This window comes from Pan troglodytes, chromosome 15 (genome assembly GCF_028858775.2).
Source record: "Pan troglodytes isolate AG18354 chromosome 15, NHGRI_mPanTro3-v2.0_pri, whole genome shotgun sequence".
Taxonomy (NCBI): domain Eukaryota; kingdom Metazoa; phylum Chordata; class Mammalia; order Primates; family Hominidae; genus Pan; species Pan troglodytes.
In genome coordinates, this window is record NC_072413.2 from 8,168,589 (window position 1) to 8,240,677 (window position 72,089).

At 42.2% G+C, this 72,089-nt stretch overlaps 1 pseudogene; it reads left to right on the forward strand.

The window, feature by feature from the left end:
• The first annotated feature begins 5,767 nt into the window (after positions 1-5,767).
• Positions 5,768-34,231, forward strand: LOC134808418 (ankyrin repeat domain-containing protein 18B-like; annotated as a pseudogene).
• Positions 34,232-72,089: the final 37,858 nt, after the last annotated feature.

The window sequence follows — 72,089 nt, forward strand, 5'->3', positions numbered from 1 at the left end:
GCCTGGCCAACAAGGTGAAACCCCATCTCTAATAAAATACAAAAATTAGCAGGTGGTAGTGGCACGCGCCTGTAATCTCAGCTACTCAGGAGGCTGAGGCAGGAGAATTACTTGAACCTGGGAGGCCGGGTTGCAGTGAGCTGAGATCATGCCACTGCCCTCCAGTTTGGGAGACAGAGTATAACCTTGTCCCAAAAAAGAAAAGAAAAGGAAACTGATTTCTGCCCAAATCTCCATCTGTATCCCTTTCCCCATCTGCCTTTTTCTCTGGAATTACTGAGCTGCTGGTAATGGCCCCCTCACCATTCCTGTTCTGCAGAGAAATGCATACTCTCTTGGAGGCTTCTCTTCCTCTCTTGTTGCTGCCTGGCGTGTGCTCACCCTTTCCTGCCCTCTGCCTCGCTTAATCTGTCTAACCTCACTCTCTAAGTCTCAGCTCATGGATGATCTTTAGGAAAGCCATCCCTGACAGCTTCTATTTTCCTTCCTTATTCCCCAGTGCCTAACATTTAGCAGGAACTCAATAAGTAATTATTTAGCAAAATTAAGACTGTTTATACAAAGATGATTCAAAAGATTGTCCTCTACCGTCTAGCAGCAAAGGGGGTAAACATGTAAAGACATGATGTGCAGGTCAGGTGGTAAAGTGACACTAGAAAAATTGACAAGGTACTAAGGGACCCCAACAAAGCAGACACCTGTGTGTGTGGAGAAAGATAGCTAGAATCAAGGAAGATTTCACATAGCATTCTGAGCCTTTTTTTTTTCCCTCTTTTTGGAGGCAAGTTCTTACTCTATCACCCAGGATTGGAGTTCAATGGCATGATTGAGACTCACTGAAACCTCAGACTCCTGGGCTTGAGGGATCTTCTCATCTAAGCTTCTTGAGCAGCGGGGACAACAGGAACATATCACCATACCTGTCTAATTTTTTGTAGAGTCAAGGTTACCTATGGCTCCCAGGCTGGTCTTAAACTCTTGGCCTTGAGCAATTCTCCCATTTTGGCCTTCCAAAGTGCTGGGATTACAGATGTGAGCTATTATGCCCAGCCTACTTTCTGAGTCTTAAAAGATGAAAATAAATTTTTCAGAATAGCAGGGGAAAACATTTGTGATGTAAAAAATGGGGTGCACACTAACTGAGGTATAAAGAACAATAATTTTGCAAATTATTAGTAACTGCCAACTCAATTAGTGTCTTGTTAAAAAGATACTGTTACAAAGTATAGTAAAGCATTACATTGTATATTTTGACTGTATTTCAAATTTCTGTTTTGTTTCCAACAGTTTTGTTGACTTATGTTGGGTGGAACAATTTGTGAGTGACCCTGAGATTTTGCATGGCTTGAATCTGGTGATATCTGGTGTCTCCCCAAGTGGTTTGTTGAAGTTTTGGATAATTAGAAGTATTTCTTACAGAAGTAAATATTTCAGTAAACATTGTTTCATTCAAACTCTCAAAATATAAAATACAAAGAAATGTTATTCTCTATTTATTTTTATAAAGATTATAGTCTTTATCTAACTCTTCTTAGTTCATTTGAACTAAATCAATGAATTTGTCAACAGAACAAACCTTACCAGTGGCTTTAGAGGAAGAGCAAGAAAAGTGTGAAAGAAGTGAAAAGAAGCAATCACAGGTATATGAAAATTTAAGTTCTTGTTTAATATTAGGGTTTTTTTTTTGCTTTACTAACAAAGCATAGTCCAAATGACATGACCTTTCAGAGTATACCTTTAGAATCCAATAGATCATAATTTTATATTTAATTTTTAAAACATCTTAACCAGTTATGAAACTTAAGATATTCTTACTATCTCTAGTAACTATTAGTTACTCTAGTAATTCTTAGTATCTCTAGTAACTCATAGCTGTCTTTACCCTTGGAATTGAGGCAAGAAATTTTCAGAATTATCTTGCTGTTTTATTTATATAACCTTACTCATAATACACAAGGTAACATGAAGTATTGGGTCATATTACTGAGGAATAGAAATTATGAACAGTTTAACAACAATGGCCACTGAGTTAAAGTAGTGTTAAAGGAGTCATCATTGCCAGTGCTTCAAATGTTGCAGTCTTATATTTCTGGTCACCAGTGCCGAGGTTAAAGATTTATTCTGTTTTGTGGTCACCAGTTGACTTCTGTGTCTGTGTTCAGGGAGTGAATGGGGTCATAAAAGTCAATGCAGTTGCCTGTTAAGAGAATCCTACCTTGCAGAATGGGACCTTTGGTGTCAGGGTGTGAACAATAACTTTATTTCAACATAAATACATAGTAAACATTACTAAAATTTAAAAAATCCAAACCCTATCACTACCGGAACTTAAAATATATTAGAAGTGGATATAAGCAGAAATTCTATCTAGATACATAACACTATCATAGTATATCATTTGAATTAGAATTTAAAATTTTGCTTCTCTTTCTTATTGGTGTTCAGTTTAGCTCTTAATAATTTAGTGTTTGCCTAGTGCTCTAGTTAATCTTCAGAAATAAACATGCACTGTAGGGGCTCACTCTTTCTGGTATGCTGAGGTAAAGTCTTTGTAAGAGAGGAAGCTTTTATAATACTACCTATCATCTTTGAATTCATTTCTGGTAGATTTTACACAAATGCATTAAGTTTAGTCCAAACAGACACTGAGAGTTCAGCTTGCTGCTTCATGTTTCTGTCCTATGTTAAGCCAAGGCAAATTATTTTTCACTTTTTAGTTACAATCCCATAATTTAAGAGTAGCAACACATAGATTAAGTTTCACAGTTACATTTTAACTATTTTCTAATATTTCTTTGTTTATACTTGATTAAAGCTAATTTTAAAACATACACTCTGACAGAAAAGACATCTGAGAAACAAAATAAGCAAATTTGTTTTCCATTTTGCACCTGCCCCCCCCCAAAAAAAAGTCTCAAGAACCAGAACTGGGTAAGAACAGTGATAAAGGGACTCAATCTATATATTCATGACTTTCTTTAAAATTCATTACAAACAAGTTCAAGCTGAATATTGGTAAAAGTTCTGAAAACTCCAAAATTACTGCTTGCCCTGAGGAAGAGCTCCTACATGGTAACTCTAAAGAGGGATGAACAAAAAAGGAGTGCCCTCTAGTCTGATGAATCATGTCCCTGATTGTGAGGAGAAAAATGTATCTGGAGGGTCTAGCTCTGTGGCAGTCCAGGCAGCGCCTGAACAGAGGAAGCCCATGTCAAATGTCTTTTTATTCCATTCACACTCCAGGTCCCTGAAATACACTTACCAGTCATCTTCTAAGCTTCATTTAAATTAAATCAGACTATAAAAATGATAACAAACCAGACACACAGCTTGTTTCTAACACAGATGATGAAAATTTTTGTTATGATATAGAAACTGAAAAAGCAAGGAACCCAGTAATTATGATTGAAATGAAAGATGATTAAGAGTTTGACATGCAAAAGGAAAAATATATAAACCCAAATACCACTAATTGGAAATTAGACATTAGGCATTGGTCTCAGTCTAGAGATCCAGAAAGTCTTTTTGATTTGTGGTTTACCCACCCCAAAGAAATGAAGCACATGATTCAGATAGAAAGTCACAGTATTTCTGCTCCTACAGATACTTATAAAAACAGAAAACCAACACAGTGCTTATTCCAGAAGCCGCTGTATGACAATCCCAGTGTTAATAACTACAAAAGCATGAATCTTGAATTATAAAATGCGGGTTATTCTTTGCCACATAGTGAGAGAACATCAAAAATATAGCTAGAAGACTTACAGCAAGATATTCCAAGGTCACTAACATAGCACATGTATACATATGTAACAAACCTGCACATTGTGCACATGTACCAGAACTTAAAGTATAATAATAGTAAAAAGAATGAGGTAGGCATGTTACAAGTAGAGTTCCTGGCTTTGGAGAAAGAGAAAGTCCAACTTCAAAAAGACAGAGGTTCACTTGCTGCTTCTTTTTTCTCTTTATCAATTATTTGATTTAGTCAAATTTTCTATTCAAGAAAATCTCATGTGTACAGTTACAGCGGGGTTTTCTAAATGTGTAATTATGTGTCAAAGTAGATTAGTCCTGCTATCTAAACAACGGCTCTGGAGAATGTTCTCATAATGTTTCTTCATTAATCAACCTAAGTCTCACTCTCAGTCTTCCAAGTGGCATATGAGCTGGGAAACTAATTCAGCCATATACCATGTGACCTTCTGAACCAGATCAACATAAAGAAATTGGTAAAGAAATAAGCTTTAGATTCTAGATTCTTTTTTCTGTATTCATTTAGGGATGAATTACATTTATTTAATGATAGAATGGGAATACAATGGGAGGGAAGCAATGACTGAGATGAGCCACAAAAACACGTCTAGCCTTGAGAGTTGCAATGAATATTCCCAGGCAAATGAGTCTGTTTAATGTGTTTTCATGCACGCCAGTTTATCTGCTTAGCTCAAACTGTTTGAATTTATAGTTCCATCATGGTTATTTCCAATATTTTGAAAACAAATATATACTTCCACATATTTTAAAAAATCACCACTCCAATATTTCTGTTGAATCAGACCTTACATTATGTTGTTTAATAAAGTATGTTAAGTTTTGGCATGTATGATTTTTATCATGTAAGAAAGAAGCATAATTTCTTGGCTAAAAATTTAGCCTTTGACTCTTTAGTAGAAAGTTGAGTTCTGTACATTGTGTTCTAAAGATAGACAAAAATCTAGAGATTTTCTTCTTTCAAAGTAAAAGCAGATGAGGCCTTTTCCCACCCTCTGAGGTGTTAAATTGCTTTGCTCAAGTTAGACTTTTAATATATCTAATTTGATAAATTTATCTGGTAATTTATGTAATTCAGCAATATGGAATTGTATCACGCTATTTGGTGCCGTGAAATGCTAGGGAATGCCACCTCAAGAGCTCTGGATGAAACATTTCATATGTCTTGGTTGGTTTGACTCCCATTTTCAGTAGATAATGGGGCTAAAGTAGATAACTGTACCGTATGTTTTCCACCTATAAATGCTTGTGGTAATTGAATGTGAAATCTGGGAAGCATCTCGTTTTCCAGAATTCTGCACTAGAAACTCAGCAGTTTCACTCTGCTTCTTGTGTTGTGGCAAACATTGGTTCCCATAGTTCAGGGAGAACTTTCACTTTTTTGATATCCCAGGATCCAAAAAAAAAAAAAAAAGAGATAAAAGGCAGTGGGGAAAAGAATAGCTCAGTGCAGAAAAGGGATAACTTCTTTACTCTTCCTGAAGGCCTACAAGGTCACATCCTCTTAATCTGGCTATTTCATGTAAAATCCAGGTGGCAATGACAGAAGATATATGTCATGTCTGTGTCTTTTTATTTCTCTGTTTCTGCCAGTCAGATAGCATAAACGTTTATATCAGATAGCAAAGAGTGGATGCAAATAAAAGCACAAAATGGAGAAGAGTCCTTTTTGAAATTTTGGAAAATTATTCCATTCACTCAAACAGAAATGAGCAGACTTGACAAAAATTTCAATGATAAAATGATAAGTATCTTATAATTATTATGTATAATGATAAAATTAAAGTAAGCACAAAATACTTTTATCATTAAAATGGTGATAGTTAACCTGAATCAAGTGAAAAAATCAGGGAAAAAGTTTTTTATTGAATAAAATAATTATTATTATTCATATTACTTTTATTAAAGGTCAAAGAAGGAAATAATACAAACAAAAGTGAAAAACTACAACTATCAGAAAATGTATGTCATAGTACGTCTTCTGCTGCTGCTGACAGATTAACCAAAAAGAGAAAGCTTGGGAAAACGTATCCTCAGCAATTTCCCAAGAAACTGAAGGAAGAGCATGATAGGTAAGTAAGCCTATAGCAGTGTGTTTTTGTTTGTTTTTTTATTTGTTTGTTTGTTTTTTTCTGAGATGGAGTTTCTCTCTTGTTGCCCAAGCCGGAGTGCAATGGTGTGTTCTCACCTCACTGCAACCTATGCATACTGGGTTCAAGTGATTCTCCTGACTCAGCCTCCCTAGTAGCTGAGATTACAGACATGTGCCACCCTGCCCAACTAATTTTTTGTATTTTTAGTAGAAATGAGGTTTCACCATGTTATCCAGGCTTGTCTCGAACTCCTGACCTCAGGTGTTCTGCCCACCTCGGCCTCCCAAAGTGCTGGGTTTACAGGAGTGAGCCACCGTGACTGGCCACCTATAGCAGCATTTCTCAGCAGATAATTGTCATTGTGCTATAAACTAATTCAAAATTGGACTAATGTTCCTTATGATTAACAAGTTTTATAGTTTTACCAGGGATATTTAGCCCTGCCTGGTAATCAGAAAAATGCAAATTAACATAAAATAAGATATATTTTGTAAAGTCATGCTGATATTGAAAAAGTAATTACTACCATTGAAAATGTGAGGAAAAAGGCATTCTCATACACTGTTGGTATATGAAATTGGTAAATTATTTCTGAAGGGTAACTTAGTGCTGTGTATCAAAATTTCAAATAACCTGACATCCCTTTAACTCAACAACTCCACTTCTGGGACTAGATTTCACAGGAAAACATAACTTGTGTAAACATACACATACTTATTAAGGGCATTAATTATATATTACACATAATGAACAACAGCTTAATAAATATATAAAATATATGTAATAAGAAGGTGAATTGGAAGTATTAAGAAAGAATTATAAAAAGTGTGGGGTAACAGATGTTAGACTCTTTAGCCTAGTTTTAGATGACAATCATCTGCAGATATAGTTTGTGTGAGAGACATCTTACTCTGTAAATCATTTGGAGAGACACCTACAATATTTCATAGAGATGAAAATTTATTTCTAGTGAACTTATACGCTTGTCAATAAATAGTAACTTTAAAAATTTAGTTGATTGTAAACGATCTTTTCTAATCGGGGAGTAATTATGACTGTGTGATTTGAAAAGGTAATTTTGAACTTCTAACTATACTGAATTATTTCCAGTATCCTTTTTTATAATACATACTAGAGTGACTAGTAACAAAAACTTTAGCAGAATATTCTTTCCTTACTACTTTTCAAGTATATGCATTAGTTTGAAGATGTTGAAGTGAGAAATTAAATATCTGAGAACTACAAAGGATAAATAATCCAGAACATAGAAATTTTATTAGGATGATAAAGAGCATCTGCAGAGGTAGATCACAGGATGATCTCTTTGTTTTTTAACAAAATGAATTTTAAGATAAATGTCTTTATCTGCAGATGCATCTTAAGACAAGAAAGTGAAGAAAAAACAAATGTTAATATGCTGTACAAAAAAATAGAGAAGAATTAGAAAGGAAAGAGAAACAATATAAGAAAGAAGTTGAAGCAAAACAACTTGAACCAACTGTTCAATCACTAGAGATGAAACTGAAGACTACAAGAAATACTCCAAATCAGATAAATCAATCTTTGGTAAAAATTCTATATTTTAAACATTATTTTATCAGTGTTACTTATAATATCCTCTTGATGTAATATATAATATTTTGGTATAAAACAAACCAGAAATGTTATCTCATTTTCAAAAAATGAATGATGACACTTACAGGTACAATTATTAATATTTATTATAAATCTTGGCATCCACATAGGATATTATTTTATTACAAAGAGCTTTTGAAAACAATAATATGCCATAATATATACTTAGTGATAACCTATTGATAAAGATTTTTTTCCCAGTAAAATTGTTCCTTGTACTTCCCGCTATTTCATATTGATTAGTGTACCTAATACTATAAAGAGGAAACAAATTATTGCAATCACAAATAATCTCATGATATTCTAAGAAGAGCTCTATAAATTTTATCTTATTTACCATTGGTGTTTTGAAATAAAAGTTTTCTTTCGTATTGATACATTTACACCACAGAAGTAACTGTGATCTGTCAGAGAACTAGAAGTAGCGTCAGAAGTCCTGGGGAAAATCCTGTAGCTTGCTTATATTTTTAACATTTCTTTTTCAAAATTGTGGTAACTAGATGAGTTCATCAATGAATGTATATAGGAGTGACTCGTATAATGTCTAGATTTATGATTTAGTAAATGTAATTCTTACAACTGACTATAAAAGTGTTAAAAGAGTCAAATTGAAATAGAATGTTATCAGTGAAACAGAACTGTAGTAACTCTGGGAAATTTTATCTGTCCAAATACGTGTGAAGTAAGGTTCTTACTATAGGGTGGTGTATGGGTTAGATATCAAAAGTGTAAATGCAATTTTTTGATATATTTTAATTTAGTCAAATTTGTTAATGCTTTAATTTATGCTTTTGAGTTTGTTGTAATTCAGGGAAAGGCTTTTCCAATTCTGAAATTCTTAAAAATTCTCTGGTGTGCGTGTGTGTGTGTGTGTTTACTTTTATAAATTCATTGACTTTAAATAAATTTCTGAACTTTTTGGAACTTATGCTCTATAAGGTTCAAAGTTTTGCTTCAACTTTTTCTCCAGTTGGATATCCACTTACAGTAACCTTTTTAGTATATGGATGTGCAGGTTATTCTTTAACTTCAGAGGTAATCATGATACGTTATTTTATTGCGTACTAGCTAAAACTTTCTTTTGTTTTATTTAGGATTTTCATAATCACGAAGAAATGAAAGATCTGATGGATGAAAATTGCATTTTGAAGACAGATATTGCTATATTCAGACAGGAAATATGCACAATGAAAAATGACAACCTGGAAAAAGAAAATAAATATCTTAAGGACATTAAAATTGTTAAAAAACAAATGCTGCCCTTGAAAAGTATATAAAACTCAATGAGGAATTGATAACAAAAACAGCATTCCGGTATCAACAAGAGCTTAATGATCTCAAAGCTGAGAATACGAGGCTCAATTCTGAACTGTTGAAGGAAGAAGAAAGCAACAAAAGACTGGAAGCTGAAATTGAATCATCAGTCTAGACTGACTGCTGCTATAAGTAAACACAGTGAAAGTGTGAAAACAGAAAGAAACCTAAAACTTGCATTAGAACACAAGATGTTTCCGTAGAAGTAAAAATGAGTTCTGATATTTCCGAAGAAGAAGTTAAGAATGAGTTTCTTACTGAACAACTTTCTAAAACGCAAATTAAATTCAATACCTTAAAAGATAAGTTCCGTAAGAAAAGAGATACTCTCAGAAAAAAGTCATTGGCTTTAGAAACTCTCCAAACGACCTAAGCCAAACACAGCAGCAAATAAAGGAAATGAAAGAGATATATGAAAATGCAGAAGCTAAAGTGAATAATTCCACTGGAAAGTGGAGCTGTGTAGAAGAGAGGATATGTCAACTCCAACATGAAAATCCGTGCATTGAACAGCAACTAGATGATGTTCATCAGAAAGAGGATCATAAAGAGATAGTAAGTAATATCCAAAGAGGCTTTATTGAGAGTGGAAAGAAAGACTTCATGCTAGAAGAGAAAAGTAAGAAGGTAACGAATGAATGTGATCATTTAAAAGAAAGTCTCTTTCAATATGAGAGAGAGAAAGCAGAAAGAGTAGTAAGTATCAAGGAAGATAAATATTTTCAAACTTTTAGAAAGAAAATTTAAACATTTGGTTCTGGATACATGTTGAACTTAGTTGAATATAAAAATCAATGGATAAAAAGTGTGTTTACCATACTGTATAATTCCATTTACATGAAGCATCCAGAAAAGATAAACGTATAGGGACAAAAAGTAGACTAATGTTTGCAAAGGGCTGGGGCTGAAAGCTGGTAGTGACTGCTAATGGGCGTGAGGGATCTTGCAGTGATGGAAATGCTGTAAAGTTGGATTGTAGAGATGGCTGCACAACTCAGTAAATGGACTAAAAAATCTTTTAACTTTAAGTTAAAACAGATACATTCTATAGTATGTAAATTATATTTCAAAAAATCTGTTTTAATAAAAAAAAAAAAGGAAAACCGTGTTTACTATACCAGCTTAGAAACGTGCCTCATTTCTAGGAAATAAAAGGTAGAGGTGAGAGATGATTTACTTTGAGAAAAGACATTGTGTCACCTATGAAATTTTATTAGGCACAGAGTCATATTTTAAGGTAGATAGTTCTGTACTGCTGAAATAATAATTTTAATGACTTTATGTTGCCACATGTTAAGACCATAATGTAAGTATAAATGGAAATGTTTACACCTGAAATGAGTATTTTCAAATTAAAATTTAATTGATTTTCTTTGACACTTAATTCTAGATTTCCCAGATGAACTGAAGTGTATTGCTGTGTCTTGTAATACCTTGCTTTAAGTAGCTTTTTATGTATTTTAGTTGGTATATCTTTGTTATTAATCATATTAATTTAACAAATCTGAAAACATGTCAAATTACATATTTTTATGACTATGTAATGTTTTAAAGGCACCTACTTGTTATAAAATCATAATTTAGGATACATGTGGTAATATTTAGCAAAACTATATTTGGTTTAGTCTTCCCACTGGTATTTATAGTTTACTTTGAATATTTATATTAATAATTAGCTCCTAATTTTTATTTCAAGGCTCAATGACTATCATTGGAATATAATTTTTTTCAGTACAAAGATACTTGTAGCTGCCTGTGATTTATGAGTAAGGCATTAGATCCCTATTTTCAGGCTGAGGGGTGGCAGGCTTCACGTACAGTGGGAATGGAGTAATTACAGGAGGGAGTTGTAGGAGCTTTGAAGTCAGAGAGGGAGGTAGAGACCTGTTTACCTAGGACCTCAAAGGTCTTTGGAATTTTACTTTTATTCTGAGATAGGAATCTGCTGGAAGGATTTGAACAGGTGATTGAATATGTCAGGAACTTTGAGGTTGAGTTGAGCTTCTAAGATGATTGAATGGTGGGATGAATCTGTTATGTAAGTAAGAGAATACCAACTTGGCAGGAAGAGAACATATTGTGCATCCCTCACTGAATTCAGTAATAAATACAAATGTGTACATGTGATTAAAAGAAGGTGAATTGATATGTGTGGTGATAATTTTCAAAGTAGGTATGTTAGAGTTAAATATTATTAACATAATTTAATAATAAGGCAATTTATAAAATCAGTAACAAAAATATTTTCTCAGGTGGTTGTGAGACAACTTCAACAAGAAGCGGCTGACAGCCTAAAAAAATTAACTATGTTAGAGTCTCCACTGGAAGGTATATCACATTATCACATTAATTTGGATGAGACACAGGTCCCAAAGAAGAAATTATTTCAAGTGGAAAGTCAAGTATGTATGGAACTTAGCATGTCAACTGTTATTCTGTAGCTAGTTGAATTACATAACATGTTTTAGGATACTAATTATGGCAGAAGCTTGATTTTTTATTTTCATTACAATGAATTATTTCCATTTTACTATCTCTATAATATACTTTTTTTTATATAGTGACTTTCATTCTACCATTTTGAAAAACCATTGCATACCTTTTCTCTTACAATATGTACCCTTGGAAAAGTTGAGAATTATACATCATTCCTCATAGAAAACTGACTTTTGTCCTGTTAAAACAGTATTTTTAAGTAATTTTTGTATTGCTCTGATGAGGCAGGCCAGATTAAATCAGAGAAGAATGTTTCATGGAATGTTCCAGAAAATTGTCTTATTTCTTCACTTTTGTGAGTGGACACAGAATCTGTGTCTATTTATTTCACAGATTCTAGTTTAACTTGTACAGAAAGGCCATTATACTATTCTTTTAAAAGTGCATGTTTTAGGTTAATTTACAAACTATTTGAAAAGTTAGGCATTTTCTTTATTTATCTTTTATTTAAAATATACTATAAAACTGTGGAAATATTTAAATTTGAGATAACATGTACATCAAAAATTGAGAGTTGAGAAAATTATCTTGATCCTGCCTTTGGATTTTAAAAACAGTTTCACTGAGATATCATTCACATTTCAGAGAGTTCGACCATTTAAAATGTACAACTCAGTATCTATTAGTATATTCACAGCACTTTCATCACCCTGAAAAGCAACCCCACATCTCCTAGGCATGACTGCAGCCTTCCTCCATGTCCCTCCACCTACCTCTGTTGTAGGAGACCACCATCTATCTACTTTTGTCTCCATATGTTTGCCTGTTCTGCTTATTTCATATACATAGAGTTATACAATACGTAGTCCTTTGTGACTGGCTTTTTCACTTAGCATAATGTTTTCAGAATTCACTTAGCATAATGTTTTAGCACACATTGGTAGTTTATTTCTTCTTATAGTTAAATGATATTCTATTCCATGGCTACACTGGTTTTCCATTCTTTCATCAGTTGATGGACCTTTAGGTTAGTTTCCACTTTTTAGCTTTTATGAAAAATGCTGCTGTGAACATTCACTTACAGGTTATTATGTGGACACGGGTTTTTATTTCTCTGCCATTGGACTTTATCCTCAGAGTTAAGTGGGCAGATTTCAGCACTTGTCTTGCTCATGCTATTCTTTCTACCTTCTCAGTTTCTGTTCATCTAGCCTCATTCACTCAGACGTGGCAGACAATTTATTGTTTTCATGAAGCTTTCTCTGACTGTTCTCTCATTGACCTTATGTGTTAGCAATCATTGTCTAGTCTGTGCAGAAAAACTTAGTTCTTAATTTTACATGGCTTTTTTTATGGAAGATAATTTTCTCTCATTATAAATTTGCTTAATGGGGGAATAATATATAATATGTATGCCACCTATCCTTGCATACATTGAAAATATTTTAGCTTAGAAGTTTGTAGCATACAATTCAATACTTTATACCATACCAATTATTTCTTCTTTGAGACCTTGACACAGTAAGGTTTATATTCTAAGTGTGTTTTTAGCAATTATATATCAAATCTAAACCAATTAGTTTAATACAGGAGACTTGTTAAATCACATATTTATGTTTTTCTCTCTATGAAAAAGAATCTAAATTGGCCTTTTTTCACTATGCAGCAGAACTGTATTTCTGGACTGCTACCAGTTTGTCAGCTGAACAGTTCTGGGTGCAGCTTGTCCGATGACAGATAGCAGAGCACCTCAATCTGAGTGCTCAGCAGAGTGCTTGTGAAGGCAGCACCACAGCAACAGTTGCTCAGAGGGAACAGATTCAGGAGCCTTGATTTAGCAATAGAGTCCAGGGTTTTCAGCTCAGTGCCTTTAGCCTGTCTCTGCTGGTCATGTCAGTTATGTACTATTCAATCCAGGAGGTGCTGTTTACATTGTAGTACATACATAGTCATTGCCTAATGAGTCATACAGAGAGAAAAGTAAGTTATAAATTATGTCCCCCATTTGCTGCAACTCTCAGTGGTAAGAATGATTCAGTGCAGCTATAGGAGAGTACTTCCATTGGCATGCCACCTGCCTAAAATACACAATTTTGTTAAGATATACAATAAAATTATTATGCTAATAGCAAATATTTTATGTAGCTCACTATGTTCCACGTAGTCTTCTAAGTGTTTCATGTTAGTCCCCAGTTAAACACCTGGTTTTGGAAGGCTGAAGCAGGAGGATCGTTTGAGCCCATGAGTTTGAGACCAGCCAGAGCAATATAGTGAGACCCTGTCTCAAAAAAAAAAAAAAAATTAAACACTTATCTGAGGCATGGTGGTGCACGCCTGTAGTCCCAGCTACATTGGGAGGCCGTGGTAGGAGGGTCGTTTGAGCTTGGAATATTGAGGCTGTAGTGAACAGTGATCAAGCCACTGCGCTCCAGGCTGGGTAACAGAGGGAGACTCTGTCTCATAAATAAAACGTTTTGTATAGATTCCCATAGAAGTGAGTTAGACATCAGTCATAGAATTATTAGCCACTTTGATGTCTACCTTGGGAGTAAAACATATAATAAGGGGCAGCGTTAAACCATCTCAATCAATAGCCTCCAACTTCTCGAGAAGGTTCTTATTTCATGAATTTCTAAACAAGCGACTACCTGGATTAAGACATTTGGTGGACACCATTTTGAGATGAAGAATCTTGAGTGAGAAGAAGGGAGATCTCTACTTACTGAAGCTTCCCAATGACATAGTTCAGTGTCCCCCAAAAGAAACTTTAGAACAAGACTTTCATCATGCCATATCTCTATGGAAAAGGAATTTCTTTAAAAGAAAACAAAGGCAAACAATTGATAATATGATTCTCATGGGAAAGTTTTTATCATAAAAGAAAAAGAGGGCTGGGTGCCGTGGCTCACGTCTGTAATCCCAACACTTTGGGAGGCTGAGGTGCGTGGATTACCTGAGGTCAGCAGTTCAAAAACAGCCTGGCCAACATGGTGAAACCCTGTCTCTACTGAAAATACAAAAATTAGCCAGGTGTGGTGGTGTGCACCTGTAGTCCCAGCTACTTGGGAGGCCGAGGCAGGAGAATCACTTGAACCCAGGAGGTGGAAGTTGCAGTAAGCTGAGATGATGCCACTGTACTCCAGCCTGGATGACACAGTGTGACTCCATCTCAAAACAAAAAAAAAAAGAAAAACAAAAAAGAGACAAAGTATACTGGTCCAAAAAAGAAGAAAGCAAGAAAAAAAGGACAAAGTATACTGGTTACTATCATAACAGTGAGATAGTCCCCCTTTGAGATTAGAAAATAACAGTATACTCAAAGTAACATTAATGAGAACCAACATAAAATAGACAACATTCACTATCTACAAAAGTAATCTGCACCAATTAGCAATGTATGAGCATGTGGTTGAGAATATTTTCTATAATATGTGTACTAGAAGGAAGAGACCTCAAGAAAATGGTCAGAGCTGGAAATGTAGATTAGGGAATCTAGGTCAAAGTTTTGAGATTTTAGGAGTCCTGAGAGAATTTAAAAAGAGAAATAGCCACCAGGCATGGTGGCCACACCTGTAATCCCAGCACTTTGGGAGGCCAAGGCAGGAAGATCATGAGGTCAGGAGTTCAAGACCAGTCTGGCCAACAAGTTTCTTATATAGGTAAACGTGTTCCATGATGGTTTGCTACACCTATCAATCCATCACCTAGATATTAAGCCCTGTGCACATTAGTTATTGATCTTGATGCTCTCCCTCCTGACCCCAACAGGCCCCAGTGTTTGTTGTTCCCCTCCCCGAGTCCATGTGTTCTTATCGTTCAGCTCCCACTTATAAGTGAGAAGATGCAGTGTTTGGTTTTTTCTTCCTGCATTAGTTTGCTGAAGATATCAGCTTCGGGTTCATCCATATCCCTGCAAAGAGCATGATCTCATTCATTTTTATGGCTCCATAGTATTCCATGGTGTATATATACCACATTTTCTTTATCCCATTATCACTGATAATGTCTATCTGGGTTGATTCCATGTCTTTACTATTGTGAATAGTGCTGCAGTGAACATGCAAATGCATGTATCTTTATAATAGAATAATTTATATTCCAACGTATGGTAATTTTAAATCAGTTTTGGTATTAAAAATCATGCATTTTGGAAAATATTGATAATGGAAAAATCCAAATTCTGCCAAAATATGTTGAGAAAATAGAGGGTAAATATATCTTTTCAAACTTTAAATGCCTCAGGCTCTTAGTTAATCTTCCCCAGATCTGGGAAGACCTAGAAGGGGAGAGATTGGGCTACCTTAATGAGGGCCATTTCAATCTCTTGGCCCTGCAGCAGCCATTTCAAAATACGTCAAAAAATATATTTGGGGGTAAAATATTTTGATTTCCTTCAGCTTCTTCTCTCTGTGATGCTGCACCAGAATCAGATTAGAAAGGAAGCCACATTATAAGTGTTAATAAAACCCATCTGATGAGATTTGATAGTTTGAAGGGTGTGTTTCCCAGACCCTTTAGATAGAAATTGGGGCCAAAGAAAACAAGGTCTTATTCCTCTATATAAATCTGTCAGTGCTTTAAGCAGTGAAAGAAAGATTTTTCATTTAATTTTACAGACTTGATACTAATGAAAAGGATAGCTTGTAAAATATAAATCTCTTTTTCTATAAAAAGGACACGTTGTTGATTCTCTTAGACCTTGAACCCTGGCCAGTGATTTGAAACCAAGTAGTACCTATCTCCAGATCTCTAGTACCAAATTAATTTGGGGTGGGGGGTAACAGTTTTATTGAGAAATAATGAACAGGCTATGCAATTTACTCATTTAAAGTATAGAATTCATTAACTTTAGTATTTTCAGAGAGTTATGCCGTCATCATTACAGTTAATTTTAGAACATTTTCATCACCCGAAAAACAAACCCCACATCATTTAGCCATCTTCACCAGTTTTCTCATCCTCCATCAGCCCTAGGGAACCACCCACCTTCTTTGTATACATTTGCCTATAAGTCTCTGAAATAAAAAGCAAGTGGTCTGCTGGGACTGGCTTATTTCACTTAGCATAATTTTTCATGCTGCATCTGTGCTGTAGCAGGTATTCATGCCGGGTTTTTGCTCCTTAGTTCAGCTACATCTGGGTTCTTCTCTCGTGACCAGGAAAAATTAAGCATGCAGACACATTGAGGAGGGCAGAATTTATTATGTGAAAGGACAGCTCTCAGCAAAGAGAGGGGTCCTGCAAAGAGGTTTCCACCTCACAATTGAATACCAGGATCACATGAGCTGAAGCGGCCAGGCTCCTCCTCTGCATAAGGCGTGAATTCCTGGTGACTCCACCCCATCCCCCCACTGCATGTGGGCCTCCGGTCTGCTGTGGGCATGTCCAGGCAAGACAAGTCCAGGTTCCCTTATCTGCACATAATATCTGGTGTAAACACTTGTGGGGCTGGTTGGAGATTCTCCAGGGACCCTTCTGTATCTGCCTAGGCATTTTGCTGTCTCCTCCTAATACGGTATCTGTACTTAATTTCTTCTTATTGCTGAGTAATATTCCACTGTATGTATACATCAAACATTTCATTTATCCATTCACCAGGTGATGGACTTTTGGGTTCTCTCCCACCCAAAGGTGACAGACGTTCTGGTTCTTTCCACTTTTTGACTCCTATTAATAATGCTGCTGTAAACATTTATGTATGAGTTTTTGTGCATGCGTATGTTTTTACTTTTCTGGAACATATACTTATGACTGGAATTTCTGTGTCATATGGTAACTTCATGCTTAACCCTTTAAGGAGCTGCCAGTTTGTTTTCCAAAGTGGCTGCATCACTTTACATTCCCAGCAGCATTAGATAAGGGTTTTAATTTCTTTACATTTTTCCTAACACTCTTTTTTCTTGAACAAAGATTTTATCCTGTGGTGTGAAGTGATACCACATGTGGTTTTGATTTACATTTTCCTAATGACTAATTACATTAAGCATCTATTAATGTGCTTATCCATCTTTATATCTTCTTTGCAGATATATCTATTCAAAATCTTTGCCCATTTTTTAAAATTGGCTTATCTTGTTATTTATTAATTGCAAGAGTTATTTATATTTCCTATATATGTAAGTCCCTTATCAGATACACGCTTTTCAAATACTTTCTTCTACTTGGCGTCTTACCTTTTCACTCCTTCATACTGTCTTCTGAGGCACAGCAGTTTTCAATTTTGAAGTCCATTGAATCCATTTTTCCTTTGGAGTCATAGCTAAGAAAACACTGGCAAATGCAGTCACGAAGATTTATGCCAGTGTTTTCTTCTGAGGGTTTTATAGTTTTAGCTTTTACAGTTAAATATTTTATTTTGAGTTAATTATTAAATAAGATATTTGGTCAAACTTTATTTATTTTTTGCTTATGGATACCCAGTTGTCCCAGCACCATTTGTTGAAAAGACTATTCTTTTCCCATTTTGTTCTTTTGTTAAGCTTGTATAAAATCAATTGACTGTAAAAGTGCAGGCTTATTTTTAGATTGTCAATTCTTAGCTTGTTTATGTCTATTCTTATGTCAAGGCCCAATCGAATTGAATGAGAAGTTTTTTTCAATCATGTTGCATATTACCAGTTGTCTTATATCATAATAAAAATTAAATTTAGTGGAATGTCTGTAACTTCACCTTTTGTGTCACAAAGGAGTCTCTGGCCAGCTTATACCTTACTTCCTCTAAGACATGATCAGACGCCAGGCTTACAAGACACACTTAATTTCTTTTTTTCTCCATTCAAGCCTTTAGTCTCTTTTCCATTGCCTCCCACTATAGTTATATTTTCAGTAAGTTTTGGTTACAGGATCTGCTGACATAGTCTAATATTCAGTGCATTATGTTTTACTAACTCATTATAATTCATAGAACCTTCCATAGATGTTTATCATCTAGGAAGGAGAAGTTTAAGTCTGAGCCACCAGCTTTTCTCAGTGGAAATCAAGTGAAGTCATCATCTTGCAGTTTACAGACCCTCTTTCCTCCTGGTAGCTAGTTCTCTTGGGTAGCACTGTGGCTAATCCTTTTCTTAGTGCAGATCTTGCATTCTCAGAAACCACAGTTCCCTGCATTGACCTCCCTTTACTGAAACAGAGATGCACAGCTCTGCTTTCTAGCTCAGTAGAGGATTCTTGGAATAAAACGTTTAACTCATTCCAAGAAAAAGTCTTAGGAGTGCAGCACTTCAAAATCAGATAACATTCAGGCAATTTATCAGAGACACATAGTAGATTAGTATTTTGACTTTCAAAATTTCAGAGCCAAGTTGTGTGCTATAGAGAAGCATTGTGGCATAACATAGAGATGGGATGGTCTTAACTTCTCCATACAAACAAGCTTGGAGTAAGGTAAAGGAGAAATTGCATTTGTGTCTTAACACTCAAAAACACACTATGCTTATTTTACTTCTGTGAAGAATAAAAATCATTCCATAATATTCTCCTTATTTCCTCATTTAGAAAAGAAAATGAAAATTGAATACTAGGTTGATTAATAAATACTCAAAACTTCTTCTTTTAGAATTTTAGTTAATTGAAATCAGGTAAATGTCTGATTTTGCCTATGTCACCCAGTATTTCTAGGTGTTTTTCAAATCATACATCTTCTTGCTTCCCAGTCTTACTTCCTAACTTGAGGGGAAATTGTAAGAAGACACCCTTGCCTTGTTATCAGAGTTCATAATTGAAGGAGTTTTAGGAAAATTCCTCCTCAGCAGCTTATGTCTCTCTCCTGGTTATCTACTGCTTCTCAATAATGTTTGACATCAATAAATAAATATCAACATTTATTAGATCCTGCTTTAAAGGAGACTCTTTTCTGCTGCATAAGTTATGTTTCCTGTTGTCTCTTTTTAAAACTTATTTTCCTAACAATTACCCAGAGTCTTGTGGCTTGAAAGAAAAACATTTATTTTGCTCATGAACCTGTGGTTTGGGAAAAACTTGGCCAGGACAGCTTGTCTCTGCTCCCTTCAGCTTCCCTAGGAACAGCTGATCAGTTGGGGAAATGGAATCCTCTGAAGCTTTGGTCACCCACTTGTTTGATGGTTGATGCTGGCCATCGGCTGTAAACTTGGTTGGGACAGGCAGCATGAACACTGACACAGGCACTTTCAGGCTCTCTTTGTGGCCTGATGGCTCTCACAATTGGGGCTGGGTTCCAAGGAAAACAGTCTGAGATAGGGAAGCCACATGGTATCCCTTTCACTACATTCTACTCATTAGAAGGAAGTCAGTAAGGCTGGCCCATATTCTGTTTTTTAAATGGGATGAATGTAGCTTCTCTTTTGTTTTAATTGACACATATATACATAATTATGGGCTATAGAGTGATATTTTTATACACGTTTATAGTGTGTAATGATCAAGCTAACTAGCACATTTACTACTTCAACCATTTTTCATTTCTTTGAATTGTGAACATTCAAAATTTTCTGGCTTTTTAAAAATATACAATAAGTCATAGTTAACCATATTCACCCTAAAATGCCGCAGAACACCAGAACTCACTCCTCTTATCTAACTGTAATTCTGTATCCATTAACCAGCCTCCCCTCCCCTACTTCTGTGAGCTTTTTTTTTGTTAAGAGACAGGGTCTTGCTATTGTAGTCTGGGCTCTGGGCAACTGTAGTCACCCAGACTGGAGACAGTGGTTTGATCATAGTTCACTGCAGCTTCAAACTCTTGGGCCCATCTGATCCTCACACCTCAGCCTCCTAAGCAGCTGGCATTATGGGCGTGCACCATTGCACATGTCTGATTTTTGACTTTGTAGAGATATCTCCCTATGTTGCCCAGGGAGCTCTGGAACTTTTGGCCTCAAATGATTCTCTTGCCTTGGTCTTACAAAGAGCTAGGAAATTACAGGCATCAGCCATATTGCCCAGCCTTCAATTTTCCTTTAGCTCCCTTATATGAGTAAGAATGTGCAGTATTTATCTTTCTGTGTCTGCACTTAACATAACATCCGTCAGACTGATCCACGTGGCCACGAATAACAGGATTTAATTCCTTTATACGGTGAATAGTATTCCACTGTGTTTGTGTGCCACAGTTTTTCGTCCATTCATTTGGTGATGGACATGTTGGTTGATTCCATACACAAGCTGTTGTGGATAGAGCTACAGTAAACATATGAGGACAGATATCCTTTTGATCTATTGTTTTCTTTTCTATTGCCTGAATATCCAGTAGTGGGGTTGCTGGATCCCTCGGCAGTCCCATTATTAGTTTTTTTGAGAAAACCTCCTGTTGTTCTCTATTGTGGCTGCACTAATTTACCTTCCCACCAACAGCATGTAAGAGTTTACTGTTCTCTGGAGCCTCACCAGCATTTGTTATTTTTTTGTCTTTTCAATGACAGCAATTTATTCAAATTGAAGCAAGATTATATCACATTGTAGATTTGATTTGTATTTCCCTGAGGATTAGTGATACTGAGCATTTTAAAATTTATTTATTGGATATTTGTATTTCTTTTTCTAAAAAAAAGTATAGTTAGATATTTTACCCAATTTTAAACTCAGATTTTTTTTACTGTGAAGTTGTTTGAGTTTTTTTGTATATTTTGTATATTAGTCCCTTATTAGGTGAATAGCTTGACAATATTTTCTCCTATTCTACAGGTTTTCTCTTCACTCAGTTGTTTGCTGGACAGAAGCTCTTTAGCTTAATGTAGTGTCTTTTGTCTATGATTTGTTGTTTGCCTATGCTTCTCATGTCTTACCCATAAAAATCTTTGTGCAGACTAATGTCCTCAAGCATTTTCCCTATATTTACTTAGAGTAGTTTGATAATTTTGGGCCTTATATTTCAGTCTTCAATCGATTCTGAGTTTATGTTGTTATATGGTGTTACATAGGAAGCTAATATCATTCTTCTCCATATGGATATTTAGTTTTCCCAGTGTCATTCATTTGAAGAGGCTGTCCTTTCCCCAGCGTATATTCTTGGCATGTTCGTCCAAAATCAGTTGGCTGGAAATATGTGGATTTATTTCTGGGTGCCGTATTCTATGGTCTTTACCCCAAGAATCATTACTTCTTAAAATGCAATTCAAATTAGCATGAAACATTTGCAGTTTAAGGAAAGGCTTATAGCATCAGAGTCCTTAATCATAGATTTCATTATTTTGTGGTTTTTTTTGAGATAGGGTCTTTGTCTGTCATCCAGGCAGAAGTGCAGTGATAATAATTCACTGCAGCCCTGAACTCTGGGTACAATCCATCCTTTCACCTCAGTATCCCAACTAGCTGGGTCTACAGGCATGAACCACCATGCCCGGGTAATTAAAAAAAATTTTTTTTTCTAGAGATGGGGGTCTCACTATGTTGCTCTGGCTGATCTCAAATTCCTGGCCTCAAGTGATCTTTCTGCCACAGCTTTTTAAAGTGCTAGGATTACAGGCATGAGCCACCATGCCTAGTATAGAGTGTAATATCATTTTCAAAGTCTTATTCCTAGACCCATTTATTGACTTTGGCCTAAATAACTCAATATGATATCTCTGAAACTTTTTTTGACATACTGTGGGGAATGATAATGAAGGAAGGGGGTTAGACACTTTTTACTAGGAGATAACTTTGTGCCATTTAAGGAGGAACAAAAATGAATTATCAGAAAAATAAAAGTAAAATGAAGTACAAAAATTCTGTGGCAAAGATGATGATAGTAAAGAATATATTTTTATGACTCATGGTAGCTTTAACTTTGTTCTTAAAATTCTGAGTAATTTAAGGTTTCACATTTGAAGAATCTGCTGCATTACAGATAACATTTTATTGCAAGTAAATGCATTTCAAAATTTGCTATTGATTTTGTATTAGATTATTCTCAGCCTACTTCATTATCAAGCTATACTATTTTATTCATGCAGTTTGATGATCTTATGGCGGAGAAGGAAGCTGTATCTTCAAAATGTGTCAATTTGGCTAAAGAGAATCAAGTTTTTCAACAGGAGTTATTATCTATGAAAAAAGTACAACAGGAATGTGAAAAACTTGAGGAGGATAAAAAGATGTTGGAAGAAGAAATATTAAATCTTAAGACACATATGGAAAACAGTATGGTAGAACTTAGTAAACTACAAGAATATAAATCAGAGCTAGATGAAAGGGCAATGCAGGCAGTAGAAAAATTAGAAGAAATCCATTTACAGGTAAGTTGTTTAAATCAGGTAAGTTTACTTGTAATGTGCTTTCATTTATTTCACTGCAAATTATATTTTGGAGATTATATATATATATATATATATATATATATATATATATATAGTTTCCTCTGCCTCTCTTGTAGCAATCTGCTTTGTAGAGTTCTAGAAAAAAAGATATCTGTTTTTTCTTTTAAATATTTAAATTTCCATTATTATTATTATAACAAAATCAATCTTTCAGAGTAATGATTCTCATTATGGAGTCATTTGATGATTAAGACCAGTTGGCATAGGAAAAAATTGTGATTTAGAAATTATGTGATAATTATGAATTGGTCTTAAGCTACAGTGTTCATTGATCACTTTTTAAAACTATGAATGGATTCTATTACTTTTTATATGACCAGATTACATTAATACTAGCATAATTACGATTTCAAATTTTTACAAATCAGACTTAATTCTGAATTCAGTTATTAGTTTTGATATTGCTGAAATATTTTAAACTTCATCCTCTTTTTTAACATATTCAAAAATACTCTTTGAATCACTGACTCAAAATGAAAGGCAACAAACATAATAATTAGGTTATAATTGTTTTAAAAGTGTATTCTTTTCCTCTGTTTTAGGAACAAGCACAATATAAAAAACAATTAGAGCAGTTAAACAAGGATATAATACAGCTTCACTAAATAAGAAGGAACTCACACTTAAAGATGTGGAATGTAAATTCTACAAATGAAAACTGCTTATGAAGAGGTTACAACTGAGTTAGAAGAATATAAGGAAGCCTTTGCAGCAGCATTGAAAGCTAACAGTTCCATGTCAAAAAAATTAACTAAGTTAGTCAAAACATACACTCATAGAAAATGAATTAAGCTCATTAATTTGTTTCAAAAGCATAATTTTTAGTGAGATGGCTTCAGGAGATTAGAAGGAAGTGAATGCTAATTTGACAATGTAATTTTGAAAAATAATGTTAGTAAATAATTTTACCTTTAAAATGTTAGTCAAAGATAGTTTTTGTCTCTCCTCTCATTTTTTTTTTTTTTGCTTTTGTATGGCTTTTTTTCCTGAAAAGTCTCATGTAATTAACCTGATCTGTTAGTTTTTTTCACTAAGTATTTTTGAAGCTTTATAATTAATGAAGTGATCTTGTTATAAAATTACTTGTCAGAATTTCCCTAAATAGAAATATTAATGTGTTTAATTTACTTTTCAGTGGATCACAACCTAAATGCAAAGTGGTACTGCTACTCTGGGCACAATTGTTTTTGATTGTGATCTTTAGTATCATCACCAGAGGGTGCCTCAAGAAAGACTATTTGTGTAACATATTCAAGATGTTGCAGAAAGGCACCCTTGTGAAATAGGGAATAAATATCACAGGAATTTAAAGAAGTGTAATTCACAAAGCGGTTAAAAAATAACACCTTGTTCAGCCTGAAGCGGTGTGTGGAAGGCAGAAAGAACATGCCCCACCTCCAGGGCCTTGGTCACAGTGTTGGGGGCTAATTGCCTTCAGAGATGCTTTTGTTCTTTTTGATCACCAACCAGACAATCTAGTTCTCCCCTAGGAGTTGTTGCTCTGAATTATTCCTCAGTGCCAAATGTTTAATTGGTCCTAGATAATGGGTGAAATGTACAAGAGTGAAATCTAAAACTGGTTTACTAAACACAAGTATTCCTAGATTTTTTTTTTCTTTCATTTTAGTTTTCTTAACCTACATTAAGGAGTACAACATGATGTTTTGATATAATTATTTCTAGTGAAGTGGTTCTTATAATCAAGCAAATCAACATATTCATTTTCCCACATTATTACCCTTTAAATACAAGTATTTCTAATGGAATCTTCAGAATCTTACAAGTAGAGCCATTTTAGAAGGCAGGAAGTTTTACCTGTTGAGCCATACATCACTGATAGCCATTTCTCTTCCCTGTCTACTTTGTTTGAACTGCTTGTTCGGTAGAAATCACCTTAGAAACAATGGTGCTTCTTTAGAACGATTTTAAAATTATAATTCCTTACAACAGGTATGCTCTTACACACATCTTCTGTGTGAAAACACTATTTAGTGGGTAATTTGGTTTACTCTCAGGGTAAGTTTTTAAAAACTGCAAGTCATTAAGAATCATTTAAGGAAAAATGAAATATTAAGCATTTGTCTTTGCTATCTTTACAGATCGAATAAGAAAATAGCAATGATCAGTATCAGCTCTTTATGGAGAAAGAGCAGGTGAAATATTTTCTCAGCACTCTTCCTACAAGGCGAGGTCGAGAGTCACCTTGTGTTGAAAATCTTACTAGTATAGGACTCAAGAGAAAATATATTTCCCAAATGCCCGTAAGAATTCCTACTTCAAACCTCAGACATCAAATAACTGCCAGAACTACTTGACTGAGGTTAGTTATATGACCGTTTCTCTTTAGGGTTTCATTTCTCTAGCGTAATTCTTGTTTATAATTTGGAGAAATACTGAGTTGTTCTGTTGACTTTTGCATGTGAAGTAAAGATCATAATTAGCTGTGTTAACACAGAAAGGAAATGGGAACTTTACATTTTTTAATTCCCTGGAGCTCTCATTTTCAAGAGATATCCATTTGCTAACTTTATTCAATAAATGTGACTAAATTGACACGTTTGAAATGTCTTTAAAAGCTGCATTTCAGTTAGGTTTTAGAAAAATTGCATGTTATTGCCTGATAACTGATGATATACTTTGAGATGCTTTGGCTTACTCTCTAATTGATTGTAGTTTAGCTGTGGTTCACACCACATTTTTTTTTCTTTTTTTTGAGGCAGTGTCTCACTCTGTCACCCAGGCTGGAGTGTCTTGGTGTCATCTCCACTCACTGCAACCTCCACCTCCCGGGTTCAAGTGATTCTCCTGCCTCAGCCTCCTGAGTAGCTGAGACTACAAGCACCCACCATTACACCCAGCTAATGTTTGCATTTTTAGTAGAGACAGGGTGTCACCATATTGGCCAGGCTCTTCTTGAACTCCTGACCTTGCGATCTGCCTGCCTGAGCCTCTCAAAGTGCTGGGATTACAGGCATGAGCCACCGCACCCGGCCCATGCCACTTTTAAAGTTTATTTGCACCAGCCAGGTGTGGTGGCTCATGCCTGTAATCCCAGCACTTTGGGAGGCTGAGGCAGGTGTATCATGAGGTCAGGAGTTCAAGACCAGCCTGGCCAAGATGGTGAAACCCCATCTCTACTAAAAGTACAAAAAAAAATATTAGCCTGGTGTGGTGGTGGGCACCTGTAATCCCAGCTACTAGGAAGGCTGAGGCAGAGAATTGCTCGAACCTGGGAGACGGAGGTTGCAGGAGCTGAGATTGCACCACTGCACTCCAGCCTGGGTGACAGGGCAAGACTCCATCTTGAAAATTAAAAAAAATTTTAAAAAGTTTATTTGCACCATCTCAATTCTTCCCACTCATAATCACAACTGAATGATTGGCATCCAAACACTTTGCCACATATGGATGTTTATTATTTAGTAGAATCCAAAATAATTGCATTTTATGAATTAAACAAAACACTAAAATATTCATTTCCATTTTTATGTTAAAAGCTTTGTGCTTGGCCAGGCATGGTGGCTCACACTTGTAATCCCAAAATTTGGGGAGGCCGAGGCAGGTGAATCACCTGACGTCAGGAGTTTGAGACCAGCCTGGCCAACATGATGAAACCTGTCTCTAGTAAAATTACAAAAATTAGCAAGGCATGTTGGCAGGCAGGTGTAATCTCAGATACTCAGGAGCCTGAGGCAGGAGAATCACTTGAACCCAGGAGACAGAGGTTGCAGTAAGCCAAGATGATACCACTGCACTATAGCCTTGGTGATGCAGACTCTGTCTCAAAACAAAACAAAAAAAGGTTTGTGCTTTCCTTACATAAGAGTACATCATCTGACTATAAAAATCCTGGAAGAAAACCTAGGAAATACTCTTCTGGCTATCATATTTGTCAATTAATTTATGGCTAAGTCCTCAAAAGCAATTGCAAGAATAACAAAAATTGACAAGTGTGATCTAATTTAGCTAAATAGCTTCTGCACAGCATGAGAAACTATCACGGGATTAAACAGACAGCCTAAAAGAATGGAAGAAAATATTCACAAAGTATGGATATAGCAAACGCCTATTATCCAGAATCCATAAGAGACCTAAACAAATCAACAAGCGAAAAATATATAAGACCATTAAAAATGGGCAAAGGACATGAACAGACAGTTCTCAAAACAACACACGTAAGTGGCCAACAAACATTAACAAATGCTTACCATTGCTAATCATCAGAAAAATGCCAAACAAAACATCAATGAGATACCATTTCACACCAGTCACAATGACTTTTGTTAAAAACAAATAATAAATAAAAACTTAAAAAAGGATGTTGGGGAGGCTGTGGAGAAAAGGGAACACAAACCGTTTGTGGCAATGTAAATTAATTCAGCTACTATGGAAAGCAGTTTGGAAATTAAGAACTAAGAATGACTGTTGGATGCAGCAACCCCATTACTATACTAGGGGTATACCGAAAGGACAATAAATCATTGTAACAAAAAGATGTATACACATGTATGTTCATTGCAGCACTATTCACAATAGCAAAGACGTGGAGTCAATCCAGGTACATCCAAGGTAGATTGAAAATCCAAGGTAGATTGGAAAATTCCATATATACCATGGAATACTATGCAGCCATGAAAAGAACAAAATCACGTCATTTGCAGCAACATGAATACAGCTGGAATCCACTCTCCTAAGCAAACCAACGCAGAAACAGAAACCAAATATCTCATGTTTTCACTCATGTGGGAGCTACATATTGGGTGCACATTGTCATAAAGATGGGAATAATAGACACTGGGAAATAAGAACGGGGAGGGACAGAGTGGGCCAGGGTTGAAAAACTACTTCTTGGGTCCTATGCTCACAACCTGTGTGATGGGTTTAATTGTACTGCAAACCTCGGTATCCCTCAATATGCCTTTGGAAGAAACTTACAGAGGTACCACGTTAATTTAGAATACAAACTAGAAAAAAAAAGAAAAGTTTACTATAAGTAGAGAACAGAAATTTCTTTTTAAGATAAAATTTATTGAACTAAAAAATGGATTAAACTTTTATAAAGGCAGAGTTTTCTAAGAATTTCAAAGCAATGCATTCATTGCAAAAGATGGCTTTAATTACTTAATCTTTTTTTTTTTTTTTTTTTGTGAGACAGGGTCTCACTCTGTCACCAGGCTGGAGTGCAGTGGTGCAGTCTTGGCTCACTGCAACCTCCACCTCCTGGCTTCAAGCAATTCTCCTGCCTTAGTATCCCAAGTAGCTGGGACTACAGGTGCACATCACCACGCCCAGCTGATTTTTGTATTTTTAGTAGAGATGGGGTTTCCCCATGTTGGCCAGGATGGTCACGATCTCCTGACCTTGTGATCTGCTTGCTTTGGCCTCCCCAAGTGCTGGGATTACAGGTATGAACCACCATGTCTGGCCATTGTTTAACCTTTGTACTAATAAAACACTACCTTTCTAAAATCATGTATATGCAATAGATCAATATTAACTGCATTTTTGTCAGATTACTCTAAACAGCATTACACATATACATCCTCTGTTATCTAAACTTAAAATGAGTAGAAATTTTATTTTATTTATGTGATTATTTTTCTATTTAAGCAAACTTCAAGTTATGTCTAGTCACTAAAAATACTAAAGGCCACATTTTGTAAGTGATACATGATTTTCATGATAATGTTTCTTGTTTAATTTAGACATTATTATTTTTTTTTTTACTTATTTTAGATGGGGCCGGACTGTGTAGAATAAATAATTAGAGAAACAAAGAGAAGTACGTTGACAAAATTTATTAATTAAATTTAGGTTTATTTTAGAAATAAAGTGTAAATAGCAAATGGCATTCCTTTTCATTCTTGGGTTAGTAGATACTACATCAATATTTTTTTCTTACACACATCTAATGAAAGATGTGAAAACAAAAACTTTCACAGAGAAGACTGTACTTATGCACCATAAATTCATCATGTTCCAAAGCTTAAACAGTTCCCAAGAAGTCTGTGCATCTCTTTTTCACTGGCTCTACACTTTCTTAAGTTTTGCCATCCTCATGGAACTGTCAGCCAGCACACTGAAACGATTCTCAGAAAACAAATGTATCATCAAGTTCTCAGGGTTTCAGTAGAGATTGAAGGCCAACAGACCTAAGACTCATTCAGAAATACTTAGCTGAGCAATAACCCTTCATAAGCAGTCACTTGACAGGTGACATTTTAAATCTCCTCTAATTTACTGTGTCATTGGCTTACACTTGTTCTCAGGAAAAGTTCCAAATTTTTCACCATGAAATAAAAACACCCATGTCAATGTAATTCTTGTCAAGTTACTCAGCCTTGTTTCTCACCACTTACTGCACTCTGCCCTTTGCTCTAGCACCAAACTGGATGGAGTGGAACTCTGCAGGGCTCTTCCTCACCTCAGGCTCTTTGCCTTTGCCTCTTCCCTCTATCTGGGAAGCTTTTCCTTGTCCTTCAGGTATCAACCTATGTTATCTCCTCCACCAGAAAGCCCATGATATTGACATAAAAGTGGGTAGATGTCCCTTCTCTGTGTTCCAGTAGTGCCCTGCTATATACCTGTCATGGTATCTATGACTCTATATGGACATTGCCTGCCTGTCTGTTTTTTAGGTTATAGCTTATGACTGTTGAGAGGTGGACCATGCCATCTTCATCTTGTAATTCCAGTGCTGGTTCTAGTACCTTAGCATGTGGCTGTTGATTACATGAATGAAGACTGAAAAAGCTCTGATATTTAAACACAATTAGAATTAATGCCATGTGTAAATTATTAAATAGTAATTTTGTATTGTAAATGTACATACATATTTCTCATTCTTATTAACTCTGATAAAGTTCTCAAGTCTTTAGTTTTTAAACTCACATTTAGTTAACTGAAGCGTTTTAGGTAAAGAACAAAATTCTTTATTTTTCTTTCCAGCTGTTGCTGTATTGGACACTTGCTCCCATCTACTTTCTTCTCTAGAATCCACGGGTAAGCCACATCTAATGAAGAGAATATTTAACCATAAAGTCTTAAGGAAAAATTGTATGATGATTTAAAAGATTATAAAATTTTATTACTGGGCTATTTACACATTTTAATTGTTTCTCATAAAATATATAACATTCCAATATTTACTGAAGTAGGATATTTTTGTATCATATGTATGATTATAATTTATAGGGTATTTTAAATGATGTTTTTTGGCCTCCTTAAGTTTTAAGTGGATCTTGCAAATGAAAACCAGTATTATTGAGTTTGACATACTCAAATTGCCCAAATGTCAGCTGTTTAAACAACTAAGTCATCATTGATACTTTAGTAAAAGTTAGTAAAGGTCATCGAAGGCTTATTTGCATTTTACAGTTTTTATTACTTAGGAGAGTTAAGGAGTACCTGCCAGGTTTGTCCGTGCTAATGTTACAATTTTCTTTCTGTAGTTCAACTGTATTTTGTATGGAGATACTTTGAGGCTCTGTAAATATCTGGTTACTCCTCAGAACCCACTAGATTTAGCATTTCATGGATGACTTGTGTTTGAACAATTATTACTATGATGGTTACCAGATGATTATTTTCTTATTCTCTTCTTTGTTCTACATGGAGAAATAAAACCAATAAATAAGGGAGAAGGAAAGCTCATGATTCTGATGCTCCAATTCCCCAAGATTAGGCCAGTAGTAGACATTCCAAGCTGACTTTATGTCTCTTTGATTTGTCTCCATTACTCTGTCGGCACTTTTTTAATTTCTGGCAGAAGATGTTCTAAGCTCAGCTTGTATTTTCTCTGCTCCAGCTCTGGAATGAGTAATTCTTTTTAGAAGCAGAGGTGGAGCCACTGAGGAAGCACAGGTGAGCCCTCCCCAGTGTGTACTCACTGGTCCCCAACAGAAGAACCACTGCCACATCCACTGAGGTACCAAGAAACTAGCAAAGGGCCTTCTGGCTGTCTGGGGAGAGTCCTCATGTGGACCCTGGCTGTCTCAGAGGTTCTGGATTAGTCTTCCTGTAGCCTCTGTGTTGTGTCTTTAGATCGGGGCTCTGTGGGAAGGGCCCTGAGAGACCCAACAGCACAGCGTGCCTTATCTGCCAAATGTCCCTCCCTTCTTCACACTCTGACACTCAGGAATAGGGTAGATGGTGTGTCCAGGCAGTGTCAGGCCACCTCACTTTCTCCTTTGAGACGGGCCCAGAGGGCCTTTGGGGTGAGTGTGGAGCTGGGAACCTGGAGCCTGAGACCAACTGTCTCTCCCTGTATCTTGGAGGAAAGGCCATGTCCCAAAAAAAACCCCAGGGCCTGACCTCTGGGCACACATGCAGGGAGGGAGGGTCTATGAGCTGAGGGGGACATTGTAATGAGACTTTGAACCCCGTTGCTCCGGGGCCTGGTCAGTGTACCATGGTCAGAAATGACCTGGTCATCAGGACCTAGTCATTTGGGACCTGATCAGCAGGGGCCTGGTTAGTGGCGGCCTCCTCAGTAAAGGCCTCATCAGTGGGGACCTGGTGACCTAGTCATTGGAAGCCTAGTCAGTGGGGGGACCTAGTCAGTGGTGGCTTTTTTAGTGGGGTCTGATCTGTTGGAACATAAACAATGAAAAACTGGTTGGTGGGGCATACACAATATATCACGGGCCTGGTCAGTGTGGGGCCTTAGTGGCTTGGAGCCTGGTCAGTGAGGGCCTGGTCAGAGAGGGCTCGGTCAGCTGGGTACTCGTTCATGGAGAATTGTTCAGTGGGGGGTCGGGTGGGCAGCAACCTGGTAAATTGTGGTCTTGTCAGTGGGAACCCGGTCTTGTCAATGGGGACCAGGTCAGTGGAAAATTGGTCAGTGGGGTCTGGCCCATGAGGCCTATTAAGTGTGGGCCTGGTTAGGAAGACATGGTCAGTGGGGACTTGATCAGTGGGACCTGGTCAATGGAGGAGTGGTCATTAGGGGCCTCATCACTCATCACTGGGAACCTGGTCAGGGGCAGTTGGTCAGTACCTAGCCTGCTGGCCACTATGTGACCTCAGGCGGGGGGTTGTCTGTGGAGCCTCCTTGCCTCCATCTGCAGGGAAAGTGAGTCAGGGCACCCTGGAGGGTGGCTGGAAAGAGAAGGTGAGAAGATGTGTTGAATCCAATACTGCTTGGCAGACCTACAACTTTACAAATGACCTGTGTTCCACCTAGAGAGGGTGCCAGCCCTCTCAGCATTATGCAGTGCCCCTCCTCTGTCTGCATCCCCAGGACCACCATGGGTGGAGTGGGCAGAGATTGGGGAGCACCTATAGAGGCTCTAATGCTCTAAGGTGACAGTGATGAGGACTTGGGTGCACCCATGAGTGGAGAAGCTAGGCCTGTCCAGAGAAGCAAGACAAACACACACATACACACACACACACACAGGCACACATGCATACACAAATACATTGCATACACACATGTCAGTTCAGGGGATAGAGGACACTGACTCTGGGCCCTGTTGACCCAAGCAGACTCCCATGGTGGTGGGTTGTGTCACCCCACAATGTCACTGTTGCTGAGTCCCCATTGCCTCTGTGTTGTGGAGCAGTTAGAGACACACAGCAGTGTCTGTGAGTAGCTCTGCGTGAAGGACCATTTTCTAGATGAGAGGCACATCTCAACACAGCTCACTGATCAGATTCAGGTGAGTGGGACCTGCTCTTTTCTCTTCCTCCTGGCTTGGGAAAAGTCACTATCAGGTGGGTGGTTTTGGCCTCTGGGCAGCTACTGAGGGTAATCGCTGAACACTCACCAGCTGCCTGTTATGTGCTGACAGTCATCTCATTCATCCTCGCAGCAATTCCATTCTGCATCTTTTCTGATCACCTCCGTGACCACAGAGGGCAACCCCATCAGGGCCCTGTCACCAGGCCCAGTCTAGCTCCATGATAACCAAGACACAGGTCCAGAGACAATCGTCCTACATTGTGCCTGCAACTGACCCCCCTTGGTAGGTAGTGACCAGCACAACATGGAAGAAGCCAGGGCAGCATGCAGCCAGCTGCTCTGCAGCCCCAAATGGCTCCTGGGCCTTGGGAAGTCATTCATAAAGGGGAAGCTGGTCACTTTGAGGTCCCTGAAGGGAAGGGTGAACGTGCATCCCAACAGCCCTGGCAGCCAGCAGCATGCCATACATATTCTCACCCAACGTGTGTGACAGAGGTCCCCTCCTGGGGCACAAGTCCCATACCTAAAGCATCCTGCCCCAGTCGGACCTCATCCTGAGCCCTGGGAGGGGAGGGGCACAATGGGCCCCCCTGCAGCAGCCAGGATTACCACCCAGGGAACTCGGCCTTCTGTGGCCCTGGCCAGACTTAGAATTTGGCCCAAGACAAACTTACTCGGAGCAGCTTCTCAGTACCTGGGGCCTGTGCATGCCAGGCAAGGCCAAGCTGGCTCAAAGAGCAACCAGCCACCTCTGCAAGGGTGTGCCAGGAGCAGGTGGAGCAGTCACCAACCTCACCCACTCAAGGAAACAGGGATGGCCAGCTTCCCACAGTCTGAGTGACCACCACCTGACAGCTGATGGAGTGGAGGCCTGAGGAAAAGCAGATGGCACTGGGGCTCCACCTCCAGGGCAGAATAACTGATTTACCCTGACTGGCAGGGAGTGACGTTGGTGGCTGGTCCACTGGCTCCTGGCACACCCTTGCAGAGGTGGCTGGTTGCTCTTTGAGCCAGCTTGGCTTTGCCTGGCATGCACAGGCCTCAGTGCAACAAATGTGCTGCAAATGGAGCCACATAGAGGAAATGAGCAGCAGGCTCAGAACTGGGGTGTGTGCCACCTTTGGGGCTCCAGTCCAAGCATCGGGGCTTCTACAGCACTGTGGGCTTCTCAGGTGCCAAGAGGCAGACCACAGGCCATCTTGAGTAGGACTCTGGTAAGAGCTTCCTTGTGTATGTGGATGATGTCCAGAATGTTGGCCTGGTGTCCCTGAGACAGCACTAACAGGTCCATGACTGCGTCCAGATCCTGCCTGGGCTGATGGGCAAAGAGCTCACTGACAGTGTGGAAGGCATCTATGGTGAAGTGGATCTATGTTCAAGTGCAGAAAGGGCCCAATCTTGTAGATGAAGCATACAGCCAGCTTCTGGATGCAGGTGCAGTGCCACATTTTTTGTCACTTCCTGATGTGCCCCACCAGCACTGAAGAGATAGCCTGGAGACAGGGCAAGAGGAAGGCTGAGAAGGATGAGATGGTGAGTGCCAGATTCTTCCTGGCCCTGAGCCCACCCCCAGTGTGACACTCAACTTTTAGGAGCGGGAGAGCAAGATTGACGGCTTCAAGTGCTTCACCAAGAAGATGGACAACAGGGCACTCAGCTCAACTTCACAGCCAATGAGTGGTGGCAGGCTTTGAGAAAGAGCATCAGAAGCCTGACAGTTCTCCTTCAGCCTCAGCCAGGCCTTGGAGCTGGACCAGGCCATCCACTTCAGTATAGATGCCTTCCACTCTGTCAGTGAGCTCTTTGCCAGTCAGTCCAGGAAGGACCTGGACCCAGCCATGGACCTGTTAGTGCTGTCTCAGGGACACCAGACCAACATCCTGGACATCATCCACATACACAAGGAAGCTCTTACCAAAGTCATGGAGAGCAGGCAACACGTGGCAGAAGGGAAGACAGAGGTGCAGAGGCTGATGACGTCAGAATCACAGGAACAGGATTTCTTTGGCCACTTTGGCTGAAATTCACCACTTCCATCCAATTCTAGTGAGAGACATGGACTCACAGATGCAGCATTTCTTGCAACAAGAGATACTACTTTTTCAAAAAGTCACCCAGGAATTGATAGTGTTGAATGACTCGATACTCGATCGTGGACGGTTTCCAGTTCAAGGATACTTTCTACAGCAGAATAATAACACTAGCAAAGAGCTAGTACAAGGATGGTTTTGTGCTCAACTGAAATCAGCTGAATACAGAATTGTATAGGAAACAGTTAATATGGTGATAGAATAGAAACAGTAGCAATCGTGAACTAAATCATACTATGAATGCCTAAACTACTGCTGTAACGTTTGGAAAAATGAAAATACCACTTTATTGCTTTTTGAAGTATGAATATTTTAGTGTATATGCTCTAGACTTCAAACTCTTAAAGAGTCTCAAAGAAGTTGGCTGGATAAAGCCTGCTGTGGATGTCTTTATATTCAAAGATTGATGATGCAATTTGAATATGTGTCCCCACCGAATCTCATGTTGAATTATATTTCCTAATGTGGAAGGTGGATCCTGGTATAAGGTGATTGAATTATGAAGGCAAATTTCTCATGAATGGTTCAGCACCATCCCCTTGTACCATCCTCACAATAATGAGTGACTTCTCATGAGATGTAGTCACTGAAATCTCTATATCACCTCCCCACTCTCCGTGTTTTCCCCTTGCCATGTGAGACAATTGATTCTTTCTTTGCCTTCCATGATTATTGAAAGATTTCTGAGGCCTAGAAGCAGAAGCACTGTGCTTAGAACCATGAGCCAATTAAACCTCTTTTTCAAAATAAATCATACAGAAAATGGCAAATGAGGACTGGAGCGTTGCTATACAGATACCTGGAAATGTGGAAGCAGCTTTGGAACCAGGTAATGGATGGAGGTTGGAAGAGTTTGGAGGGCTCAAAAGAAGACAGATGAGAAAACTTTTGGACCATCTTAGAGTCTGGTTCAATGGTTGTGACAAAAATCCTGACAGAAACATGGACAGTGAAGGCCAGGCTGAGGAGGTCTCAGAGAGAAATAAGAAGCTTTCTGGAAAATGTCTTCCTTTTGGATATGGAAAGCTTACACAATGCCTGCTTTTTATTTCAGAGACTCATAGGCAAAAGAGACTGTAGCCTTGACCCAGATGAGACTTTGGACTTTGTAACTTTGAGTTAATCCTGAAATGAGTTAAGACTTTGGGAGACTGCTGGCAAGGCATGTTTGTATTTTGCAATGTGAGAAGGACATGAGATTCATCGGGTCAAGGACAGAATAATACGGTTTTTGTCTATGTCCCTACCAAAACTCATGTGGAATTATATTTTGTAATGTGACAGGCAAGATCTAGGTGGAAAAAGATTTAGTCATAAAATGGTGCAGGTAGATACTTCACGAATGATAAAGAACCATCACCTTGATGCTATCCTCCTGATAATGAGTGAGTTCCCATGAGATCTGGTTGTTTAACAGATCTCATCCTCCTGCTCCTGCTTTAGGAGATATCTCATTGTCCCTTGGCTTTCTGATATAATGAGGAGGCTTCCTGATTCCTCCCAGAAACAGAAGACACAATGCTTCCTTCACAGCTTGCAGAACCATGAGTCAATTACACCTCTTTTATTTACAATAATACAGAAAAGTAGAACTGCAGAGAGGAGCTGTGAAATGCCTTCAAGGCCTTTTTCCCTTTGTTTTGGCTATTAGCACAGGGCTTCTTTATATGCAAATTTCTGAAATCTTCTTGAATGTTTCCCCTTAAATGGGATTTTTGTTATTGCTACATAGCCAACCTGCTATACAGATTTCTGAAAAAGTAGAAGCAGGCTCATTAGTGGGTAGCAAACAAAGATTGGAAGGGTTTGGAGGGATTAGATTATGACAGGGAGTGGGAGGGAGTGATTTAATCATGGATGGGTGGGGGTGGATGTGGAAGGGAAAAAGGGGTGGGTAGGGTGGGAGGGAGTAGACTGGCTGTACGGTGGTGGGAGGGTGGTGGTGGGAGGGTGGTGGGTAGTAGGAAGGGGTAGTAGCCTGCTGCAGAGGCAGAGTCTCATGGAAAATCCCTACTAGGGAAGCGCACCTGTGGCTTTGCAGGTTTGAGCCCCAATGGCTGCTCTCATGGACTGGACTAGTGTTGAGTGCCTGTAGCTTTTCCACACGGAGGGTGCAAGCTGTTCGTGGGTCTATGTATCTGGGGTCTGGAGGGTGGTGGCCCCCTGCATGGGGGCTCCAAGTCCATATTTTCCTTCTGCACTGCCCTAGTAGAGGTTTCCCAAGAATGCTTCATCTGCAGCAGGCTTCTGCCTGGAAACAGTGGGAGGTGGGGGTGAGAGGCAGATCCTTCACCAATGGTTAGGCAACATCTTCTTGATGCTGTCTTCATGATAGTGTGTTCTCATGAGATCTGGTTATATAACAGGGGGTGGCACCTCTTTCCTCTCTCAGTCTTTCTTCTACCCCTGCCATTTGAAACATCTCATTGCCCCTTGGCCTTCTGGTATGATTGGAAGGCTTCCTGATCTGATCCTCCCAGAAGCAGAAGCCACTGTGCTTCCTTTACAGCCTGCTGGACCGTGAGTCAATTAAACCTCTTTTCTTTATGATCATGCAGAAAATTAGTACTATGAAGTGGAGCCATGAAATGCCTTCAAGGCCCTTTCCCCTTTGTCTTGGCAACCAGCACTCAGCTTCTTTTCATGCAAATATCTGAATCCTTCATGAACTTTCCCCCTGAAAATGGACTATTCTGTTTTACCACATTGCCAGGCTGTGATAAAGATAGCTGACAATGTAGAACCAGGTTCAGAAGTGGGTAAAAGACAGAGGTCAGAAGAGTTGGGAAAGCTTAGAAGACAGCAAGATGAGGAAAATATTGGACCACTATAGAGAATTGTTAAATACTTGTGATAGGAAGGCTGACAAAAGTGTAAACACTGAAGTCCAGACCTAAAAGTTCTCAGATGAAAATGAGGAATTTCCTATGAACAAGAGACAAGATTACATTTGATTGGCCTTAACAAAGAAGCTGGCTGCATGGGGACCCTGCCCTGGAGATCTGTGAAACTATGAACTTGGGGGTGATGATTTAGGATGTATCTGGTGAAATGAACATCTAGGCAGCATAGCACAAGAGGTGTCCTGCTTACATTGAACAGCTTGTGTTCTTATGGGTGACCTAAGAAGTGACTTCAAGTTGAAACTTCAAGTGGAGATCTAAAGTTTGGAAAATGTGGAGCCTGGCTAAGTGGTCAAAAAGAAAAGCCGATTTTGAGGGGGAAAATTCAAGAAGGCTTAGGGTATTTGTATAAAAAGGAACCCAGTGCAAAAAGCCAAGACAGTGGGAAACCGGCCTTGAAAGCATTTTAGAGATGTCTGCAGCAGCCCTTGCTGTCACAGGCCCTGGGGCCTAGGAGAAAAGTATGGTTTCCTAGGCCAGTCCCATGGCTCTGCTGCTGTGCTCAACCGCAGGACACTGCTGCCAGCATCCGTACAGCTCCAGCACCAGCCATGGCTGAAAGATGCACAGGTACAGCTTGGGTCATTGCTTCAGAGGTGGCTCAAAGTCTTGATGGTTTCCATATAGTGTTAAGCCAGTAGGTGCACAGAGAAAGAGATTAGAGGCTTGGGAACTCCCGTCTAGACTCCAGAAGATGTACAGAAAATCCTGGATGTTCAGGAAGAAGCTTTTCCAAGAGGCAGAGCTTCATGGGGAACCTCTACTAGAGGAGCAAAGAAGGGACCTATAGGGTTGAAGCCCCCACACAGGGAGGCATCATTCTCGAAACCCCAGATTCATAGACCCATAAACAGCTTGCACCCTCAGTGTGGGAAAGCTATGGGCACTCAACAACAGCCCTGCCCATGAGAGACAGCCGCGGAGGCTGAACGCTGCAAAGCCACAGGTGCAGATCTGCCCAAGGCCTTGGGAGCTCAGCCCTCACAGCCCTGTGCCATGGATATGGGACAAGGATTCAAAAATGGTGATTTTGGAGCTGTAGCATTAAGTGACTGGCCTGCTGGGTTTTGGACACTTATGTATCCTATGAGTCACCCACTGCCTGTACAATCATTGTACCTTGGAAGTAGTAAACTTGCTTTATAATTCACTGGCTCATGGGCAGGAGGGACTGTAGACTTGTCTCAGATAAGACTCTGGGCTTTGTGCATTTGAGTAAATGCTGGAATGAGTTAAGATTTGAGAGACTCTAGGGAAGGCATCATTACATTTTGCAATGTGAGAAAGACATGAACTTTGGGGGACCAGAGACAGAATAATAGGTTTTGGCTCTCTGTCTCTACCAAAGCTCATGTGGAATGTTAATGCAAAATGTTAAATGTGGGGGCTGATGGAAGGTGATTTAATCATGGTGGAGAGTGGAGGTTGGATGGTTGGGGGCACCGGGAGGGTGGGGGGGGGGATTCTGGGGTGGAGAGGGTTGGAGGGAATAGGGGTTGGGGAGGGTTGGAGGAGATTGTGGTAGGGTTGGGGGTGAAAGGCAGGAATGGGGGTGGATCCTTCACAAATGGTTAAACACCATCTCCTTAATGCTGTCCTTCTGATAGTGAGTTCTCTTCATGATTTTGGAGCTGTGAGATTGAATGAACACTGACGTACTGGATTTTGGATGTCCATTGGGCCTGTGGTCCCATTTGTGTTATTTTTCTTGGAAATTTCTTCCCTTTGGACTGAGAAAGTTTACCCAGTACCTGTACCATCATTGTACCTTGAAAGAAACAAACACCCTTTTAACTTCAGGGACTCATAGGCAGAAGAGACTGTAGCCTTGTCTCAGATGAGACTTAGAACTTTTTACATTTGAGTTAATGCAGGAAGGAGTTAAGGCTTTTGGAAACCTTTGGAAAGGCATGATTGTATTTTATTCTGTGAAAAGGATATGATATTTGGGGGGTCAAGGTCAGAATAATATGATTTGGCTGTGTGCCCCTGGAAAAACTCATGTGGAATTGTAATCCCAAATTTTGGAGATGGGGCCTGGTGGGAGATTATTTAATCATGGATGGGAGGGGTAGGGGTGGAAGAAAAAAGGGGTGGGTAGGGTGGGGAAGAATAGGCTGGCTGTAGGGCGGTGGGAGGGTGATGGATAGTAGGAATGGGGAGTAGCCTGCTGCAGAGGCCGATGCTCATGGAAAACTTCCACCAAGGCAGTGCACCTGTGGCTTTGCAGGCTTTAGCCCCCATGGCTGCTCTCATGGGCTGGGCTGGTGTTGAGAGCCTATCACTTTTCCATACTGAGGGTATGAACTGTTGGTAGGTCTATGAATCTGGGGTCTCGAGGATGGTGGCCTCCTGCATAGTCAGTCAAAACCCTTATTTTCCTTCCGCACTGCCACAGTACAGGATTCCCAAGAGCCTCTGCCTCTGCAGCAGGCTTCTGTCTGGAACACTAGGAGGTGGAGCTGTGTTGTGGGGCGGATCCTTCACCAATGGTTAAGCACCATCTTCTTGATGCTGACCTAGTGATAGTGAGTTCTCATGAGATCTGGTTATATAACGGTGTGGCACCTCTTTCCTCTCTCAGCCTTGCTCCTACTCCTGCCGTATGATATATTTCATTGCTGTTTTCCTATTGGTATGATTGGGAGTCTTCCTGAGTCCTCCCAGAAGCAGAAGCCACTATGCTTTCTTTACAGCCTGCAGAACCATGAGCCAATGAAACCCCTTTTCATTATGATCATACAGAAAATAAAGTACTGCGAAGTGGAGCTATGAAATATCTTCAATGACATTTCCCCATCGTCTTGGCTGTTAGCACTGGACTTCTTTTTAATGCATATATCTGAAGCCTTCTTGAAGTTTCTCCCTGAAAATGGACTTCATTTTCTTCTACATTGTCAGGCTGCAACAAAGATAGCTGAAAATGTAAAGCAGGTTCAGAAGTGGGTAACAGCCAGAGGTTGGAGAGTTTGGAGAGCTTGAAAGAAGACAGGAAGATGAAAGAAATTTTGGACCATCGTAGGCACTTTTTGAATAGTTGTGATTAAAAGGCTGGCAGAAGGATGGACAGTGAAGGCCAGGCTTACAAGGTCTCAGATGAAAATGAGGAAATTACTGGGAACAGGAGCCAAGGTTACTTTTGTTTTGCTGTAGCAAAGAACATGGCTGCAGGGCGACCTTGCCCTCGAGAGCTGTGAAACTTTAAACTTGAGGGTGATGATTTAGTGCAAATCTGGTGGAATGAACTTCTAGGCAGCATAGCACAAGGGGGATCCTGTCTGCATCAAACAGCCCGTGTTCTTGTGTGACCGAGGTTATGTGTGACTGAGGAAATGACCTCAAGTTGGAACTTATATTTAAATGACAAGCAGAGCTCAAAAGTTTAGAACCATTTGCAGCCTGGCCAAGTGGTCAAAAAGAAAAGCTGATTTTCAGGGGGAAAATTCATGAAGGCTCCAGAAATTTGCATAAAATGGAGGCCAGTGCTAATAGCCAAGACAATGGGGGCAAAAGCCTTGGAAGCATTTCAGAGATGGTTGCAGCAGCCCTTGGTGTCACAGACCCTGGGGCCTAGGAGACAAGAATGGTTTCTGGGGCCAGCCCCATGGCCCTGCTGCTGTGTGCAGCCTCAGGACACTGCTGCCTGCATCCCAGCAGCCGCAGCTCCTGCTCCGACCTTGGCTGAAAGATGCACAGGTACAGATTGCATCACTGCTTCAGAGGGTACAAGCTATAAGGCTTCACGGCTTCCACATAGTCTTAAGCCAGCAAGTCCATAGAGCACTAGCCCAGAGGCTTCAGAGCCTTCATATAGATTTTGGAAGATGTATGAAAATGCCTAGATGTCCAGACAGAAGGCTGCCAAAAAAGCAGAGCCTCCTGGGAAACCTCTACTAGGGCAGTGCAGAAGGAAAATATGGGGTTGGAGCCCCCACACTGGAGGCCACCATATGCAGACCCCAGACTCATAGACCCACCAAGAGCTTTGTACACTCTGTGGGTAAAAACTACAGGCACTCAACACCAGCACAGCCCATGAGGGCAGCTGTGGGGACTGAAAACTGCAAAGCCACAGGTGCAGACCTGCCCAAGGCCTTGGGAGTCCAGCCCTCATGCCCTTGTGCCCTGGATGTGGGACAAGGATTAAAAAAGGATGACTTTGGAGCTGTAAGTTTGAGTAACTGGCCTGCTGGGTTTTGGATTTTCCTGGGACCTGTAAGTCCCGTTTGTGTTTCGTTGTTCTCTCTGGCAAAAATCTTCCTTTAGGGTGGGAATTCTTACTCAATGCCTGGACAATCATACCTTGGAAATAGGTAACTTGCTTTGTATTTCAGAGGCTCAGGAACAGAAGGGACTGCATCTTTCTCTCAGATGAGACTTTGGGCTTCAGACATTGAAGTAAATGCTGGAATGAGTTAAGACCTTTGAGGTCTTAGCCAAGACGATGGGGAAAAGTCATTGAAGGCGTTTCATAGCTTCACTTCACAGTACTAATTTTCTGTATGATCATAACAAAAAGGGGTTTAATCGGCTGATGGTTCTGCAGGCTGTAAAAAAAAAGCATAGTGGCTTGGGGAATTGTAAGTAAGGCATCACTGTATTTTGCAAAGTGAGAAGGACATGAGATTTAGGGAGGCAGGGACAGAATAATAAGATTCGGCTGTGTGTCGCTATGGAAACTCATGTGGAATTGTAATCAGAAATGTTAAAATTGGGGCCAGGTGGAAGGTGATTTAATCATGGAGGGCACTGGGTGTTGGAAGGTGGAGATTGGGGAGGATCGGTGGATTATGCTGGGGGTGAGGGGTGAAAAGTGGAGGTGGGGGGATGATCCCTCACAAATAGTTAAACACCATCTCCTTAATCCTTTCCTCATGATGGTGAGTTCTCGTGATGGTTTTGGAGCTGTGAGATGTAATGGATATTGGTCTCCTGGGTTTTGGACTTGCATTGGCCCTGTGATCCCATTTGTGTTATTTTCCTGGCAAACCTCTACCCTTTGGATTGAGAAAACTTACCCAATGCCTGTACCATCATTGTACCTTGAAAGAAAAGAACTCCCTTTTAAATTCAGGGACTTATAGGCAAAAGGGCCTGTAGCCTTTTCTCAGGTGAGACGTGGAACTTTTTACATTCGAGTTAATGCTGAAATGACTTAAGACTTTTGGCAACTTTTGAAAAGGCATGATTGTATTTTACTCTGTGAGAAGGATATGATATTTGGGGGATCAGGGTCAGAATAATATGGTTTAGCTGTGTGTCCCTACCTAAACTCACATGTAATTGTAATCCCGAATGTTGCAGGTGGGGCCTGGTGAGAGGTGATTTATTCATGGATGGGAGAGGGGTGGGGTTGGAAGTAAAAACAGGTGGGTAAGGTGGGGAGGAGTAGGCTGGCTGTAGGGTGGTGTGTAGCAGGAAGGGAGTAGCCTGCCACAGAGGCAGAGGCTCATGGAAAACCTCTACTAAGGCAGTGCACCTGTGGTTTTGCACCTGTGGCTTTGCAGGGTTTAGCACCTGCTGCTGCTCTCATGGGCTGGGCTGGTGTTGAGTACCTGAAGCTTTTCCACACTGGGGGTGTGAGCTGTTGGTGGGTGCATGACTCTTGGGTCTGGAGGATGGTGGCGTGGGGGCTCCAAGCCCATATTTTCCTTCTGTACTGCCCTAGTAGAGGTTTTCCAAGGGGTTCTGTCTCTGCCTCAGGCTTCTGCTTGGAAACAGTGGGTGGTGGATATGGGGAGGTGGGCAGATCCTTCACCAACAGTTAACCACAATCTTCTTGATGCTGATCTCCTGATAGTGAGCTCTCATGAGATATAGTTGTATAACAGGATGTCTCACCTCTTTCCTCTCTCTGTCTTGCTTCTACTCCTGCCATATGAAGTATTTCATTGCCGCTTGGCCTTCTGGTATAATTGGGAGGCTTTCTGAGTCCTCCTACAAGCAGAAACCACTATGCTTTCTTTACAGCCTGAAGAACTGTGAGTCAATTAGACCTCTTTTCTTTATGTAGATACAGAAAATTAATGCTGTGAAGTGAAGTTATGAAATGACTTCTAGGCGTTTCCCCCATTCTCTTGGCTATTAGCGCTGAGCTTTTTACAATGCAAATATTGGAGGCCATCTTGATGTTTCCCCTGATAATGGACTTTTCTTCTTTTACCATATTGCCAGGCTGCAACAAAGATAGCTGACAGTGTAGAAGCAGGTTCCAAATCGGGTAATGGCCAGAGGTTAGAGAGTTTGGAGAGCTTGGAAGAAGATAGCAAGAAGAGGGAAAGTTTGGACCATTGCAGAGACTTGTTAAATAGTTATGATTAAAAGGCTGACAGAAGGATGGACACTGAAGGCCAGGCTTGTAAGGTCTCAGATGAAAATGAGGAACTTACTGGGAAAAGGAACCAAGGTTTTTTACTTTTGCCTTAGCAAAGTAATTGGCTACACAGTGACCATTCCCTGAAGATCTGTGAAACTGAACTTTAGGGTGATGGTTTAGGGTGTATCTGGTGGAATGAAATTCTAAGCAGCAAAGCTGAAGAGTTGTCCGGCCTACGTCGAACAGCCTGTGCTCCTATGTGTGATGAAAGAAATTACCATAAGTTGGAACTTATATTTAACTGAGAAGCAGAGCTTCAACATTTGGAAAATTTGTAATCTGGACAAATGGCCAAAAAGAAAAGCTGATTTTCAGGGGGAAAATCAAGAAGCCTTCGGATATTTGCATAAAAAGGAGCCCAGTGCTAATAATTCAAGACAATGGGAAAAAGGCCTTGAAGGCATTTCAGAGATCTTTGTAGCAGTCCTTGCTGTCACTGGCCCTGGGATTTAAGAGAAAAGAATAGTTTCCTGGCCCAGCCCCATGGCTCCACTGCTGTGTGCAGCCTCAGGACACTGCTGCCTGCATCCCTGCAGCTCCTTTTCCAGCTCCAGCCATGGATGAAAGATGCACAGGTACAGCTTGCGTCACTGCTTCAGAGGAAGCAAGCTCCAAGCTTTGGTGGCTTCCACATAGTGTTAAGCCAGCAGGTGCATAAAGCACAGGACTAGAAGCTTCAGAGCCTTGGTCTGGACTCCAGAGGATATATCAGAAATCCTGAGTGTCTAGCCAGAAGCTTTTCCAAGAGGCAGAGCCTCATGGTAAACCTCTACTCGGGCAATACACAAGGAAAGTATAGGGTTGGAGTCCCCATACAGGGAGGCACCATTTTCCAGACCCCAGTATCATAGACCCACCAGCTGCTTGCACCCTTAGTGTTGAAAAGCTACAGGCACTCAACACCAGCCTAGCCAATGAGGGCAGCTGTAGGGGGAAGATTCTGCAATGCCACATGTGCAGAGCTGCCCAAGGCCTTGGGATCCCAGCCATCACAAAACCCTGTGCTCTGGATGTGGACATAGATTCCAAAAAGATGATTTGGAGCTGTATGATGGAATGCCTGGCCTGCTGGGTTTTTGACTTGCAGGGGGTTTGTAAGTCCCATCTGTGTTTTGTGCTTCTTTCTGGGAAATTTCTTCTTTTTGGCTTGGAATGCTTACCCAATGCCTGTACAACCATTGTAACTTGGAAGTGGTTAAATTGCTTTGTATTTCAGAGTCTCAGGGCAGAAGATATGGCAGCCTTGTCTCAGAGGAGACTTTGGCCTTTGGACATTTGAGTAAATGCTGGGATGAGTTAAGATTTGGGGGACTCTAGGGAAGGCCTCATTGCATTTTGCAATGTAAGAAAGACATGAACTTTGGGGGACCAGGGACAGAATAATATGTTTTGGCTCTGTGTCTCTACCAAAACTCATGTAGAATTTTAATGGGAAATGTTAAAGGTGGGGGCTTGTGGAAGGTTAGTTAATCATGGTGAAGAGTGGAGGTTAGATGGTTGGGGGGTGGGGAGGGTTGGGGGGATTAAGGGGTGGGGAGGGTTGGGGGCGATTGTGGTGGGGTTGGGGGTGAAAGGCAGGGGTAGGGGGTAGATCCTTCACAAATGGACATTTGAGTAAATGCTGGAATGAGTTCAGACATTGGGGGACTGTAGAGAATGCATCATTGTATTCTGCAGTATGAGAAGGATGTGAGATTGGGGGGCCAAAGGGAGAATAATACGATTTGGCTCTGTGTCCCTACCAAAACTCATGTGGAATTATAATGGGGAATGTTAACTGTGGGGCTTGGTAGAAGGTGATTTAATCATGGTAGAGAATGGGGGTTGGAAGGGGGATGTGGGAGAATGGAGGTTCATGGTGTGGGTGAGGGTGAAACATGGGGATGGGTGGCAGATCCTTCACAAATGGTTAAATACTATCTCCTTAATGCAGTCTGTGTGATAGTGAGTTCTCGTGATAAATGAATGCTGTCCTGCTGGGTTTTGGAGTCGGATTGGGCCTGTGTCCCATTTGTGTTATTTTTCTGGGAAAACCTTCCCTTTGGTTTAAGAAAGCCTACCCAGTGCCTGTGCCATCATTGTAACTTGAAAGAAAAGAATTGTCTTTTACATTCAGGGATTCATAGGCAGAAGGGGTTGCAGCCTTGTCTTGGATGAGACTTGAACTTGCTACATTTGAGTTACTGCTGGAATGAGTTAAGACTATTTGAAACTTTTGAAAAGGCATGTTTGTATTTTTCTGTGTGAGAAGTACATGAGATGTGGGGGTGTCAGGGTCAGGATAATATGGTTTGGCTGTGTTTCCCTACAAAAACTCATGGGGAATTGTATTCCTGACAGTTGTAGGTTGGGCCTGGTGGGAGGTGATTTAATCACAAACGGGAGGTTGGTAGGGGTGGAAGGGAAAACAAATGGGTAGGATGGGGAGGAGTAGGCTGGCAGTAGGGTGGTGAGAGGTTCATGGGCAGTAGTAAGGGCGAGTAGCCTGCTGCAGAGGCAAAGCCTCATGGAAAACCTCCACCAGGGCAGTGCACCTATGGCTTTGCAGGGTGTAGCCCCCATGGCTGCCCTCATAGGCTGGGTTGTTGTTGAGTGCCTGTAGCTTTTCCATACTGAGAGTGCAAGCTGTTGGTGAGTCTATGATTCTGGGGTCTGAGGATGGTAACCTCCTGTGTGGGGCCTCCAAGCCCATATACTTTTTCTGCTCTGCCCTATTAGAGGTTTTCCTAGTGGGTCTGCCTTTTCCTCAGGCTTCTGCCTGGAAACAGCGAGGGGTGTGGGTGGTAGGGGGCAGAACTTTCACCAATGGTTAAGCAACATCTTCTTGATACTGACCTTGTGATAGTGAGTTCTCAGGAAATCTGGTTGTATAACAGGGTTATACAACATGTGGCACTTTTTTCCTCTCTCTGTTTTGTTTCTACTTCTGCCATATAAAACATCCCATTGCTGCTTGGTCTTCTGGTATGATTGGGAGGCTTCCTGAGTCCTCCCAGAAGCAGAAGCCTCTATGACTTATTTAAAGCTTGCAGAACCATGAGCCAGTTCAACCTCTTTTCTTTCTGATTATGCAGAAAAATAATGCTATAAAGTGGAACTATGAAATGCCTTCAAGGCCTTTTTCCTATTCTCTTGGCAATCAGCACTCAGCTTCTTTTCAGGCAAATGTCTGAAGCCTGCATTAATTTTTCTCCTGAAATGGACTTTTCTTCCTTTACCACATTGCCAGGCTGTGACAAACGTAGCTGAAAATGTAGGAGCAGGTTGAGACGTGTGTAATGGCCAGAGGTTGGAGAGTTTGGAGGTCTTGGAAGAAGACAGGAAGATGAGGAAAAGTTTGGATCAGTGTAGAGACTTGTTAAATAGTTATAATTAAAAAGGTGACAGAAGGATGGACAGTGATCACCAGGCTTAGAAGGTCTCACATGAAAATGAGGAGCTTGCTGGGAACAGGAGTCAACGTCACCTTTGTTTTTTCCTTAGCAAAGAATGTTGCTGCACGATGCCCCTAACCTGGAGACCTGTGAAATTTTGAACATCAGGGTGATAATTTAGAGTGTATTTGGTGGAATGAAATTTTAGGCAGCAAAGCTTAAGAGGTTTCCTGTCTGTGTCGAACAGCCTATGGTCCTATATGTGACCAAAGAAATGACCTCAAAGTGAAACTTGTATTTAAATGAGAAGGAGAGCTTAAAAGTTTGGATAATTTGAAGCCTGGCCAAGTGGCCAAAAAGGAAAGCTGATTATCAGTGGGAAAGTTCAAAAAGTCTTCAGAAATGTGCATAAAAAGGAGTTCAGTGCTAATAGCCAATACAATATTAAAAAGGACTTGAAGGCATTTCAGAGACTTTTGCAGCAGCCCTTGCTATCACAGGCCCTGAGGCCTGAGAGAAAAGAATGGTTTCCTTCTCCAGCCCCATGGCCCCGCTGCTATGTCCAACCTCAGGACACTGTTGGCTGCATTCCTGAAGCTCCAGCTCCAGCCTTGGCTGAAAGATGCACAGGTACAGCTTGCATCACTGCTTCAGGGGTGCAAGCTTCAAGGCTTGGTGGCTTCCACATAGTGTTAAGCCAGCAGCTGCACACAGCACAAAACTAGACGCTTGCAAGCCTTTGTCTAGACTCCAGAGTATGTACGGAAAAACCTGGGTGTTCACACAGAATCTTTTCCAAGAAGCAGAGCCTCATGGGAAACTTTTACTAGGGCAGTACAGAAGGAGAATTTAGGGCTGGAGTCCCTAAATATGGAGGCACCATTCTCCAGACTCCAGATTCATAGACTCACCAACAGCTGGCACCATTAGTATGGAAATGCTACAGGCACTCAACATCAGCCCAGCCCATGAGGGCAGCTGTGGGGTACAGACCCTGCACAGCCACAGGTGCAGAGCTGCCCAAGGCCTTGGAAGCCCAGGCATCACACACCTGTGCTCTAGATGTGAGATGTAGATTCAGAAAAGATTATTTGGAGCTGTAGGATTCAATGACTGGCCTGCTGGGTTTTTGACTTGCATGGGGTCTGTAAGTCCTTGTACATTTCAGTAAATGCTGGAATGAGTTAAGTCATTGGGGGACAGTAGAGAAGTCATCAGTGTACTTTGCAGTGTGACAAGGATACAAGATTTGGGGAGCAAGAGCCAGAATAATATGATTTGATTCTGTGTCCCTACCAATGCTCATGTGGAATTGTAGTGGGGAATGTTAAAGGTGGGACCTGGTGGGAGGTGATTTAATCATGGAGAAGAGTGGGTGTTGGAGGTAGGGTTGTGGGGAGAATGGGAGAGATTATTTTGTGGGTGGGAGTGAAAGGTGAGGGTGGGGGGCAGATTCTTCACAAATGAGTAAACACTATCTCCTTAATGCTGTCCGCATGACAGTGAGTTCTCTTGATGATTTTGGAGCTGTGAGATTGAGTGAATACTGTCCTGCTGGGTTTTGGACTTGCATTTGTGGTATTTTTCTGGGCAACTTCTTCCCTTTGGATTGAGAAACCTTACCCAATGCCTGTTCTACCTTGAAGGAAAAGAAATCCCTTTTAAATTCAGGGACTCATTGGCAGAAGGGACTGTAACCTTGTCACAGATGAGATTTTGAAATTTTTACATTCGGAATGAGTTAAGACTTTTGGAAACTTTTGAAAAGGCATGATTGTGTTTTGCTCTGTGAGAAGGACATGAGGTTCTGGGGAATCAGGGTCAGAATAATATGGGTTGGCTGTGTGTCCGTATAAAACTCACGTGTCATCCTTAATGTTGGAGGTGGGCCAGGTGGGAGGTGACTTAATCTTGGATGGGAGGGAGTTGGGGTGGAAGGAAAAGGAGGGATAGTGTGGGGAGGAGTAGGTTGTCAGTAGAGTGGTGGGAGGGTGGGAGTAACCTGCTCCAGAGGCAGAGGCTCATGGGAAACCTCTACTAGGAGAGTGCACCTGTGGCTTTGCAGGGTGTAGCCCCCATGGCTGCTCTCATGGGCTGAGTTGGTGTTGAGTGCCTGTAGCTTTTCCATACTGAGAGTGTGAGCTGTTGGTGGGCTTATTAATCTGGAGTCTGGAGGATGGTGGCCTCCTGTGTGGGGGCTCAAAGCCTATATTTTCCTTCTGCACTGCCATAGTGGAAGTTTCATAAGAGGTTCTGCCTCTGCAGGAGGCTTCTGCCTGGAAGAAGTGGGCAGTGGTGTGGTTGGAGAATCCTTCACCATTGGTTAGTCTTCTTGATGCTGATCTCCTGACAGTGAGTTCTCATGTGATCTGGTTGTCTAACAGGATGTCACACCTCTTTCCCCTCTCTGTCTTGCTCCTACTCCTGCCATATGAAACATCTCATTGCCTCTTGGTCTTCTGATATGGTTAGGAGGGGCCTGATCAGTGTGGGCCTGCTCAGTGGACCTAGTCAGTTGGGACTTGTCAGTGAGGCCTATTTAGTGGGGGGTGGTCAGCAGGGGTCTGCTTAGAGCGGGTCTCATTAGAGGGATCTAGTAGTGCATGTCTTGGTGAGTGGGTTGATAGTGGTAGACAAATGTTTGGTGTCTGGTCAGTGTCAACCTGGGCTGTGGGACTTGGTCAGTGGAGACCTTGGGACCTAGTCAGCAGAGACGCTTGTCAGTGGGGCCCTGGTCAGGGCAGGCTGGTCCGTGGAACTTAATCAGTGGGGGCCTGGTCAGAGAGGACTTGATCATTGGTGGCTTTTGTAGCACTGGTCTACAGGGTGACCTGGTCAGCGGGGATCTGAGCAGTGCGTGCCTGTTCAGTGGGGCGTAGTCATTAGGGTCCCAGTCAGGGGCATCTTGTCACCTCAGTCCTGGTTAGCAGGGGCCTGGTCACTGGCTGCCTATTCCCTGCAGGCCTGGTCAGTGGGGCTTCGTCTGTGGGACCAGACAATGGGGTCATGATCGGTGGAACCTGATCAGTGGGGCCTTGTCAGTAAGGACCTCGTCAGTGAGGCCTTGCCAGTGAGGCCTTGTCAGTAAGGTCCTCGTCAGTGGAGTCCTGGTCATTGTGGGCCTGGCAGCGGGAATCTAGTTAGTGAGGCCTGGTGATGGGGCTCTAATCAGTGAGGGTGTGGTCAGGGAGGAAGTGATATGCTGGATCTAGTCACCAGGGACCTGGTCAGTGGGGGCTGCTGAGTACTGCTGGGAGATGTCAGGGGAAATGCATGTTATCGAGGAGCCTGTGGACAGCTGGGGTGGCCCAGTGGTGTTCAATGGCCCGTCAAAAGTGGACAAAGCAGGTGTTTGGATGGACCTGGGAGATCTTGCTCAGAGATTCTGACAGGACAAAGGTAAAGGAAGGGCCAGAGTGGCCGGAGAGATAGTCACAGTCTATGGTCTGCACAGGATGGAGGAGGCCAGGGAACAGGCAGGGTGGGCAGCTTGGTTTCAGGGAGAGGCAGGTGCATGCTGGGAGGTCAGACCCTAGGAGGGTTGTGGGGGCGTCAGGTGGTGTGGGCTCCAGGTGCACCCTCAGCGCACTGGGCAGGTCTTGGCCCAGGCTCCCTGGACCTTGGCCGGGTGATGTGGTCACTTGCTGGGAGACTGTTGTCAGGTGCTGGCCACCCACCCTGGGTAGCACTGTCCCATCTCAGGACTGGACTTCCTCAGATACTGTAGAGGGCACAGCCTCCAGCCCAGGAGGGGCAGCCCCTTGGTGCAGCCTGAGCTCTCCATGGGCCTGGAGCATCCCCTGCCAGCCCTGCACTCCCTCTTCTCCCAGGTCCCGCTTTTCCAGGGTCAGCCAGTAGGGAGGCCCCGTCCTCCCTTCCCTATGTGTCTCCTGGGCTGAAACTTGCAGTGCACTGGGACAGGGATGAGGCTTCCCTAAGGCCCATTTAGGGAGAGGACTGGCTCCCAGCCTGGCACAGGTCCTCAGCTCTGCCTTGGTTGCCTTAGAATGAGATGTATCAGTCAGTGCCCTGAAGGTAAAGGTAGGAGACTGTCCCTGCTGTTGGGAGGCTGGTCTAGGGATGGAGGACTTCACAGGTCCTCCCAGTCTGTCAGGCCTGGGCAGCACTGTCCTGTTTTAGGACTCAGAAAGTCCAGTTCTGGGATGGGACGGTGCTGCCCAGGGAGGGTGGCAAGGGTCTGACAGCAGTCACCAGGGAGTGACCACATCACCCAGCCGGGGTCCAGGGAGCCTGGCCTGAGACCTGCCCTGTGCACTGAGGGTGCACCTGGAGCCCACTCCACCTGATGCCCCCACAGCCCTCACAGGTCCTGACCTCCCAGCATGCACCTGCCTCTCCCTGAATTCCAGCTGTCCACCCTGCCTGTTCCCTCACTTCCTCCATCCTGTCCAGCAGGATGGGATGGGCAGGGGGACAGCCTGTGTGCACATTTCATGGCAAGCAGGAGTGACACACCATCCCTGGGAGGCGCCTTGGTTCCTCCAAAGCCCGGCCCCAGAACTCTGTCCTTGGGGTGGTTTTACCAAACCCCAAACCCAGAACTGTGGTTGTGGCTCAGGGGTCAGCACCTGCTAGATCTACAATGTCGCCAAGGACTTCGATTGTACAATGTTTTTCTTTTCAATAGTCATTCCAAATATTGTGAGATGCATTGTTTCAGGAAGCCCCTTGCCCTCCTAAAAGCCTCCCTACTTCTCTCTAAGGAGAATGGCCCAGTCCTCTCCCGAGTTCACACATGGTAGGCGATAGCATTGCTTTTGTGTAAATTATGTAATGTAAAATTTTTTAAATCTTTGCCTTAATACTTTTAAATTTTGTTTTATTTTGAATGACTAGCCTTCATGGCCCCACTTTTTTGTACCCCAACTTGGAATGTATGAAGGGTTTTGGTCTCCCTGAGAGTGGCTCGAGGTAGCCAGGGCTTACCTGTACTCTGCCTTGATAAAAGTTGGATAAAAGTGCACATCTTAAAAAAAACTGAATGACGAAGAATTAACAAAAACAGAATTTCAGTACAGTGGACAGCTTAGCATTTTGACAATTGGGAATAAAGTGCACAGTTCTGAACTGTACAATGTAAGACACAAAAACGAAACACAGGAAATGGAAATTCAATTATGTCACTGTAGACTGGCTACTGCTCTACATGATTGTGACCAAAGTCAGAGAGCTGAAAGAGATTTCTTTCCAGAGAACAAGACATGAACAGATTTATTTACAGAAAACAATGAATTCTCATATATCTAACCTAAAAGATAACAGATTCTTTCAGAACAAGTCTAATGTAGACAGTAAAATTAACAGGCTAAAAATTAAGCTCCATCAAACAAGATGAACTCTGAGAGAATAGATGGGGCAGGCCGCCATCTTTCCTGTTCAGGCAACTTAGTCATTCCAGCCTGAGGGCTTTGGAGAGTACAAACCGACCAGGGGCAGAAGAGATCCCACAGCACAGCATGGCTGCTTTACCAAATCATGGCCAGACGGCTTCTGTAAGCAGGCCCCTGACCCTGTTGCATGTCACTGGAAAGGACCTCCCAACTGGGGTCTCCAGCTACGGCCACCAGCATTCCTTGGCCAATGGAAATTTGAAGTGTTCCCGGTACAGAGCTCCCAGAGAGAGGGGCAGGCCACCATATTTGCTGTTTGGGTGACTAGCCATTCTGGACTGCGGGCTTTGGAAAGCCCAAGGTGACAAGGGGTGGAAGAGGAACCTCAGCACAGCACAGCCACACTACAAAAACGTGGCCAGACTCTTGTTTAAGTCAGTCCCCGAACACATTTCTAATCAGTGAGTGAAGCCTTTCAACCAGGGTCTCCAGCTACCTTCACTGCTGTTCTCTGGCCGACAGAGGTTTCAGGCCTCCCTGAGTCAGAGCTCCCAGGGGGAGGACCAGACTGTCATCTTTGCTGTTGGGGCAACTCAGCCATTTCAGCCTTAGGGCTTCAGAGTGTTTGAGGCGACAAGGAGTGGAAGTGAACCCCGGCATAGCACAGCTGCTCTAGAAAAACGTGGCCAGACTTTATTTTAAGCAAGTCCCTGTTCTTGTTCCTCCTGACTAGATAAGACTTCTCAACTTGCCTCCAGTCACATCTTATAGGTGTGTTCATATCGGCAACAAGTTCGTACCTCAGTGGCCCAGAGCTCCCAGAGGAAGGGGCAGGCTATCATCTTCCCTGGAAAATACAAGGCAAATAGGGACTGGAGGGACCCCCAGCATACCACAGCAGCCTGACAGAAAAGTGGCCGGACAGTCTACTTGATGGACAAGTCCTCCTGGTCTGGGTCTCCAGCCAGTCCACCATTGGAGCAATCAAGCCAGTAGCAACTCAGCAATTCCCTGGACAGAGCTTCCAGGAGCAAATGAAATTCCCTCTGCCACTGTCTCTGCAGTGGAACTGCCCTTGCTACCCTCAGAATATCAAGGGAGCAAAGACCCTAAGTGCCATATCGACACATCCAATAAGCTGCAGTTGACCAAACGAACAAGCCAGTCCATCTCCCACGGGTACCACACACCCCACACTGCTCATCACCAGAGAGGGAACCCTGGCTTGGGCTTACAACACAGACCCTCCATCCTGGGCTGATTACGCTAAGTGATTGCTAACTCACATCTCTCTGGGATGGAGCACCCAGGAGACAAGCAGAGTGGTGGAGCAGCAAGTCAGGTGATGTGGAGCCCAGAGGGTAGGGACAGCTATCTCTCTAGGCTCCACTTGCCCTTGTGAGACACTTTATCCCAGCACTTTAGGAATGCTAAGCTCAGATCAGCCCCATCTCATGTTCAAGATTGCCCAGCAGAGATCAGGTCCGAGAGTTCCCCTCTTAAAAAGGGGGACTTGCTTAGAAAAGAAGCCTGGCCATGTTTGTGTAAAGCAGCTATGCTGTGCTGGGGGTTCACTTTTGAGAGAGTTCTCCTCTGAGACTTGATCTCTGCTGAGCAGTCTTGCCCATGAGATGGGGCTGGTCTGATCTCAGCACTCCTTAGTCTGCTTGCCTCTCCCAGGACCCCAGCCTGGCCACACCTGCTTACAGGGCACTCTCGGATGCCCACAGCATAGCTTCCATGCTAGTGGACCGTAGCTGATCAGTGGAGAGCTGCAGCAAGGTGGCCCCAACAGCCACGCACCAGTCTGCACATTACCTCTCCATACTGCAGCCCTTTATATGGAAACTTCCTACATCACTTTGCTGTGTGTGTTTACACAGGTGGGTTTTGCTGTACTTGCCCTGACAGCACACAGGAGTGCAGCACACACACCAACCCACACCAACTGCTATTGAAGACAGAGCCTTGGTGGGCACAGAACCAAGAACCCCACCCCTGCCAGCACCTCACCCTTGAGCTAATCCTGTGCAGAGAAAAAGGGACCTTCTTATACCCTGAGCGACCACTGTTTCTTTGAGGGGCACAGAGAAGGCACCATGGTCTGCACTGGCCAGCAGCTCACCCTGAACCAACACTACCTCCAGTGCAACACACACACAGCAGGGGAGCCCTGGCCCACACCCCAGCTGTCTTGCCTCCACCACTGGGTGAACGCCCACAGGGAGGCAGGGAATTTTGCATCCACTAGCATTCCGCCACAGTTGCCACACTTCGGTCCCCTCAGTGCAGTGGACTCCAAACCTCGAGGAGCCAGAGAACAAAGTTGGGGCCTAAGACAAGTTCCCTAGGGTTAAAGCACACAGTCCAGGAATTGGGAGCTGCACATTGGCCCCCCCAAAATCCTCCAAAAACAAAGCCAGTTGGTTGATTCCACCTTATACCACAATGAAACCCTCAAGATCATCAAATACAATAAAACAAAAATACCCTGTCCGAAGGTCAGCAACCTCAAAGATGGAAGGTGGATAAGCCCATAAAGATGAGAAAGAATCTGTGTGAGAACACTGAAAACTCAAAAAGTCAGCATGCCTTCTTTCCTCCAAATGACTGCATCAACTCTCCAGCAAGTGTTCAAAACTGGGCTGAGGCTGAGATGTCTGGAATGATACAAGCAGGGTTCAGGATATGCGTAGGAACAAAGTTCACTGAGTGAAAGAAGTATGTTGTCATGCAATACAAGTGAGCTAAAAATCATTGTAAAACATTGCAGGAGCTAACAGACAAAATAGCAAGTATAAAGAAGACATAACCGACCTAACAGAGCTGAAAAGCACACTACAAGAATTTTCATAATGGAGTCACATGGTGATTATGTGTGATTGCATTATGAAAATTATTGTAGTGTGTATGGGCACCAGAGATTGTCCTGTAGGCAGGTGTGGCCAGGCTGGGGTCCTTGGAGAGGCAAGCAGTCTAAGGAGGGCTGAGGTCAGACCAGCTCCATCTCGTGTGCAAGACCACCCAGCAGAATAGACCAAACAGAGGAAAGAATCCCAGAGGTTGAAAACTGGCTTTCTGAAATACAACAGGCAGACAAAAATGGAGGAAAAGGAATGAACAAAACATCCGAGAAATATGGGATTATATAAACGACCAAATCTATGACTGATTAATGTACCTGAAAGAGATAAGGAGAATGGAACCAGCTTGGAAAACATACTTCAGAATATCCTTCATGAGAATGTCCGAAACCTAGCCAGACAGGCCAACATTCAAATTCAGGAAATCCAGAGGACTTCAGTAAGATATGCCACGAGAAGATCATCCCCAAGACATATAATCATCAGATTCTCCAAGGTCAAAATGAAAGAAACAGTGTTAAAGGCCGCTAGAGACTTAAAATGGTTAAAATGAGAGCTAGAGAGTTAAATGGTTAAAAAAAAAGAAAAGAAATTTCAACCCAGAATTTCATGTCCAGCAAAATTAAGCATCATAAGTGAAGGAGAAACAAGATCCTTTTCAGACAAGCAAATGCTGGGAGAATTCATTATCACCAGATCTACCTTACAAGAGCTCCTGAATGAAGCACTAAATATGGAAAGAAAAGACCATCACCAGCCACTACAAAAATGCACCGAAGTACACAGACCAGTGATGCTAAAAACCGACCACATACACAAGTCTGCAAAATAACCAGCTGACAGCATGACGACAGGATCCAATCCACACATACCATTACTAACCTTAAATGGAAATGGGCTAAATGCTCTGATTGAAAGACACAGGGGGGCAAGCTGGATAAAGAACCAAGACCCATTTGAGTATGCCATCTCCAAGAAACCCATCTCACATGCGGTGCCATACATAGGCTCAAAATAAAGGAATGGAGAAAAATCTTTCAAGCAAACGGAAAACAGAAAAAAGCACGTGTTGCACTCCTAGTTTTGACAAAACGTATATACCAATAAAGATAAAAAAAGACAGAGAAAGACATACAAAGGTGGTCCTGACCTTTGATAAATCTCATTATTGCTTGATACCAACCTGGGCTATCTTTATTGCCCAAATCAACAGGATAATTTGCTGAGGTTGTGGAGCTTCTCCCCTGCAGAGGTTCCCTGATCTCCCAAAATCTGGTTGAGATCTAAGGTTGATTTTGCTGTACAACTCCTTTTCTGAAGTTTTACTCATTTCCAACAAAGAAGGCAAGTTTTCCTGCTTCCATGATGATGGAGAGCAGGCACCTCCTTTCCTGAGTTTCAGCTTGCTTCTGACAGGGAAGGTGAGTGTAAGTTTTTTCCAGCTTCTAAGATGGCAGAGAACGATCACCAGCCTGAGCCTTATTTCCAGGTAAGTAGCTGAATTAGAGTTTTGTCTTAAAATTTTTCCTTAATGACTAAAATTTAAGATTACTCACCAGCTGCTTTTAATTTCTGCTTTTAATTTCTCCTTACCATTAGAACACTCAGTAATCATATGAATTGTGCATTTGTTGTTTTGCTTAACTCTTTTTGTTTGTTTATGCTTGGGGTTTTATTGTTGTTGTTTCACTTTTCTCCCATCTCTTCCTGACTTCGTCAAATCCAAAGGAATGTTCCAAATTGTGGGGAGCAAGGCCTCTGAATTGGCTAAAACTCCTATGGCTGCAAACAAACAAACAAATAAACAACAACAAAAAGCATTCCAGTTAGCAGAAATTATTTTTTAAACCTTTTTTTTTACATAAGTGGTCTCATCTACATAAAAAGGTCATCCTTTTGCTAGCCAAGGCCAAACTGAAGGAGTAATGGTGGTGTCCCAATGTGAAGATTCTGCCCTGTTCACTACAGAAACCTGAGTTTGGTTCCTAAGTCTAGTTCTTTCTGTTTGATATTTGTGTTACTTTTAAAGTGTCAGCAGTTTGTCCCAGCTATGATGTGGTAATAAAAGATTCAAAAGGATTTTCTTCACAAGTTCTATGATTAAAAGCTTAATTAAAAGCACATTTCTTTTTTTTTTAATTATACTTTAAGTTCTGGGGTACATGTGCAGAACATGCAGGTTTGTTACATAGGTATACACATGCCATGGTGGCTTGCTGCATCCATCAACCCATGATCTACATTAGTTATTTCTCCTAATGCCATCCCTCTCCTAGCCCCCCACCCTCACAGGCCCTGGTGTGTGATGTTCCCCTTCCTGTGTCCATGTGTTCCCATTGTTCAACTCCCAGTTATGAGTGAGAACATGTGGTGTTTGGTTTTCTGTTCTTCTGTTAGTTTGCTGAAAATGATGGTTTCCAGCTTCATTCATGTCCCAGCAAATGACGTGAATTCATCCCTTTTTTATGGCTGCATAGTATTCCATGGTGTATATATGCCACATTTTCTTTATCCAGTCTATCATTGGTGGGCATTTGGGTTGGTTCCAAGTCTTTGCTGTTGTGAACAGTGCCACAATAAACAGACAGGTGCATGTGTCTTTATATTAGAATGATTTATAATTTGGGGGGTATATACCCAGTAATGGGATTGCTGGGTCAAATGATATTTCTGGTTGTAGATCCTTGAGGAATTGTCACACTGTCTTCCACAATGGTTGAAATAATTTATATTCCCACCAACTGTGTAAAAGCTTTCCTGTTTCTCCACATCCTCTCTAGAATCTGTTCTTTCCTGATTTTTTAACGATGACCATTCTAAGTGGTGTGAGATTGTATCTCATTGTGGTTTTGATTTCCATTTCTCTAATGACCAGTGATGATATGCTTTGCTTCACTTGTTCGTTGGCTGTATAAATGTCTTCTTTGGTAAGTGTCTGTTCATATCCTTTGCTCACTTTTTGATGGGTTTTTTTTTCTTGTAAATTTGTTCTTTGTAGATTCTGCATATTAGCCCTGTGTCAGATGGATAGATTGCAACAATGTTCTCCCATTCTGTGGGTTGCCTGTTCACTCTGATAATAGTTTCTTTTGCGCTGCAGATACTCTTAAGTTTAGTTAGATCCCATTTGTAAATTTTGGTTTTTGTAACCATTGCTTTTGGTGTTCTAGTGATGAAGGCTCTGCCTATGGCTATGTCCTGAATGGTATTGCCTAACACAAGGACATTTCTGTGCCTGAGTGCTATACCACCCAAAGTAATTTATAGACTCATTGCTATCCCCATCAAGCTATGGTTACTTTCTTCACTGAATTAGAAAAACTACTTTAAATTTCATATGGAACCAAAAAAGAGCCCACATAGCCAAGACAATCCTAAGCAAAAACAACAAAGCTAGAGGCATTACAGTACCTGACTTCAAATTATTCTACAAGGCTACAGTAACCAAAACAGCATGGGGCTGGTACCAAATCAGATCTATAGACCAATGGAACAGAACAGAGGCCTCAGAAATGACACCACACATCTAAAAGCATCTGATCTTTGACAAACCTGACAAAAACAAGCAATGGGTAAAGGATACCCTATTTAATAAATGGTGTTGGGAAAACTGGCTAGCCGAATGCAGAAAACTGAAACTGGCCACACCCATACATCTTAAACAAAAATTAAGTAAGATGGATGAAAGAGTTAGAAGTAAGACCTAAAACCGTAAAAAATCTAGAAGAAAACCTAAGCCACCAACCTCAGGGGAAATGTACCTGTAGTGAAATGCATGGTACAAACACGCATTTCCTGCTTCCTTGAGTGGGCGACGTTGATTGCTAGTCCAACCACTTCAAGCACACCCTTGCAAATGTGGCTGGTTGCTTTTTGAGCCAGCTTGGCCTTGCCCGGCATACACAAGCCTCAATGCAACAACTGTGCTAAAAATGGAGCCACACAGAGGAAATGAGCAGCAAGCTCAGAAGCAGGGTGTGCACTGCCTTTGGGGCTCCAGTCCATGCCTCAGGGCTTGTATGGGACTGCAGGATTCTTGGTTGCCAAGAGGTAGACCATAGACCAGCTGAGGAGGACTTTATGTTCAAGGGCAGAAAGCAGCCAGGATTACCACCCAGGGGACTCAGCCTTCTGTGGCCCCGGCCAGACTTAGAATTTGGCTCAAGGCAGGACCAGCTCACTTGGAGTAGTGTGTCAGTAGCTGGGGCCTGTACATGCTAGGCAAGGCTAAGCTGGCTCAAAGAGCAACCAGCCACCACTGCAAGGGTGCTCCTGGAGGAGGTGGAGCAGCCAGCAACCTCAGCTACACAAGGAAGCAGGGATGGCCAGGTTCCCACAGCATGAGTGGCCGCCGCCTGATGGCTGATCAAGCAGAGGCCTGAGGAAAAGCAGATGACACTTGGGCCCTACCTCTAGGATAGAATAACTGATGTACCCTGACCGGTAGCAAGTGAGGTTGGCGATGGGTCCATCGGCTCCTGGCACACCCTTGCAGAGGAGGCTGTTTGCTTTTTAAGCCAGCTTGGCCTTGCCTGGCATGCACAGGCCCCAGGTACAGACACGCTGCTCCCAGTGAGCTTGTTCTGCCTTGGACCAAATTCTAAGTGGCTTAGAATTTGCCCAGCATGCACAAGCCTCAATGTAATAACTGTGCAACAAATGGAGCCACATAGACGAAACGAGCAGCAGGCTCAGAAGCAGGGTGTGCCCTGCCTTTGGGGCTCCAGTCGATGCCTCAGGGCTCCTATGGCACTGCGGGTTTCTTGGTTACCTAGCTGCAGACCACAGGCTGTCTTGAGGAGGACTTTATGTTCAAGTGCAGAAAGTAGTCAGGATTACCATCCAGGGGACTCTGTCTTCTGTGGTCCTCTCCAGACTTAGAATTTGGCCCAAGGCAGGACAAGCTGACTCGGAGCAGAGTGTCAGTACCTGAGGCCTATGCATGTCAGGCAAGGCCAAGCTGGCTCAGAGCAACCAGCCACCTCTGCAAGGCTGTGCCTGTAGCAGGCGGACAAGCCAGCAACCTCACCCACTCAAGGAAGCCCAGATGGCCAGGTTCCAACAGCATGAGTAGCTGCCACCTGATGGCTGATGGAGCAGAGTCCTGAGGAAAAGCAGATGGCACTGGGGCCCTAACTCTAGGGCAGAAGAACTGATGTACCATTACTGGCAGCATGTGAGGTTGGTGATTGGCCCACCTGTTCCTGGCACACCCTTGCAGAGGTGGCTGGTTGCTCTTTGAGCCAGCTTGGCCTTGCCTGGCATGCACAAGCCTCGGTGCAACAACCGTGCTACAAATGGAGCCATATATAGGAAAGGAGCAGGAGGCTCAGGAGCAGGGTGTGCACTGCCTTTGGGGCTCCAGTCCATGCCTCAGAGCTCCTATGGCACTGCAGGCTTCTTCGTTGCCAAGAGGCAGACCACAGGCCGTCTTGAGGAAGACTTTATGTTCAAGTGCAGAAAGCAGCCAGGATTACCACCCAGGGGACTCGGACTTCTGTGGCCCTGGCATGACAGAATTTGGCCCAAGGCAGGACAAGCTCACTCAGAGCACTGTGTCAGTAGGTGGGGCCTGTGCATGCGAGGCAAGGCCAAGCTGGCTCAAAGAGCAAGCAGCCACCTCTGCAAGGGTGTGCCTGGAGCAGGTGGACCAGCCACCAACCTCACCCACTGAAGGAAGCCAGGATGGCCAGGTTTCCACAGCCTGAGTGGCTGCCTCCTGATGGCTGATGGAGCAGAGGCCTGAGGAAAAGCAGGTGGCATATTTAACTCTTTAATCCATCTTAAGTTAATTTTTGTATAAAGGAGATGGCACCAGTCCATGCCTCAGGGCTCATATGGCACTGTGGGCCACAGAAGGGCGAGTCCCCAGTGTGGTAATCCTGCCTGCTTTCTGCACTTGAACATAAAGTCCTCCTCAAGATGGCCTGTGGTCTGCCTCTTGGCCCCACCTTTAGGGTAGAAGAACTGATGTACTACGTCTGGCAGTAAGTGAGGTTGGCGGCTGGTCCATCTGCTCCTGGCACACCCTTGCAGAGGTGGCTGCTTGCTCTTTGAGCCAGCTTGGCCTTGCCTGGCATGCACAAGCCTCACTGCAACAAGTGTGCTACAAATGGAGCCATATAGAGGAAATGATCAGCAGACTCAGGAACGGGGCGTGCACTGCCTTTGTGGCTCCAGTCCATGCCTCAGGGCTCGTATGGCACTGTAGGCTTCTTGGTCACCAAGAGGCAGGCCACAGGCTGTCTTGAGGAGGACTTTATGTTCAAGTGCAGAAAGCAGCCCAGATTAGCACCCAGGGGACTGGGCCTTCTGTGGCCCTGGCCAGACTTAGAATTTGACCCAAGACAGGACAAGCTGACTCGGAGCAGAGTGTCAGTACCTGGGGCCTATGCATGCCAGGCAAGGCCAAGCTGGCTCAGAGCAAATAGCCACATCTGCAAGGCTGTGCCTGTAGCAGGCGGACAAGCCAGCAACCTCAGCTACTCAAGGAAGGAGGGATGGCCAGGTTCCCACAGCCTGAGTGGTTGCCGCCTGATGACTGATAGAGCAGAGGCCTGAGGAAAAGCATATGGCACTGGGGCCCTACCTCTAGGGTAGAAGAACTGATGTAACCTGACTGGCAGCGAGTGAGGTTGGTGGCCGGTCCACCGGCTCCTGGCACAACCTTGCAGAGATGGCCGGTTGCTTTTTGAGCTAGCATGGCCTTGCCTGGCATGCGCAAGTCTGTGCAACAACTGTGACACAAATGGAGCCACACAGAGAAAATGAGCAGCAGGCTCAGGAGCAGGGTGTGTGCTTCCTCGGGGGCTCCAGTCCATGCCTGAGGGTTCATATGGCACTGCGGGCTTCTTGGTTGCGAAGAGGTAGACCACAGGCCATCTTCAGGAGGTCTTTATGTGGAAGTGCAGAAAGCAGCCAGGATTACCACCCATGGGACTCAGCCTTTTGTGGCCCTGGCCTGACAGAATTTGGCCCAAGGCAGGACAAGCTCACTCGGAGCAACATGTCGGAACCTGGGGCCTGTGCATGCCAGGCAAGGCCAAGCTGGCTCAAACAGCACCCAGAGCATCCATTCTGGTGGATGAGCCAACCACATGGCCAGTTTCTGGGTGTGGGCACAGTGCCACATCTTCCATCACTTTCTGATGTATCCCACCAGCACTGAAGGGACAGCCTGGAGAGAGTGCAAGAGGAAGGCTGAGAAGGATGAGATAGTGAGTGCCGGCTTCTTTCTGACCCTCAGCACACCCCCAGGTGGTGACCATCAACCTTTAGGGGTAGGAGAGCAAGACTGATGGCTTCAAATGCTTCCCCAAGAAGATGGACACAGGCCACTCAGCTCAACCTCACAGCCAATGAGTTGACAAGCAAGTAGATGACAGTGACAGGCTTTTAGAAAGAGCATCAAAATGTGGCCAGTTTTCTTCAGCCTAAGCCAGGCCTTGGAGCTTGACTAGGCCATCCACTTCACCAGAGATGCCTTCAAGAACATCAGTGACCTCCTTGCCAATCAGTCCAGGAAGGATCTGGACCCAGCCATGGACCTGTTAGTGCTGTCTCAGGGACACCAGACCAACATCCTGGACATCATCCTCATACACAAGGAAGTTCTTACCAAAGTCACGGAGAACAGGCAACATGTGGCAGAAGGGAAGACAGAGGTGCAGAGGCTGATGGCGTCACTATCACAGGAACAGGATTTCTTTGGCCACTTTGGCTGAAATTCACCACTTCCATCCAATTCACTCAAGTGAGAGACTTGAAATCACAGGTGGAGCATTTCTTGCAACAAGAGATACTATTTTTTCTAAAAGTCACCTAAAATTTGATAGTGTTGAATGACTAGCTATTTGATTGTGGACTTTTTCCAATTCACGGGTACTTTCTACAGCAGAATGATAACAGTATCAAAGAGCTAGTGCCAGCTATCGGTGTTAGTACAAGGATGACTTTGTGCTCAACTGAAACCCAGCCGAATATAGAATTGTGTAGGATATTCTATTCTATCATATGGTGATAGAATAGAAACAGTAGGAAATGAACTAAAATATACGATGAATGCCTAAACTACCATTATAACTTTTTGAAGAATGATAATACCACTTACTTTATTGCCTTTTGAAGTAGGAATATTTTAGTGGATATGCTATAGACCTGAAACCCTAGAAAGAATCCCAAAGAAGCTGGCTGGATAAAGCCTACTATGGATGTCTTTATACTCAGACTGATGAGGCAATTCGAATATGTGTCCCCACCAAATCTCATGTTGAGTTATGCTTCCTAATGTTGGAGGTGGACCCTGGTATAAGGTGATTGGATCATGAAGGCAAATTTCTCATGAGTGGTTCAGCACCATCCCCTTGGTACTGTCCTCACAATCATGAGTGAATTCTCGTGAGATCTGGCCACTGATTACTCTATATCACTCCCTACTCTCCGTGATTTCCTCTTGCCATGTGAGACAATTCACTCTTTCATTACCTTGCACAATGATTGAAAGATTTCTGAGGCCCCCCAGAAGCAGAAGCACTAAGCTTCCTGTCCACTCTGCAGAACCATGAGCCAATTAAACCTCTTTTTCAAAATAAATCTTACCAAAAATGGCAAATGAGGACTGGAGCATTGCTATAAAGATACCTGAAAATGTGGAAGCAACTTCGGAACTGGGTAATGGGTAGAGGTTGGAAGAGTTTGGAGGGCTCCAAAGAAGACAGACAGATGAGAACATTTTTGGACCATCTTAGAGACTGGTTAAATGGCTCTGACAAGAATGCTGACAAAAACATGGACAGAGAAGGCCAGGCTGAGGGGGCCTCAGATAAAAATAAGAAGCTTTCTGGAAAATGTCTCCCTTTTGGATATGGAAAGTTTACACAATGCCTGTACCATCATTGTACCTTAGACGCAGTGAACTTGCTTTTTATTTCAGAGACTCGTAGGCAAAAAAGAATGTAGCCTTGACCCAGATGAGACTTTGGACTTTGTAACTTTGAGTTAATGCTGAAATGAGTTAAGACTTTGGGAGACTGCTGGCAAGGCATGACTGTATTTTGCAATGTGAGAAGGATATGAGATTTGTGGGGTCAGGGACAGAATAATACGTTTTTTTCTCTTTGCCCCTTCCAAAACTCATGTGAAAGTACACTCCCTAATGTTAGAGTTGGGGCCTAGGTGGAAAAAGCTTTAATCATAAAGGGGTGGGAGTAGATCCTTCACAAATGGCAAAGCACCAAGCCCTTAATGCCATCCTCCTGATAGTGAGTGAGTTCTCATGAGATCTAGTAGTTTAAAAGGCTGTGGAACCTCTTTCCTCTCTCTGTCTTGTTCCAACTTCTGCCATATGAAATATGTCATTGCCGCTTGGATTTCCGGTGTGGTTAGGAGGGGCCTGATCAATGTGGGCCTGGTCAGTGGACCTAGGTCAGTGAGGACTATTTAGTGGGATCGTGGTCAGCAGGGGTCTGTTTAGAGAGGGTCTCATTAGTGGGGTCTAGTAGTGGGGGTTTTGGTGAGTGGGGAACTATTGGCTGCCAGTTGTTTCGTGTCTGGTCAGTGCAAACCTGGGTTGTGGGGCTTGATCAGTGGAGACCTGGTCAGCTGGGGCTTAGTGCTGGCCTGGTCAGCATGGGCTGCGGCACTGGTGACCAGGTCAAGGGGTGCTATTCAGTGGAGGACTGGGCACATGGGACCTAGTCAGCAGACCCTGGTGGGCGTGTCCTCATCAGTGAGGCCCTTGTCAGTGGGGAACTGGTCAGGGCAGCCTTGTCAGTGGGACCTAATCTATAGCGTCCTGGTCAGAGAGGACTTGGTCAGTGGTGACTTTTGTAGCACTGGTCTACAGGGTGACCTGGTCAGCGGGGATCTCAGCATTTGGTGCCGGTTCAGTGGGGTCTACTCACTAGGGTCCCAGTCAGGGGCATCTGGTGACCTTAGGCCTGGTTATTAGGGGTCTGATCAGTGGCAACCTGTTCCCTGGAGGCCTGGTCAGTGGGGCCTCATCTTTGGGGCCAGGGAATGAGGTCATGATCAGTGGAACCTGATCAGTGAGGCCTTGTCAATAATGACCTAGTCCGTGAGGACTTGTCAGTAAGGACTTGGTCCGTGAGGCCTTGTCAGTAAGGTCCTGGTCAGTGGTGTCCTTGTCATTGTGTGCCTGGCAGTGGGGGCCTTGTTAGTGGGGCCTGGTCATGAGGGTCTAATCAGTGAGGGTGTCGTCAGGGAGGACCTGATGTGCAGGGTCTGGTCAGCAGGGACCTGGTCAATGTGGGCTGCTGAGCACTGCTTGGATAAGCCAGGTGCAATGTGCATTATTGAAGGCCCTGTGGACAGCTGGGATAGGGCAGTGATGCCCAAGGGCCTAGGCAAAAGTGGACAAAGCCCGTGTTTGGATGGACCTGGGAGATCCTGCTCAGAGATTCTGACAGGACAAAGGTAAAGGAAGGGCCAGAGTGGCTGGAGATATGGTCACAGTCTATGGGCTGCACAGGATGGAGGAGGCCAGGGAACAGGCAGGGTGGGCAGCTGGGGTTCAGGGAGAGGCAGGTGCATGCTGGGAGGTCAGACCCTTTGAGGGCTTTGGGGGTGTCAGGTTGGGTAGACTCCAGGCACTCTCACTCACATAGGATTCCAGAACACTGCTACAAGGCTCTGAGTGTTTGTCCCTCACATAGGATTCCAGAACACTGCTGCCATTGTCTGAACGTTTGTCCCCCACATAGGATTCCAGAAGCCTGCTGCTGGGGTCTGAATGTTTGTCCCCCATCTAGGATTCCAGAACACTGCTGCGAGGGTCTGAATGTATGTCCCTCACATATGATTCTAGAACATTGATTTTAGGGTCTGTATGTTTGCCCTTAACATATGATTTCAAAACACTGCTCCTGGATTCTGAATGTTTGTCCTTCACATAGGAATACAGAACACTGCTGCTGGAGTCTGAATGTTTGTCACTCACATAGAATTCCAGAACACTGCTGCGAGGATCTGAATGTTTGACCCTCACATGGGATTCCAGAACACTGCTGAGAGGGTCTAAATGTCTGTCCCTCACATAGGTTTCCAGCACAATGTTACGAGGTTCTGAATGTTTGTCCCTAACATAGGATTCCAGAGCACTCCTGCTGTGCTCTGAATGCTTCTCCCTCACATAGGATTCCAGAACACTGCTACGAGGGTCTGAATGCTTATCCCTCATATAGGATTCCAGAACACTCCTGCTGCGGTCTGAATGTTTGTTTCTCACATAGGATTCCAGAACATTCATGCTGGGGTCTCAATGTTTCCCTTAACATAGGATTTCAGAACACTGCTCTTGGGGTCTGAATGTTTGTCGCTCACATAGGATTACAGAACACTGCTGCTGGAGTCTGAATGTTTGTCAGTCACATAGAATTCCAGAACACTGCTACGAGGGTGTGAATATTTCTCCCTCACCTAGTATTCCAGAACACTGTTGCAAGGGTCTGAATGTTGGTCCGTCATATAGGATTCCAGAACACTGCTGCTGTGGTCTGAATGTTTGTCCCATAGAATTCCGGAATACTGCTACAAGGGTCTGAATGTTTGTCCTCCACATACCATTCCAGAACACTGCTGCCGTGGTCTGAATGTATGGCTGGGAGGGTCTGAATGTTTGTCCCTCACATGGGATACCAGAACACTGCTGCGAGGGTCTAAATGTCTCTCCCTCACATAAGATTCCAAGACACTGCTATGAGGTTCTGAATGTTTGTCCCTCACATAGGATTCCAGAGCGCTCCTGCTGTGGTCTGAATATTTGTCCCTCACATAGGATTCCAGAACACTGCCACGTGGGTCTGAATGTTTGCCCTCACACAGGATTCCAGAACACTACTGCTGGGGTCTGAATGTTTGACCCTGACATAGGATTCCAGATCACTCCTGCTGTGGTCTGAAATTTTGTTCATCACATAGGACTCCAGAACACTGCTAAGAGGGTCTGAATATTTGTCCCTCACATAGTATTCCAGAACACTCCTGCTGTGGTCTGAATGTTTGTTCCTCACATAGGATTCGAGAACACTCCTGTTGTGGTCTGAAAGTTTGTTCATCACATAGGACTCCAGAACACTGGTAAGAGGGTCTGAATGTTTGTCCCTCACATAGTATTCCAGAACACTCCTGCTGTGGTCTGAATGTTTGTCCCTCACCTAGGATTCCAGAACATTCACGCTGGGATGTGAATGCTTGCCCTTAACATAGGATTTCAGAACACTGCTCCTGGGGTCTGAATGTGTGTCCCTCACATAGGATTCCAGAACTCTCCTGCTGTGGTCTGAAAGTTTGTACCGCACATAGGATTCCAGAACTCTCCTGCTGTGATCGGAATGTTTGTCTGTCACATAGGATTCCAGAACACTGCTGCTGGGGTCTGAATGTTTATGCCTCACATAGGATTTCAGAACACTGCTACGAGGGTCTGAAAGTTTGTCCCTCACATAGGATTCCAGAACACTGCTGCTGGGGTCTGACGTCTGTCCCTCACATCAGATTCCAGAACACTGCTGTTGGGGTTTGAATGTCTGTCCCTCACATAGAATCCCAGAACACTGCTGCGAGTGTCTGAATGTTTGTCCCGCAGATGGGATTCCAGAACACTGTTGCGAGGGTCTAAATGTCTGTCCCTGACCTAACATTCCAGCACACTGCTATGAGGTTTTGAAATGTTTGTCCCTCACATAGGATTACAGAGCACTCCTGCTGTGGTCTGAATGTTTGTCCCTCAAATAGGATTCCAGAACACTGCTGCTGGGCTCTGAATGTTTGTCCCTAACATAGGATTCCAGAACATTCCTGCTGTGGTCTGATTGTTCCTCACATAGGATTCCAGAACACTGCTACGAGGTTCTGAATTTTTGTCCCTCACATAGGATTCCAGAACACTGCTACAAGGGTTTGAAAGTTTGTCCCTCACATAGGATTCCACAACACTACTACTGGGGTCTGAATGTTTGTCCCTCACATAGGATTCTAGAACACTCCAGCTGGCTTCTGAGTGTTTGTCCCTCACATAGGATTCCTGAAGACTGCTGCTGTCGCTATAGTCGTTGCGAGTGTCTGAATGTTTGACCTTCACCAAACACCAAATATCCTGGCCCTTTAGTCTTGGACTTTCCAGCCTCCAGATCTGTGAGCAATAATCTCTGTTGTTTATGAATTACTCAGTCTAAAGTATTTTGTTATACTAGCCTAAAGAGACTAAGAGAGCATCATGTGCCCTGTCACCTCATCACCGCATTACTGAAGCTATACTAACAACAGTCACTTTTAGTGGGTGCTTCATGCATGAGAATAAACGGAAAAAATTGCAAGGCATACTAAAATACAAAAAAAGAAAAAAATACAATTTGTGTCAACAGAGCAAGCTTCAGAAGCAGACAAAGATATGATTTTGGAATTTTTTTTTAAACCTCTGGAGAATATGCTAAGGGCCTAATGAATGAAGTAGACAGCATTCAAGTGTAGATGGGTAATGTAATCAGAAAGACGGACATCGTAAGAACCTTCAACATAATGTAGTGATAAAAAATGTGGTAAATAACTGAAGAATACCTCTGATGGCTTATTAGTAGACTGGACTCAGCTGAGTAAAGAATCTCTGATCTTGAGGATTTATCATCAGAAACTTTGAAAACTAAAGAAACACTGAAAATAACAGAAGATGATATCCAAGACTGTGGGACAACTACAAAAGGTGAAAGAGAGTAATGAGAATACCAGGAGGAGAAGAAATAGAAGAAAGTTCTGCAACAACCATGTCTGAGAACTTCCAGTATTAATGTCAGACACCAAACCAAAGATCCAGGAAGCTCCGAGAACACCAGGCAGAATAAATGCCAGCAACCTACACTTGGACATATAATTTTCAAACTATATGAAATAAAAGATAATGGAAAACTCTGAAAGAAACCAGAGGTGGGGCAGAAAACACCTTACCTACAGAGACACAAAGATAAGAACTGCATTCAACATTGCAGAAACTGTGAAAGCAAGAAGACAGTGAAATGAAAAATTCCAAATATTGACAGAAAAAAACCCACCAACCTAAGTTTCTGTACCCACTGAAAACACCCTTCAAAAGTGAAGGAGAATTAAGGCCTTCCTCAGAAAAATAAAAATTCAAGAAACTTGTTGCCAGGAGACCTGTCTTGCAAGAAATGTTAAATGAAATTCTTTAGAGGGAAACGAAAGATATATAACTGAAACCTGGATCAACATTTTTTTAAAAAGAGCATTAAAGAAAGAATTGTGGTACAATAAAAACCTATGTATTTGTTCTTAATTGATCTGACCAAGAAGTTCATAGACAATAACAAATACACACAGATAGATTATGTATGCTTATACACAAGTGAAATGAGTAACACTAATACAAGGAATGGAATAGAAGGATGGGAGGGAGGAATTGTGGTACAATAAAAACATGTATTTATTCATAATTGATCTGACCAATAAGTTTGTAGATAATAATAAATACACACAGATAGATTGTGTATGCTTTTACACAAGTGAAATAAGGAACAATAATACAAGGAATGGAATGGAAGGATGGGAGGGAGGAATCAGGTGTTTTCTTTGTTAAGCAGGTAGTCACCCTTGAAGTGGGATAGTGTTATCTGAAAGTGGACTTGAATTGGTTGTAAATGTATATTGAGGAATTAGATGAGTTCTTTGTTAAGCAGGTAGCCTCATTTGTGGGATAGCGGGATAGTGTTATTTGAAAGTGGACTTGGATTGGTTGTAAATGTTACTGAGGAATTAGGTGTTTTGTTTGTTAAGCAGGTAGTCTTATTCGTGGGATAGTGGGATAGTGTTATTTGAAAGTGGACTTGAATTGGTTGTAAATGTTACTGAGGAATTAGTTGTTCTGTTTGTTAAGCAGGTAGTCTTATTTGTGGGATAGTGGGATAGTGTTATTTGAAAGTGGACTTGAATTGGTTGTAAATGTATATTGCAAATTCTGTGGCAACTAGTTAAAAAAAGTTTTAAAAATAGAAGTACATGCTAAGAAAGACAGGGAAAATGTAGTCATCTAAAATCATCAATGAAAACTGCAAAAGGCAGAAAAAGAGTGGTAGACAAAAGAATGAAGACTGAGGAGAATGAATAGAAAACAGTAACAAATGTAGTAGATATTAATCCAATGATATCAATAATCACTTTGAATGTTAATGCTATGAATGTACCAATTCAAAGATAGAGATTGTCAGAGTCTATCAAAAGACAGACACATCTTGTTTCACTGCACTTTGCTTTATTGTATTTTGTGACCATGTATTTTACATATTGAAGGTTTGTCGCAACGCTGCAATAAGCAGGTCTCACTGGCACCATTGTTCCTACAGCACGTGCTCACTTCACGTCTCTGTGTCACATTTCGGTCATTTTCACAGTATTTTAAGCATTTTATTATTGAATCGTTATGGTGATCTGTAATCAGTGATCTTTAATGCTACTGTTGTCATTGTTTTGGGAACCACAAATCACACCAGGATAAGACAGCAAACAATTGACAAATGCGTTTGTTCTGACTGCCCCACCAACGGGCCATTTCTCTTTCTCTCTCTTTTTCTCAGGCTTCTTTTTATTAATATTAAAATGTGGCCAATTAATAACCCTACAATAGCCTCTATATGTTCAAGTGAAAGAAGAGTTGCATGTCTGTCACTTTAAACCAAAAGGAAGAAATAATTAACCTTAGTGAGGAAGGCATGTTGTAAGCAAGACAGGCCAGTAGCTAGACCTCATGCAGCAAACATTAGCCGAGTTGTGAATGCAAAGGAAGTGTTCTGGAAAGAAATTTAAAGTGCTACTCCAGTGAACACATGAATGATAAAAAGCTAAACAATCTTGCTGCTGTTATGAAGAAAGTTTAATTGGTCTTGATAGAAGATAAAAAAAAAAAAACATTCCATTAAGCCTAAGCCTAACTCTCTTTTTCCTTTTTTTTTTCTTTGTTTTTGAGACAGAGTTTCATTTTTCTTGCCCAAGCTGGAGTGCAATGGCGTGATCTTGGCTCATCGCAACCTCGGCCTCCCAAGTTCAAGCCATTCTCCTGCCTCAGCATCCCGAGTAGCTGGGATTACAGGCATGCACCACCACGCCTGGCTAATTTTTTGTATTTTTAGTAGAGACGGGGTTTCTCCACGTTGGTCAGACTGGTGTCGGACTCCTGACCTCAGGTGATCTGCCCGCCTTGGCCTCCCAAAGTGCTAGGATTACAGGTGTGACAGCCACCGCACCCGGCCTCTCTTCAATTCTATGAAGACTTAGAGAGGTGAGGCAGCTGCAGAAGAAAAGTCTGAAGCTAGAAGAGCTTGTTTCTTGAGGTTTAAGGAAAAAAGTCATCTCCATAACATAAAAGCGCAAGATAAAGCAGTAAGTACTGTTGGAAAAGCTGCAGAAAGCTATCTAGAAGATAATTGATTAAGATGGCTACACTAAACAGATTTGCAATAGAGACAAAACAGCCTTCTCCTAGAAGGAGATGCTATCTAGGATGTTCCCAGCTAGAGAGGAGTTGATGCCTGGCTTTAAGGCTTCAAAGGACATGCTGACTCTTTTGTTAAGGGCTAATGCAGTTGGTGATGTTAACTTGAAACCAATGATGATTTACTATTCTGAAAATCCAAGGGCCCTGAAGAATTATGATAAAACACAGCTCTGCCTGTACTCTACAAATGGGAACAAAGCCTGGATGACAGACTATCGGTTTACAAATATGGTTTACTGAATATCTTAAGCCCACTGTTGACACCTACTGCTCAAGAAATAAGATTCCTTTCAAAGTATTACCGCTCACTGACAATGCCCCTGGTACTCAAGGGCTTTTACAGAGATGTATAAAGAGCTGAATATTGTTTTCATGCCTACTAACCCAACATTCATTCTGGTGCCC